The 65,928-nt window shown below is 38.0% G+C and overlaps 1 protein-coding gene and 1 pseudogene across 1 annotated transcript; one reads left to right on the top strand and one right to left on the bottom strand.

The window, feature by feature from the left end:
- Window positions 1-6,292: 6,292 nt before the first annotated feature.
- Window positions 6,293-35,945, top strand: DNAAF6 (dynein axonemal assembly factor 6). The gene is made up of 6 exons (XM_021678209.1): window positions 6,293-6,445; window positions 10,063-10,135; window positions 12,554-12,659; window positions 15,709-15,805; window positions 31,086-31,171; window positions 35,816-35,945. Exons 1-6 carry the CDS (start codon window positions 6,293-6,295, stop codon window positions 35,943-35,945), a joined length of 645 nt encoding a protein of 214 aa, XP_021533884.1.
- Window positions 11,894-12,017, bottom strand: LOC123323575 (annotated as a pseudogene).
- Window positions 35,946-65,928: the final 29,983 nt, after the last annotated feature.

Here is a 65,928-nt window from a genome sequence, read left to right as displayed (position 1 = left end):
AGCTGAGAAAAGCAGCACGATCCCAACACACACACACACACACACACGCTGAGCTAAGGAAAAGCGCGATCCTAACCTACCCTACACGCCCCCTCCCCCCACACACAAGCTGGGCTGAGGAAAAGAAGCGCGATACCGCCTTACCTGGGTGCGCGGGTATATACACATATACATACATACACACACACACACACACTCGCACACAGACGCCGAGCCGGGACGGAACCACAACACGTGTCGCTGTCGCGGGGCGGGGAGGGGAGGGGGCGTGGGGAGCGCGTGCAGAGCTGCAGCAAAACCTCATTCCCCGGGCCACCAAGCCTATCCTTCCACCCCGGCTGTCCCGGATCCACGGGAGCAGTTGTCCGGTTTGGAATTCACGTGCAGGAAAAGCGTAATGAGCAAGCCTGCAGAGGACTGGGACAAACGAAAACCCCGCAAACTTACCTTGGTGTCTGCCGCCGCCGCTCGCCGTCAGGGACCCAAAGTAAATGGATAGGACCTCCGAGACTGTCTTGCGGCCGGCGAGGCGGGCCTGGGCCTAATATGAGCAGAAAAAAAAAAAAAAAAAAAAAAAAAACGGCCTCTACCGCGGGGCAGGTTGCTGCTGGAGTGACGCTAACGGAGAGACGCTTAACTGGGGTCCACCTAGTTAACTCGAGAGGGCGGCCATTGACCCTGACTGGCACGCGCTCGGATTGGTTGATTCCGGTGCTGTTTCAAAGGAAACTCTTCTGTGATTGGCCAGGAAAGTCAAGCGGGAACCCGGAGGTGGTGGGTGGAGGGGGCAACAAAATTGTTACCTAGGCAACAGAGAGACGCAGAGCTCTCAGCTGTCTATTTTCGGAGCCCAGCCAGCGACCCGAAAACTGACCCAGGTGAGGAAACCTGAACCTTAGGAAGGGGAAAGAAAGGGTCCTCAAATGTCCTGGCTATCGGGAAAACTAGGGAAAACTCTAGAGTACTTACGACTCTGAAAGATACCCAAAAAAAGCCACAAGTCGCAAATAGTACAGACCTTGTCCCTCAGTTCCCCTGCCCTAGACACTAGAAGCAGGAGGCAGCTTTAACAAAACTCAGCCTATTCAGGATGTGAGTGAGAGATGGGACAGTTTTACCACACAGGGGAATAAATGCTGTTCGACCGTCTGAAGGCCAAAATGGACCCATGAAGGCTTCCCAATGCCTTTGTCAACTCACACACACTTATGGTTTTAACACTAATTTGAAAGTGAAAACTGTGTCCTTATAGGTAGATTTGGGTGCTCCAATTGGAACACCCACTGTTCCTTCTGTTTTACATGTACAGGCATGATTTATCCAGAGTGCCTTTGTTGGGATATAATTTTTTAAGGGGTATAACGCTGTTCAAACTGAAAAAGAAAATGGCGGGTGCCACTTTCTACGTGGACAATGTCCTGTGTGAGAGAATGTGAACTCTGTGACCTGAGGGTTCCAACGGACGTTGGTCAGATCCGTTGAGGACTGAGACGCAGTCGGACTGTACTTGAGTGGGCTAAAGCGTCGTGTGCAAAGACTACTTGTACTTACCTTACCGAGGCTGCTACTCACTGACAGTTGATCGGAGAGTAAGTATTATATGTCGTGAGACTATACCTGTCAAAAGGTAAGAAACGGGGTCAAAAAATAAAATCTGCGTATGGGGAGAGAACAGAATTTGACCAGAGAGTTAGGGGTCATTTCTTCTAAGAGCTTCCTGTTGTGACAAGGATTCAGAACAGAGACTGTTTCCCAAAGAAATTAAAACAGGCCTGTTGACTTAGGGAGAAAATTTCAAAGTACTGAAGGAAAATTTGCTGTCTCAGCTCCTTTTTAGATAGAGGTGGAGTATGAGAATGAGAGAGAGAAACAAAAATTACTGCCAAGTGTATTAAGTTTGTCTAAAATAAAGAATAATAGAGGAAGTATTAAATCAAAAGAAGGTCATTTATGAAATATTCCAGGTATTTCCAAAAATCACATTCTATTAAATATATTTTAAATGTGTAAGAAAAACCCTGTTAAGTCCTCATAGTTACTTATGATTTGGTACATTTTATGACATTCCTAAAAAAGGAAATCATTCTTGGTATTATAAAGACAAAGTCAAAAATGAATTGTTTTTAATAATCATTGATGTGTATAGCTGTCAAAAATGTAAAAAAATAAATTAGCCAGTATACTGCAATTTAATTCAGACATAGGCAGAGATGATGTTTACTTTTGTGTTTTCAGAAGAATTTTAATACAGGAATTGCTAAATAAGAATCATGTAAATAAAGTTGCAGAAGAAATGCCAACTTTATTTAAGAGAGTAAATGGATTTTGAATACTTTGAAATCATTCAGCTGTAAACAGTACTTTACATAAGGGTATGTGTTTACCTGTTAAACAAGTTCCCAAAGGATATATGTTGTGATTCTTTATTACCCTGGTTTTACTTACTACATATACTTGAATTAAGAAAATATTTCCTTTTGAATAGTCTGTAATTCAGGATTTTCACTAATTTCACCTAGATTTTTCTCCAATTAATTCAAGTCAAAGAGCTATCCCTACTGACACTGTGGATGGAGGCAAATGAAATAGAAGGCACGACCCCAGCCCTCACAACCAGAGTCTGACTTAATCTCTGGTTACTGATACTGCTTCAGTGCCTAGGTCTGGAGCCATCCTGGTTGAGCTTGCTTAGTCCCTAACTGGTTTCTGTGTTTCCGTAGTGAGCTGTTTCTGAAGTGTCTGTCTCTTTAGCTCTTTGTGACTAGTATCAAGAGAGATTCCCCCAATCACACCTTTATGTATGAAGGCCCTAAGGACTCAAGTTGATGTGGGCAAATCATAGGCTCTATCCGGAAAATGCTGCCTTTGGAATTCACCTAGCAAAGGACAATGAGAGAAATAAAAACAAAGGGCTTAGAAAATTTATTTTCTAAGAACCAAATCTCAAATCGATTTAATAATATATTTTGTTTTTAATGAAATTACTACTTAAATTTTCTTTAATTTCAATTTATTCTTGGCCTATTTAAGTGGTAATGCCAGATTCAGGCAGTGTCGCTCTAGAATCTTCTTTTTTTTTTTTAATCACTACACTACACTGAATAGGCAAAAAAAAAAAACATTCTAAGGTACAAAGGCAGGAGATTATAGGGTTGTTTTTTTTTTTTTAAGATTTTACTTATTTGGGGGGGGAGGGGCAGAGGAAGAGGGAGAAAGAATTCCAAAGCAGACTCCTCCCTGAGCTGGGAGCCCAGACAGAGGCTCAGTCCCACAACCCTGACTTCATGACCTGAGGCTAAATCAAGACCCTGGATGCTTAACCAACTGAGCCACCCAGGCACCCCATAGGGTATGTTTAATAAGCAATTCAGTTTTTAATAGAACACGAATTGCTTGTAGGAAAATAAATAGGAAGCTGCAGAAAATTAGGTTGGGGTGGTATCTTAAAGGACCTTGGTTCCCAGGCTTAAGACGAACCTAATGTATATCACATTTACAAGTGAAAGACAGCCCTACAAATAAATAACACTGCACAGTTTGTAAAAAGGCATCTTTCTTTAGTTTGTCCAATTGATCTGTTTCTGTCAAATAAATATTTTCAATAAAGCTTAATAAATTATTCTTAATTTGTTAGACTTCTAAAAAGGATGGTAGAATCTGCATTTCCATTAAATTTAGAATATTTTTTTCCAAAAATTCACATGACTGTTTTTCTCTTGATCCTTTGAACTATTTAATTAGTTATTCGCAAAGTACTGGTGATTCATTTATTTCTCAAAATATTATATCAACAAGCATTTCTTGATTTCTTATTTTGTGTTTGCAGGTTATTAATACAGTTGATATGGTAAAAACTATTTTTGCTCAAGTGCCAATTTCATTATGACATCTCTATGCCCATTTAGCTACATACGAATCTATGCCATTTTATGCCGGCCTAATTTGGAATTTAAGAAGTCTAATTCCTAATGTGCTTCAGATATATAAAGTGTTACTATAAATTATTGTGAATGCTTTGTTATATACTCAAACATACATCCCAAGAATGGGCATCCCCTTTAAAGCAGTCACTTTGGGAGTCTATCCACTTGCTGTTGCTATTGCTCAAATTACCTTTGAAAATACTCTTTTAGAATCGCCTTGAGGCCTGTAGCACATTCTTTTGAATCTCCTCAAAGTAGCAAATCTTCATTTTTTGAAAGTAGATGTGTTATCTAGATACATCTAGAAATCACTTGGAGACAAATCTGTTGTATAATCAAACTGAGTGATACCGTAATGATACCTGTTTTCTTGGTGATACATATGAAGGCAATTCCAAAATATTTTGAACACTGATAGCGTAATTTACATCAGCATATAACCTTCCAAGGTGACTACTTTGCAGTACAATATTCGTGTGAATTTAATCATGTTTCATTCAGTATTCATAAACTGCTGACTATGCCAGCTCTGGTTTTTGAGACTCTCAGCTTACAAGGATGGCTTCCCACTGCCCACACTGCCCTGCTTCTCACCAGATGAGAACCAGGCCAGAGCTACTTCCCAACTGGTAGGGATTTAGAATAAATCTGCTTTCCCTAAATCCAGTAGCCACTGTACCCACTGAACGACAGCCTCATTTCATAATGTAGCTGCCCAGAGTAACATGAGAAAGCCTTTGATTTGGCACCTAGTTTTCTTTTCCAGCTGTGATGTTGAGCCCTGCCCTATTCTGAACCTTCATCTAGTTGCCAACTCCCCAATAATCCTCAAGAGTCAGACCCTGCCTCCTCTACCCCCACCTTTGGACCAGGGTTCTGCTCCACCTAAACAGACCTCCCTGTAACCATGATTATTCAATCTTTCTGCCCTGAAACACTGCTCATATCCCCAAATTGCTGCCATGTCCCTGCCAAGCAGATGAAAATATATGAATAGCAGTTCTGGATCCATTTCCTCTTTTGTTGTCAAAGGTAGAAAACGTGTCAATAAACTTTTGCTTTTAATGTTCAGTAAATATTTAATGAACACATAATCAACTAGAACTTTCAAAATATAAACACGAGCCTCTTCGTTTAATTTAATACGTGTCAATTATTCATTTCCATAGCAGACTACCAGACCATACTGTGTGAGAAGATTGTTTTATCACCACTTATTTCACCTTTTCCATTTTAATGAGTTTCCAGGGTAATAAGTTTTATCATTAACTTATTTGACATCATTATTAGAAGTGATATTCATGCCCAGCAAAAATTAAATTTTTAAAGGACCAATAATAATAGCTAACATATGTTGAGTGCTTACTATGTGCAAGGCACAGTTCTAAGCTCTTTGACGTGTATGAAGCTACTTAATCCTTGTAACAAACCTATGAGGTAGCACTATTATTATTTCTATCTTACAGGTAAGGAAGATGGTGTGTATAGAGTTTAAATGATGTGCCTGACGTCACAGAGCTGGGAAGTAAATGATAGATACATATCTAGGCAGCATGACTCCAGAGACCTTACTCTAAACCACTATGATATACTGCCTCTACGCTAGACATACCAGGCAATTTCACATTTGTTTCATACCCTTGACATCTCCAATAGGCATTAAGATCAGTTTTCCATTTAAAAAAGAAAGTCAAAATAATAGTAAAACATAATAAAACAGAAGGTTTGTAAAACACCATCTGCATGCAGATTGACTTTGACAGGTGATTTTGTACCAGCACACATTTGAGGATCCCTTTGTATTACAGTTCTAGGCACATTGCAGAAATTGTAGTGGATCATTTAATAACAGCACTAAAGAAGTGTTTCCTGTGAGTTAATTTTATAAAATCATGTTTAAAAAATGTTAGCAGAGATGTAGAAAAGATTCCTTTTATATTTATGCTGAAATCATTAACAATAGGCTTTATGCAGGTTATTCATTAAAGTCTGTGACACTTCCAAGATTTTTAAAGACCCTGAATTCCTACCCTAAATGTGACTGTAAGGATTATTTTAAAGGCTGAAGGTTGGTAGGATTATAGGTTGTGGTGATCTTTTCTTATTTATGTTTTTAATGTGTTATTTCCTAAAATTTCCATTATAGACCTATATAGTATCACTATTATAACCATAAAAACAGTTCATTTATTTTGTGTGAACTTTTTGCTAAAGCCAATGAACCAACCCACTAGAATTCTCAGATGGCAGTATAATGCTAGGCATCATCAAGGGCTGATTAAAAATTTAATCTTTGGTCTTTGATGAAACAGAAAACCAAAATATCTCTTTCTGATTATCTTCTTCCTCAGAACATGGATTCTGAAAATATGGAATCTGAAAATGCAGAAACTGAAAATATGGAAACTGAAAATCTAGGATATGAAAATATGGAAATTGAAACCCTTTCTTCGGTTTCAGCTCTGCAAGCCCTCTCTAAGCTACTTTATCCTGAAGAAGAGGATGATTTTGAGCCTGGACAGGTGGTCGTATACTTAGAGATGAATTAGTTCTATTCACGCTAAGTTGTGAAACTCTATTTGAACAACTCGTTCCAACCTTGCTGTGGGAGCAGGGCTGTGTCATCCAACAGGAGGTTGGAGGACTCATTATGCATGAGAGTATAACCTCTAGTACATTTCAGGCAAACATAATTATATTTTTTCTAAACTACCTGAACACTGAATAGGAAAATAGTTCTGTAACTATGGTAGCAATAGCCACATTTCAAAATGTTTGTCATTTATATTTATGGCCAAAGAATGCTTGACAACCATTGCAGAGTGGTAGCTTGGATTTTTAAGCCTAGACAGTATTTCTATAAAACAAATAATTTCCACTAGACAGTGTTTATTAGGCCCCCACCAACCAGTTCCCTTAATTGTTTAAAATTTGTCTACACATGAAAACAGAACAGAGAATAATTTGAGCCAGATAATGGGACAAACTACCTTTAGCTTACTAAAATTGACTTCCGGGTACATGCTCACACAGAGCTGTGGAATCTAATTTGTCGGATAGCATTTGGGATCAGGGCAGGTAACCCCAGGGAGGCTTGCAGCAGCAAGATGGGCTTCATTTTGGGTAGGAAAGTTCCATGAACTGGCCTCAGTCACTGCCGATATTCCCAGAATAATCAAAATACTTCTACGTAACCCCCTGCTCTCCATTCTCCTGCTCCTTAGGTATCAGCAAACCTCGGCTGTCAGACTGCCTACATGAAGGCAAACAAAATTTGGGCCAGAAATCTCACACAGTAGCAGAATATGTCAATTTGCTTCACATTATCTTAGTGAAGTTGTTATTATGACGAATTTGCCATGAATAAACCATCTCCAGTGAGCATGCATATCAGTTTGCTCCTCCCCTAAAATTCTTTTCTGCCCTTGTGTGGAAAAACAAATGTAATCTGAATAGGCAGCAAAATTCAGTGGCTCAAATCAACACTGGATGGAACTTCCACCCTCCAGGAAGAGTTTAGGTAGAAGGCACTGCATCAAGGCAGACGTGCAATGGAAATAAAACTTTTAGATGGAAACTGAATCAGCTTGGAGCCAGGATCCAAGAAGTGTTAGTCAGGGAAAAGTTAGTAGAGGCCAAACAAAAATCAGGACATTAATAATAGCATTGAATATATACAACACACAGGACACTGGAGAAAAATTTAGGAGCAAGGTATCAATGAAGTTGGGAAGGCAAGTTCATTTTTGCTACATTAAGCTGAAATAGAAGGATACATCCTGGGAAGGGTAAGGTTATGTCGTATACAAAAAGCATATTACGTATTTGAGAAACAGCAATCTTGAAGAAAGGGAAGTGGACCTTGTAACTGGGACAGATTCAGAGATAAAAGATTTACCCTGGTTACAAAGCCTGTTCTCTTTGACGTTTACGTATGGAGATCTTTATTTGCATCTAGAGGTGATTCTAGGAGAAAGATAAGTGATTATGAGAATAGAGAGACAAGGATCATTTTACCAAATTGTACAATTCATAGAGGAAAATTACTGTAATAATGTATGATTCTGTATATCTGGGTTATAAGCAATTTTGAGGTAATTGGTCATTCAGACACTGCAGTACAGATATCATTAGAGGATATAGAATTGAGTATCAGAACAGTGGGAGAATAATTAATGTTTCTAATGAACTCTTAAATTTTCCAGGAGAGAAACAGCTTTTCATTTTTTAACATGTATTAATCTTGGGAACTGTGGAATGATTACAAGAGTGATGTGTTTTTGAAAATATTCTCTCTGAAAACAGCATTAGAACTGCTGCATACACGTTGGCTTATTTACACCATCCCCACCATGAATTGCTAAGACTCTGGGAGATTGGGAAGAGAGTGTTTTTTTAAACTCACAAGGGGATCTTAAGACCTGTGGGAAATAAGGTTCACCACTCCACAGACATTGTAACCAAGTTGTTCTAATTCTCTTACTATTGTAAGGTGGCATGAACTGCAACGATAAATTTCTCAGATAATGGGATTTTGATCCATGGTAAAGGCTGAAATGATATTCTCATGGAAAACATTTGCAAGATGGTTTTTAATATTTTTATTATCCTGGTTCATCATTCCACTTGAAATTTTTGTTTTTAATCATTTATTTTCATTAAGTTAATAAACTGAGACTCCCCTTCTGTTGTGATGTGCTGACCCAATCATCACTGTCCATAGAGAGCATACCAATTTTTGTCAGGAATGTTCAAGTTATGGATTTTAATTTTCCATGGAAGGAATCACTCAACAAAACAAGAGGCCCTCATGTTCCAAGAAATGCTTTGCCCTGATTAACTATTAGTATTCTGGTGATTAATAACTTAAGAGAAGCACTACAAGTTTATATGACTTTAGTGATTAAAACAAACAAACAAAAAACCCATACAGAATACCGTCTTGGGACTTTCACATAAAAATGTCTGTAACACCTTAACTGCAGACATAGCACTTTCGAAACACCTTTTGGAAAGGAATGGTTACTGTCTTAGAAACTGTTGAGATGTTACAGATTAATTTCTGATTTATAGCTGTTGGAATAGTTTAGCATAATAAAGACACAGGTGAGGTTTTCCACTGGCTTTCAAGGACAGACACTATTCCTTTTGCCCAAATAGGACATTGTAACTCTTGTACATGCCTGAAGTCTTGGGAGATCTGGGCAGGGGCCTGAGAAAAGAGAGCTAGATGTGCTAGTTTGCCAGGATCCAAGGAGAGAAGAATGTTTTGACTGCCAGCAATGGAGTAAGTTGGAGCTTCAGAGTCTGGCATCAGCAAGAACATTTAGGAAAATATTGGGATTTTCTTGAGATATCAAAAGACCCTGAGAGGGACCAATGAGGTGGTTGCCACTATTCTGATGGTGTAATATGATTATACTCGGTTGAAAAAAAGAAAATTGTTCTTGTACTGAATAGAAGGGCAGTCCTTTGGGGGTATGTTTGCTTGCACAGAGGATGGAAAAATGAACTTGCATGATGACTGAAGTGGTTCAGCATATATTTGACACTATTAATTTAGGGTTGCTGTTTAAATCCATTAAGTTCAGTGTCATGAGGTCGTGTGACAAGGAGGTGTTTTAGGCCCCCAGTGGAAAGAAGTAAAATCGGTTATCAGGAGTTTCGAATGAGTCCTTTGATATCTAAATACTTGAGACCCTATTTTGTGGTTTGTTTTTGTTTCTATAAAACTTTCCCATCCTTTTCCATCCCTCACCTAACTCTGACAAGACACTGCCAAAACCCAAAAGTGTTGATGCTCTTATACTAATACTTGGTTCTGACCTTCAAAGAGATGAATGCGGTTCATTCCCCTACCCGCAGGGATACACATTCACTGGGCTGGAACTGGGGATTTAGTCTGATCAAAGATCAGTTCTGCCTTCGGGTCTATTAAACTGAATACTTTTTGAAAGGAAAAGGAAAACACATTCTAAATAATACTTGGCATCTGTCTCTCTGTTGTATAACGACGATGATTAATTAAATGAGAAGCTCTATGAAATTTTAGATGGAAAGCTTATCAAATTTAAAGTATTACTGGTCATGTAAGTTACACAAGTAGTAATTACAGAATGTTGGACTTTTTCTCTCCCAGCCAAATTGTTCATCTGTTCTTGGAGCCATGGGTCCTGGGAATATTGGACCACCAACAACAGAAGAGTTCCAAGGTAGGTTATTTAACAAAGCATATAGATCAATATAATCAGTATAATCTTTCTTTGGAAACAAAATTATAAGGAGAGTAATACTAACACTAGGATTTGTTAAAGATGAACTCAAATAACTGTGGAAATGATGAAGAGCCACATACATATAAAGAGCTGTTTTTACTCTACTGTTATAGGTAAGTCATTTTTATATTAATGGAAATTAACTTGCCTTGAATTTTTCACATTCATTTTTTGGTATATTTCCTGAGATGTAAAACCAAGAAAGTCATGTGTGGTTAAATAACTTTTTTATTATTTAAGGTCTAGTTACCAAGATGCTTAGTTTCTTCACTTTCTACCCTGCTATATTCTGGCAATTTCACAGAATTCATTCAACAAATATTTATTGAGAGCCTGTTATGTACCAGGTAGTATGAGCATCTCTGGAGCTATGATGAAGATCAAAACAGAAAGGTCTCTGTCCCCATTGAGCTAATAGTCTTTTGGAGAACACAATAAAACAAATTACACAATTTTATCTTACATCAAAATGCTTATAAATTAAAGCCCGTGAGGCGATGTAAATAGTCACAGGTCCAATAAACTAGAATAAATATTTGGGGGGGGGGTGTTTTCCCAGCAATTTGGCCTATACATTTTCACAGAGTTGAACATTTTCCACGTCTTCAAAAATATAGAAGGCTCTAATTCTGTCGTGATGACAGTTACCAGAGGGTGGACAGGGAAAGGAAGTGAAGTTCTTTCATCAGTTTAGCTGATTGTAAAAGATTTTATCTGGAAAAATGTTTAAAATAATGGCTAAAATGAGGTCTGAGGGGATGATTTTAAAATTTCAGTTATTATACTCTACATACTCAAGAGTCTCTTTGCCTTATTCAAGAGATATTGGAAGGCTAGTTCAAATTTCGACGTGTTTCTATGCTGCCTGAATTTCTGATAGTGTATGGCTAATATCCTCTAAATTCTGAGAACAGTGAGTCATATGCAAACTATTTTATATAAATCTGTAATAGGCTTTACAAAGTCCATGCTAGACAGAAGCAGGTAATTACAAAAGAGTTGGCAGTATTTAAAACCTGGTAATCAGGTGCATTTCTGGGGATGCTTAAAAGGAGAACTCAAAATAATGTTCTGCACCTAATGTTGGAACAAATGTAAGCTGGGCTTTTGCATGCCTCATTTGCTTTTAAATATTTAAAGATGGCATATAGAAACCCAGGTACATGCTCAGTCCTACATAAAGGACAAGTGATAGAGATTTTCTTTGAGGCTCACTTCTACATGAGGAAAATACTGGATTAAAAAAATGATCAGGGAGTGCCTGGGTAGCTCAGTCGTTGAGCGTCTGCCTTCGGCTCAGGTCATGATCCCAGGGTCCTGGGATCGAGTCCCACATTGGGCTCCCTGCTCGGCGGGAAGCCTGCTTCTCCCTCTCCCACTACCCCCTGCTTGTGTTCCCGCTCTCTGTCTCTCTGTCAAAATAAATAAATAAAATCTTTTAAAAAATGATCATTGGGGCACCTGAGTGGATCAGTGGGTTAAGTGTCTGCCTTCGGCTCAGGTCATGATCTCGGGGTCCTGGGATCGAGTCCTGCATTGGGCTCCCTGCTCAGTGGGGAGTTTGCTTCTCCCTCGGCTTCTGCCTGCAGCTCCCCCCTTGTGCTCTCTCTCTCAATCTCTCTCTGTCAAATAAATAAATAAAATCTTTTTTAAAAATTTTAAAAATGATCATTGTATCCACTGTTTTCAGTTTCTTTAACTGATATTTTTTAAGAATTATGTCATGCTTTCATAGCAAAGTTATCAAAGAGTTTTTAATTAGCAATAATCACGCCTCGGATAAACCTCATCGGCTACGATACTGCCACTGCGCAAAGCTCAAAGAGCTTTTAGATAGTAATACACAAAGCAAGATAAGACACTGACTCCCCAAATCAGAGTGATTGTATGTTTGATTGCTTCTTTCACATAAATGTTTTACATATGATCCTGTTGATGTTTCTGAAAAAAATGTGTAATATTTCTTTGCATATATATATTATATAATGTTTCATATCAAATGCTCTTTCACATATGGAGTCTATATTATACGTTATATATGTACACACACACAGAAGCTGGAAAGATACAGACCAGAATGCTATCATTGATTATCTCTGAGTAGTTGGATTATAGATGATTTTGTTTTCTTCTTTTTGCTTATATGTTGTTTCCACATTTTCTACAACTGTCATTATAATTTTACAATGTATTGGTTGTGGATTGATTCAAGAATTCTATGTTTTTACTAATTTAGCTTGTTTGGACCAAAACACAAGCTAGTGATTACAAATAGAAAATGCTTTACTTCGATGATCCCAAACTGAGCATGAAGAACAGACAACAGCCTCAGCTTTATCTTCCCTTTCTCCACAGACATCCCTCAAAGCAGTGATGAAAACAGCAAGGATATCTGGAATCCAGAAGAGGTTCCAGAGGGAGGAGAGCATGAGGACATGTGGGATGTTAGAGAAATACCAGAGTAAGTCAGATGACGCCAGGAATGTGTTTGGGCTTAAGGTAGATGTGTCATCTGATACCGTTCTATTTTTGACAAGATTCATAAAGTAACTTCTACCACATAAAAGAGAAAACTACAGTGACACACAGAAGGCATGTGCAATTTATTATTATTTTTTCCTTCTGGAGCAGAAACAAATAATGAGACATAACACCTTACTTTCAGTTATTATCAAACAAAAACTGAAAAATACAGTCATTTCCAGTACAAATTTAAATTTAATGTTGGCTAGTTGTTTAATGTGGAACTAACACTGGGAAAGAAAACAAGCATTCATACAAGCTAAGTTATTATACCATATTTATGTGTCGAAGACCTGCTTTTAATTACTCAATGTCCCACAATTGTGGTAAAAGCCTGCATTCTCTCTCAAATTATCTATTATTACCTGGACCTATTTACTAGTTATTTTAGGATTATGTTTAATATATTTTGCAAGCAGGCTTGAAGTCTCACTTTGTAGCTTTTTCAATAGGAATTAGGAATATGAATTGTAAATATGAAATTTAGGATTATTATCATGAACAGCCCTTCACTCTGATGAAATAAATCGCCCACAGTTTCAAGGAACTGAAAGTGTGTTCACATTCATAATTGAAATTAATGGTTAAATACACTAAGCTTTAAATATATGTATTCTAAAATAAAATCTTGATTGAGTATTTAGAATAGCTTGAAAAACCAAGGCAGTACTTACTAAATTATAAGGTACTTTATAAATTCTTGAAGACTTCTATGGTAAGTGATCTAACAACTTATCTAATTCTGACTCTAAAATTGTGTCCAAAACAACCATATGTTTCTATCCCCTACATTGGTTCTGAAAACAGAAGTAGTGGGAGACTGCAGATAATTAATTGGAAAAATGTATCCAGCTTTCAAATAAACAATGTCAAAAAAAAAAAACAACCCCATAAACCTCATAAAAAAGATCAAAGGGGATTTTAAAACATTTCTGTGTGTACCTTAAAAATGAAGAGAGTAAATCTCAGGTTATGTTTAAACAGTGCCCACACATCCATATGAAAGGTAAGAAGTAAGCCACTCATTTGTCATATTGTCTAATGAATGTCAAACATCCAAAGTTCCAAATTTGAGTAAATGTTCACTTCTCATCCTGATGTTTGATGTTCTGTAGAAAGAACATCCATGAAAGTTTTAAATGAATAAGAACTCCAGTCAGGATATGAAGAAAATTACCCTATAAGATTTTTTTAATCTTTATTTTCTATCTTATGCAAGTACATTTCAAAATGTCCCAGTGGATAAAGAGGAAACTGGGAAAAAAAGAGGATAGGCAACTCACAAAAAAAGAATCACAAGTGGTCAAATAAAAAGTAATAAGGACCTGAGCTAAGTCACTGGCCTTGGGGAGAAGTATGAGGGCCTTTATTAGAGAGATTCTTAAAGGAATATATGTTATTAGATTAGATATAATGAATGAGAGAAAAGCCTCAAAAATGATGCTGAGGCTACCGACTTGGGTGAGCAGGTGAATGGTGAGGCCATTAACTATGATTGGGAATGAAGGTAGAGGGAAAGCAGTGAGTTCGGTTTTGGATGTGTGGACTCTGAGGTGCCTTTGGGACATCCAGGCAAATGTATATAGTAGGCAGTTGGAAAATTGCATCTGGAGATGGGGAGAAGAGCAGCAGTTAGAGCAAATCCATTTGGGAGTCATGGGCATATGGATCGATACATTTCTGTTTTGCTTTAACCTGGCTTCACCTTTGTAAATATCAGGTAAATGTTATAGTCCATTAAGAAAAAAGCGCCCCATATCAAATAGCTACTTATTGTTAGTCCTGTTCAAACTCAGAGAAATCCCTTTTTCATTCTTGGGCATTCCTATTTGCAAGCGGTCAGAAGTTCAAGGTAGTCCTTTAGTCTTCCTTTCCAGAGATTTACCATTTCTTCATTAGGGGAGAATTAAATGGGAAAGATCATTTGTAAATGTTTGCTCATTTCATTCCATCCAAAAAGATAGGGTACATTATGGCTGGGTGCTTCTTTCTATAAATGACTCTATCCCTAGGGACCCAAATTTGGGGGCAAAGAAAGATTTGTGAATTGTCGTGTATGAGGTGAAATACCAGTAAAATCTTTCATCGGAGTAAGAATTCTGTAGGCCTAGATTCTAAATACAACAATGTAGTTGTGCTGACCGCATTACCAGTGTTTCTATTATAGACTTTTAGACCTGGAAAAAATATTGTAGAGATCACTGAGTTCAAACCTACCCCTCTCCCATAAATTGTACAAATCTAGAAGCAGAGAACCCCACGAGTTTGTGATTTAACCAGGGGCACACAGTTAATGACAGAAACAGAACTACACCTGGATTTTCTAACTCTACTCTGTGGCTTAAATTTTAACAGATGAGGATTTCTATCTATCCACCAAACCCTGGGTTATGGGCCTACAATTTTTCTGAGCCATCGTTTTCCATGAAAAAAGACCTTTTTTTCTTCTACTTTTTTTTTTTTAAGATTTTATTTATTTATTCATGAGAGACAGAGAGAGAGAGGCAGAGGGAGAAGCAGGCTCCCAAGGAGCAGAGAGCCCGATGCGGGACTCGATCCCAGGACCCTGGGATCATGACCTGAGCTGAAGGCAGTCGCTTAACCAAATGAGCCACCCAGGCGCCCTTTTCTTCTACTTTTAATCTTACTAGAAGTTCCCTCAATCCATTTTATTTGTATACTAAAACAATTAAGCTTAGTTTTTCAAAAAGAAGTAGATACAATACAAATCCTGCTTTACGGTGTTAGGTATATATGTATTTTTTAGTGTTAGGTATTTTTGACTGAATTTTCTAGACTTCTATTCCTTTATGTTCTGCTAATTGCCTGAAGAAACTGTCAACACTTTAATCTTTTTATTTTTTGTAATAGCATGTCCTCATAAGTTTGTAGTTTTTTGTTTTGTTTTGTTTTGTTTTTTGTTTTTTTTACTCTAGGACAGAAAATTGCTTTCTTTTGAGTCTCTGTATCATTGACTTTTTTTTCAGGTATGAGATAATATTCAAACAGCAGGTGGGAACTGAGGATATATTCCTAGGATTTTCGAGAAAAGACTCTTCAACTGCATGTTGTGAAGATCTAGTGGTGAGCCTCTCCATCTTCCCTATGACCATTATGGCTACATTGACTGACTGTTGTATACATAATACCATAGGCAAAGCAGTAAACTCTTTAAAAATAGTGGTTGCTGTGTTTTAGGTACTAAGGAAATAATGGGATAGACAGTTTAAAATTGGTTAACACGTACAAAACAAACTAAATTTACACATGTGGATAAGATTTACAAATAAACGTAATAGAATCATAGGACATAATACACTATTGCTAGTCCTATGAAAACTGCCCTTCCCTGAATCTCTCTTATCTCTTATATCTGTATTTCTTCTAACGACTCAGCTTACATTGTGCAATTTTAAAAGGGATTTTTTCTTAATTTTTGGATCTGAACTTCTGATTTAAAACTCTAAAAGACATCTAAAATGTTATCTTGGCTCCCTATCAGAATGACACTATTTCTATGTAATACCAATGAGATCAATGAGATCCCCTTACCTCTGCTTATTTGAGCCTCAGAATGATCCTGTTGAAAAGTCTGGGCCTAACCAAGAAGGTAGGATATAACTTGTTTTGGCAACATACACTAGTAATTCTGGTGTGAATTCTTTTCCTGAGATCAGCGGCTATGCATCTGTCTTTTCCCCTCCTTCTTTCACAACACTCTACAGTATGGAGTACTGAGGTGCCCATTGGAGATGCTTAATCTTTTTTCCTTAAGCAAATGATAAATGGAATCTCTCTTTTGCATGAACTTCAGGTTTTCTTTTATTAGCAAAATCTAAGACATTCAATTGAATCAAGTAACATAATGGGAATAGTGAGCTTAAGTACCTCAGGAGATTTTTCAAACTCTAATGAGTTAAGGTTTCAAGTGATTTTGAAGTAATTAGCTTCCAGGGTTTTACCAGTAACATCCCAATTCTTCTTTTTTAAATAACTGTAAAATAACATTTTTGATGTCTAGTATTGAGGATTGCTGTAAACTCTGGAGAAATCTGGGTCCTAAGTAAATAACTGTTGTGAGCCTTTCCATCTCTCTCCTGTAAAGTGCTACTAGTATTAATAATAAAGGTGTCCTGAATGAAGACTTTTGGAAACCAAATTGTACCTCAGGGTAGGAGTATACAATTTATGTAAAACTCAACACGTATATGCTGAAGAAGACTTGATCCCTCCTTTTAATCAACTTCTAATTGATTGGGGAGACAGAACTCACATAAATGAAATCAGCTTCTTAATAACAGTTAAACTCAGTGTTGACAGTCTACCAGGAGTTTAGAGGGTTTGGATAAGGCATGGAATAGAAGCTGCGTGAAATATTTGTTGGTGCTATGGCACTTCACCTCATGTATACTGTTCTTTTTCTCTTGCTTTTTCTTCATATATTCAGTTTTCTTAATTCAATTAGCCAAGGTATAGTACATCATTAGTTTTTGATGTAGTGTTCAATGATTCATTAGTTGCGTATAACACCCAGTGCTCATCACATCACGTGCCCTCCTTATTGCCCATCATCGAGTTACCCCATCTCCCTACCCACCTCCCTTTCCACAACCCTCAGTTTATTTCCTGGAGTCAAGAGTCTCATATGGTTTGTCTCCCTCTCCGATTTCTTCCCCTTCAGTTTTCCCTCCCTTCCCCTGTTGTCTTCTGCACTATATCTACCATTTACATTGACATGGATGGAGCTGGAGGTTATTACGCTAAGTGAAATAAGTCAATCAGAGAAAGACAGTTATCATATGATTTCACTCATATGTGGAACATAAGGAATAGTGCATATATTCAATTTTTAAATACTCAGTGAGTACTATTACATACCAGACATGGTTCTAAGTACTAGGGATACAAAGATAAATAAGATACAGTCATCACCCTCAAGGAATTTACAGTAAAGGAGATGGACACGTAACAAATCATTGCAATTCAGTATGGTAAGTACATACTTAGAGGCATATATGTGTGACGTATATGGTGTCATAAAGCAGAAAGGGATCAACGCTGGGTAGACAGGATTTTTCCAGTAGACAACATTCCAAGAGCATTCCAAGCAGAGGTAAAGCACATGGGAAGGTATCCAGGCATGAAATAGCCTGGCCTATTTGAGTAAAGTGTGAGCATAAGAAGAAGAAAGAATAGTTGTGAATAGTGGTGTACTGGTAAGCCAACTCTCAAAAAAGAAAAACAATCCCTGATCTGTAGCTTGAATTTTATCTTGTAGGCATATTAATGATGATATCCACCATCATTGCTTAACCCCACTGGTAAGATTCAGACTAAAGAGGTTGTTGACCACATCTCAATTATTTCTTGCTCAAATTTATAAGCTTACTATTGCTGTTGATAATATGGCATTTTCTCAGATCTAAGACATCATCAAATTGCCATTTATTTAATAACAAAGGAAAAATAGGTGTGCTACCCCATTAAATGTTCACATTGATTGAATGATGCATCTCAGTATCAGAAACACTAAAATGTGGGGGGCATTACACCCCAGAACTGGCTAAATTTGTGATTTGGGGGCTGGACCTGGCCTATATGTAACAATCCAACACAGAGACTTTAAGAAAACCTCTGTTTAAGCTGAGGAAGATAGTAGCACGAACAATCTGTTTAAGTACAAGGAGTGATTTGGGGTTTAAAAATTCACCAGGACCACCCTTTCCTTTACCCTCCCCAGACTCCAAATAAGAAAGCAGGATTCATGAGTCTTAAATCAAAGCAATTGTCCTAAACAAAATTCTCAGTTGCGATTATGCATGTCTTCAGCAAACCTTCCATTCTTTCTTTCTAACGTCAAGCCAAAGAGCTTCATTATCTAAATTCTGCCTGCTGCACCCCTCTGAGTTTGTAGCTACCAAGCTTCCCTGGCCTTAATCTATAATTAGGCATTTTATGTTTTAAGTAAAAATTGTGTGTATTTAAAGTGTACAACATGATGGTTTGATACACATATACATAGTGAAATGATTACTGCAGTCAAGCTAATTAACATATCCTCTCCTCACATACTTACCATTGTGTGTGTGTGTGTGTGTGTGTGTGTGTGTTGAGAGCCCTTGAAATCTACTCTCTCAGCAGATTCTCAGTATTCAATATGGTATTAGTAACTATAATCATCATGATGTACATTTTAGAGCTACAGCTTGGTCAGTGGTTTGCTGGTTTGTTTTGTTTTGTCTTTAGCTGCCAACCATTTTCTTCAAACAAAATTCTATGAGAAAGCCCAACATATAGAACACATACAAGCACCAATGCCTTGGTTAAAAGGGTACGATCACCCATGAGGCAGCTCCTAGGAGAAAAACTGGGGCTCTTTGGAACACGGTTTAAAAGATGCTTATCTAGCCTTTTCTCCTTGTATTACGGTTGAGAAAACAAGGTCAAGCTTGTAAGGTATCAAATACTCATATAAATTAATGGGAGAATAACAAGACAGCTAGTGGGCTTTTTCCTCCTAGGTAACATGTATGTTTTTCTTTAAACTTCATGAGTTCAATGCCTCTGTCTTGTTCTATTTTACTTTATTTGATTTTACTATTTTTTATTTTCTCTTTTGTTCTCTGTACTTTCCATCCCTCCCCACAAGGATCCCACTATAAAGGGTTTGATATATATCCTTGACTATATATCCTTGAATACATATCTACCACTGTTTGCTATATATTTTTTAATTCAACAAATACTTATTGAGCACTTACTATAGGCCAGATACTTGGTATACAGTGTTGAACAAAATAGAGATGTTTCTCTTTCTCACAAGGAGCTTACTATCAAGAGATCAGTCTATAAGCAGCACAGACTTCCACAGATCCATCCAATAAGGAAACAGTGAACCCAAATGGATAAAAACTCTTACTTACACAGGCAGGATAAGCAAGATCAGCATGGTGTCAGCTCCGCATGTCCCTTTGCCCCACAGGACAACATCGAACTAAGGGGACCAGATGACAGGTGACATGAGCAATGGGGCACTCTGTTGCTGAAGAGCCAACTCTAGACTGTAGCTGGACTGTTTTATAGCCTGCATCTATACCCAAGAGGAGGGAGGTAGACAGCTCTTATGCCTTATTGGAACCAGGGAGGAGGGTGAGAAACTGCCTCATGGTAGCCTCCTGCAAGATAAGGAGCCTCCCACAAGGTAGAAAGACAGATAAGAAACAGCCTTGAGGCAACTCCTCACAAGACTGTATCTTCCCATATTCCAGGAGGATCACAGGATGTTCTGCCAAGACTTGGGGCAGGCTGCAGTTGGGCCTTGCCTATGTGGTCAGTGTAGATAGTGCAGGGTCACTAGAGTGCCATAGCGGAGCCATTTTCCTACATTTACAGTCTATGGATAAAGGTTTTTATCCTGCTCGTCTTCACTTAAAATGATATAATAATAATAATAGCAAATAATTTATAGAATGCTTACTATGTGCCAGGCATTTCTCTGAGAACTTTGCACAGGGTAAATCATTAATCCCCACATCAACCCTATGAAATAGGTGCTATTATTTTCACTTTACAGAGGAGGTTGCTGAAGCACAAAGAAGTTAAGTGACTTGCATTAAGTTCACACACTCAGAATCTGGTAGAACTATGATTTGAACCCAAACAATGTGAATTTGATAGAAGTGTGTATAAAGTGATATGGTGCAAAGAAGTAGTCCAAGCAGACTTCACAGTACGGGTGGCATCTGGCCTGGACATTTGAAGTACATGATAGTTTGTCAGGGTGGAAAATCTGTCTGAGCAGAATAAACAATGGCATCAGCAAAGGCCTAGTGCTATTAAAGTACATGATGTGTTTTGAAAACTATTTGTGATGTTCTTGGAGCCCCAGAATGCACATGGAGCAATAAAAGAAAACAAAATAAGGAGCTTAGAGCTAGTTGTAAAAGCCCTTGAATGTCACACCATGTGCTATGGATTGAATTGCGTCCCCCCCAAGGTTCATATGTTGAAGCTCTAACCTCCATTGTAATGGTATTTGGAGATGGAACCTTTGGGAGGTAATTAGCTTTAGATGAAGTCACAAGGGTAAGCGCTACATGATGATATTAGTGCCTTGATACAAAGATGCCAGAGAGCTTGCTCTGCTTGTTCTCTCTCTGGACCATGTGAGCACACAATAAGAAGACAGCTTTCTGCAAGCCAAGAAGAGAGCTTTCACCAGAAACCAACCATACTGGCATGTTTGGCATGCTCCGATTCCAGTCTGTAGTATTTTGTTATGGCAGCGCCAGCTGACTAAGACACCATGAGCTGTGGACTTTTGTGGGAATTAGAGTTACAAAATGGTAGGAGATGAGTGTGAGTTAGGGAGATGATGGTAGGAGATGAGTGTGAGTTAGGGAGATTGGTGGTAGGCAAAAACCAGTTAAGAGACAATTGCACTAATTCAGGTAAGAGAGGTAGGAACCTGGAGTGTGGCAGTGGGGATAGAGAACAAAGTAGACATTTCAGAGGTAATACTGATAGGATTTAGAAAGTTCTCAGATGGGATATGTAAGGAAGAAACAGGAGTCAAGAGTTCTAGCTTGGGTGACTGGGTAAATGGTGATGACATTAATCAAGATATGGGAATGTAAAGTGGTTTGTCTCTGGATGATAGTCTTAGAAATGGTTTCTATTTCTTTTTCCTCGTCTGAATTACCCCCCCCCCTTTTTTTTAACGATTACCATCTATTACTTCTGGAATAAGAGTAAACCAAGGGTGGTTTTGTTTGTGGTATGGGGATATCAGGTAAGAAATGCAAAAGAAGACAAAGTTCTAAGAGAAAAATATTAAGTTTTGGTTATATTGAGTTTGAACTGCCTGCAAGAAATCTTGTTGGAAGCATCCAGTAGGCTGTTAGAAATATAAATCCATGCAGAACTCAAAGACAGGGACTGGAGATGTTGATTTTCAGAATTGGTGTTTGCTCTCTGAGGGATTAGAATATACTACCACTGAGTGCTGGCTTTGCATCAGGCTTAGAATGATGTAGAACTGATTTTAGGTAGCACCTGTATGCTTGGGGGGGTTGTTGAGAGGGACACTAGGAAGCTTGCAGAAACGGGACTGAGGACAGAATACATAGCCCTTGGGACGGGATCAGTATTCAGAGGCAGCGTTCAAACAGAGGCATCAGAAATTCTCACTCCAGTTCCAAGCCAGGTATTGAAAACCAAGAGGAATTGGATCAATGAAGTGAGGTTGAGACTGTGTCATGGCTTTAGAGATAAAAACAATGACGATGGGGGAAGCCAAAAAGCTGTCATAGAAACAAGGTGGGAAAAAATAGGAACTTGCCTACTCCTGAGAAATAGGGCTGACCAAAGTACCTGACCTTTTGGGTGCCAGTTGGGGGGCATGGAAAAAGGAACTTCAGGTATCAAAGATATGTAGGAAGATAGCCTGTCTTCTTCATAGGACTATTTGTGGCGGGAAGGGGGATGGGTGCAGTGGGGAAGTAGGTCAGTGGATTCCCATTTTCTCCCATTCGTTTTGAACAGCAGATTATCTCTAAAATCTAAAAGTGAATGGGACTAGGGTTATTGATATTCTGCCAAGTGACCCATCGTTTGTTCTAGAGGAGGGGAAAAGCAGCCTGCACATAGCTTGATATTCTTTTTGAGCTGCAATGGCTTCTTGATATTTTGGTTCTTCTCCTTTAATGCATCTGTATTGATAAGGGGACATTCTGATGTGACCTATAAAGCAAGGCATTAAGCCTGTTTCTCTTTCATCATCATCTCTTCACTGGGATATGAGCCTCACTCCATCTCTAAATCTCACTGAGAATAGGGTGAGAGTCAGGGATGGGATAGGAGTCAGTCACTATCTGACAGACACAACCAGAAGTCACATGTTTATCATTCTCATCTCAGACAGGGCTATCCATCATTCTGAGCAAAGTGTCCCCCTATCTTCTGAGAATTCACTTGTTTCTTGAATGGTCTGCTTCTCAAGTCCTGTTTTCTCTCTTAAGGTTAAATCAGTCCTATTCATTGACCTTTAATGAACAAATGGGTTTGGCTGCTTGATAATGGAATAGATTCTCTTTTCCATATAAATTCTAGAGGATGGACACCTTTTTTGCAGGCTTTCTGATTATGCTAACCTTATTTGATTGGTTACCTATCAGACTGTGTGTCAGGGAGAAGGGTATTTGAGCTGTAATACAATTCCTTATTATCAGCTCCAGGCAGCACAGTAAACCTTCAAATTCAATTTCTAATAGTTCTCTCAGTAATATACATACATTTATAGTTAATATCATAACATTCTTTCATAATGATGGTGAGGGGAAGAATACCTCCTTCAAAGCTAATCTAATTGTATAGATTTAATACATTTGTGATTATGAAAGTTAGATGTATCTAAAATTTTAAATAGTACCAAAATTAGTAGAGTTGAAAATACAAGTCCCCCATAATGAGAGATAGATGCAGAATGCGTGTGGGCGGGGAGAGAGAGAGAGATGGGGGCAGAGTTTGAGATGGGCTTAGGGTCAGGTATGAAATAAGAGTGAAAAGTGTCTTATCCATATTACTTGGTAAAAAAAAAAATCAGCAACTTTAGATTTTGATGATACCATTTTGAGGAGGTTTCATTAAAATATCTGAATCACATGGTCCAGAATCCTTGAACGAGTACAGGCAGAAACTTCTGAATCCATGCGAGCAGGAACAGATTGACCCTAGGAAAATGCTAATATTTGAGGGGCAGATAAGGGAAGAGGAACTGAGAAAGATATTCAGAGATGGGAGAAAGCCATAACAGTATCTGCTGCTATAGAAGGGTAAACCAGGATTGGGGTGCAGAAGGAATTTTTAGATTCATCAGTTAAGAAGTCTTTGGTGACCTTTGGAAGACAGCAGCTTCAGTGGTGTGGTGGGTGCTAACACCAGATTGAAGAAAGCCAAGAAGTGAACAAGAAGTGAGGAAGAGAAGGCAGCAAATGTAGATCATTCTCTGAGGAAGTTTGACAATGAAAGGGAGGAGAGGAGGAGGAGGCAAGATTTAGGGGTGTTTTTTAGGATAAAAGAGAATTCAGAATGCTTTTCAGTTGATGACAAATATCCCTTCATTTGCTTAAGTAATATTTATTGAGTGCTTAATGTGTGTCACTAGAGTGAATGAACAAATAGTAAAAAAGTAGTCATGGTATGGGTCCCCAGAGGACTTTTAGAAATGGGTGGAGGCATTTTTGGTTATAGGGTGTTATTGGCTTTTAATACTTAGGGGCCAGAGATGCTCTAAATCCTGCCATAAGAGGGACAATCCTAAAAACAAACAGTTGTCCTGCACAAAATTAGAAAAAAGGGGGTTGGAGATATGAGGATGGACCACCCAGCAGTATTCTACCTTTTTGATTACTTCTTCCTTCTTAAAACATGTGTTTCTCTTTACTATAATGACTCCTCTCTTCTGGTTTTCCTCCAGAATCACTGGGCATCTCCTCCTCTCCTTTGACCCCAAATCACCGGTTTTTCCTCTCCTGCCTCGAGTTCTCTAGGTCTCTGAAAAAAACCTATGTCTCTTTTTTCTCTGTTCTCTTTCCATACATTCCAATGGCTTTAAATACTATTTCTCTAGTCTTGGCCTCTCCCAGAAGCTTCAGATTCATATAACCAACTGCTTACTTGACATCTCTCACTTTAATAGACAATCCAAGCCTAACATGCCCAAAACAGAACTCTTAATTGTCTTCCCCAAACCTCTTTTTCATTGACCTTCATCATCTCAGGAAATGGCAAGAACATTCACCCAGCTGCACAAACTAAACACCTAAATCATCTCTCATTCCTCTTTATAGCATCAGCAAGTCTTTTTGGCTCTACTTTCAAAATATATTCTAAATCCATCTAATTTTCATTACCACCACAACTACCATCATGTTCCAAACCACCATCATCTTTCACCTGGACCATTATGGGTCCCTCCTCTCTCTTCTCCCTCCTTCAACAATTACTTCCTTGCAGCCTTTCCACAGTGTCCAAAGAGATCCTTTTTTAAAGTAAATCAGATCACATCACTTCTTTGTTCAGAACCTTTAGTGGCTTCCTACAGCACTTAGAACAAAATCCAGACTCCTTATCTTGACCTATGAGGCCTTATATGATCTGATGCCTACGTACTTTTTCAGTTTCATTTGACACCACATTTTCTTCCTTGTTCATTATGTTCTAGCTACCCTGGCCCTAGTAGCTGCAATTTTTTAAAGTAGGCTCCATGCCTAATGTAAGGCTTGAACTCATGATCCCAAGATCAAGAGTCACATGCTCTACTGACTGAGCCAGCCAGGTGCCCCATAGCTGCAATTTTAAATAGTATAGTCAGGGAAGGCATCACTGAGAAGGAAATATTTGTGCAAAGACTTGAAGGACATGAGAAAGTGAGGCTAGGAGGTTGGAAAGGTTATCTAAGTGGATATATAAATCAAACACTGAAGACAGAAATTTAATATTAGAAATATCAATAGAGAACAAAGAATTATTATTATTATTAAAGATAGGGGGATGACCACCCAGCGGTATTTTACCCTTTTGATTACTTCCTCCTTAAAACGTTTTAAGGAATTGGTAGATGATTCCAACAAGGAGGGTATTTGATGGTATAGTGTGAAGACCTGAGATTCATTTTTAAAAGCTAGAGGAAAGGGGCAGGCCCAGGGATATAAATGCAATGGGAGAAAAAACAAAAAACAAAAAACAGGCACCCACTGAGAAGACTAGGGAAGCAGTGTGATCAGGGGAGATCCAGATTTCAAGAAATTGAAAGGAATATTCAGAGGCTGAAGAGATAAAGGGTGATGGACTCTGTGTTCCAGAGGAACTATGGAAGGATTTCATGAGTTGGTGAGGGGTAGGAAATGGAAACAAAATAGAGGATATGGAGATCTCGATGGTAATTGTTAGGTGATAAGCAAGGACTTGGGAGTCTGAGGCTCCTTGTGTTCTTGACAAATAGCGATAAAAGTATAATGGATTTTGTTCTGGTAGTCTCCAGACAGCTAGTGGTAGTGAGGCTATGAGTGTTTGGGGGTGATTGTGGGGGCCAATAGAGACATGGAGGTCCTATAGATGAGTCTTCTTATTCCAAAATGAGCTGCGCTTACCCTTGATTCCTGTGAGAGAAGAGGTACTATGCTTCCATGATCTCATAAGACAGGCATGACAGTGTAGTACTGGGATGTTTCAAAGTGGTAACATCAGGGGTTCCTGGATGGCTCAGTCAGTTGAGAGTCTGCCTTCAGCTCAGGTCATGATCCCAGGGTCTTGGGATTGAGCCTCATGTCCAGCTCCCTGCTCAGTGGGGAGTCTGCTTCTTCCTCTGCCCCTCCCCCTGCTTGTGCTCTCTCTCAAATAAATAAATAAAATTTAAAAACCCCAAAGTGGTAACATCATAGGAAATTTATCCATTAATTTAAAAATGTATCTATTGGGTTTTTGTCCTGGTTTTGGAGAACACATACCTCTATATTTTTATTCCTCAGAGGTAAATATATTATTTCAAAGTAGGGAAACATCACCTTTAATTTTTTTCATTTTCCTATAGATCATTATTACTCATGAGAATTTTTATAAAATACTTAGATGGCTGCAATGCGAAAAATATCTCCAGAGTTAAATGTGGGTTTCCATAGTTAAACAATGGGAAGTTAAGCTACCGAAGCAATTCGGAATGAGACCTACCCAAACTTTTTCTGTTAATCAAAATTTCCTAACATTAAGTTTCAAATAGAAACTCAAATAGTCTTAACTTCTTTGCTAAGAATCAAATATATTGGAGATGGTTCCTGTGTTTCTGTCAAATAAAAAATATTTTTATAATATCCTGAATCCATAAATAAGAATATCTTTTAAATTTTCAGCCCAAACCCTTCTGTATATCTTGAGCATCAATAGAATTTCAGTAAATAGCATACATAAACTGGCCAAGTTACATATAAGGTATATTTCATTTATTCTTCCGTTCTGGTTGTCAGGAAGTGACAGCTCAAGAGGAAACACAGAATGGATGACCTCTGTGGAACATTCGCCATTTGGCCTTTTCTTTCAATTTTCCAGCATCTTATAATATGATCACGGACACTTGTCTGAGGAACAGGGGAGCCTGTATATCATTTACAGATTATAGGAATATTATCTCTTCAGGAACCATCTTGTCATATAAATCTCTTGTAAGAACAAAACAATAAAGAGGAAATTTAAAACTCAAAATGATAATCCTACATTAATGACCTCCCCTCCCAAACACTTTGGCATATTAAGCCAGCTCTGTTACAACACATAGAGGAAAATAAATAGAGGACCATGAAAGCAATTTGATCTACCTTTACTTATCTCCAGGAAAGCCCCAAAGTGAATTCCCAGAGACAGACTAAGCAAGTAGTTTTGACTACTTGTCAGAAGACAAGCTGAAAGTGGAAAGAAAGGCTCACACAAACCTTAAAGTAGTGGACCTTTTCCTGCTCTTTTTATTCACAAGGCCAGAAGACAGAGGTTTAAACTGAAGTTAGTGATGGATACTGCGGTAGCCAGCCTACAAGATGGCCCCTAATGATTTTCACTTCCTGATATTCTTCCCTTTGTGTAGTTCCCTCTCACACTGAATAGGGCTGCCCCATGTAACCAATAGGATATCATAGAAATGAAAAAGTACACTTTCTGAGACCATGTTAGGGATGGAAAAAGGACATTGCTTTTGCCTTGCTCTTTTGGATCATTCACTCTTGGGAGAAGACAGCTATTGTGTCATAAGGACAATCAAGCAGCCCTAAGCCCTATGGAGAAATCCACGTGGTGAAGAACTGAGGCCTCCTGGCAATAGCCATGTGAGTGGGCCATCTTGGATGCAGATCCTCTAGCCCCAGTAAAGCCTTCAGATGTATGCAGCCTCAGTCAGTATCCTGATTACAACTTCATTTTAGACCCTAAGCCAGAACTGCCTAGTTAAGCCACTCCCAAATTCCTAAGCCAAAGAAAATGTGTGAGATAATAAATGTGTATTGTTTTGAGCCATAAATTAGGGGGGAGGTGTAATTGGTTTTGGTTATAAAACAATAGATAACTATAAGCAATAAATAACTAAGAAGTGACAGAAACAGAATTCAAACTCAAGTTTGACTCCAAAGGTTGAGCTCCCAAAAAGTTGAGAGTTTCCCAATGAAATTTTTAGTTTTCCCTAGTTTACCTATTAAAATAAGTAATTATTTGAAATAAATCAATTTGCATCCTATGTAAAGGGAGGAACATCAGTTCATTTAATTGCTTGGTCAGTAACGTACTGTACTTACTAATGTTGGACTAGTTAGATCTTGGGTACAATCAGTTAGAAGTCAGTAAAAAACCATGTCTATTTTCCGGGAATTCATTAGAAGTATTTCTAAAGCAGTCTGATTCATGTTTCAGGAGTTTTTCTGTTAAGATTCCTATTGAACCTTCTAGCTTATGAGATATTAATGTGTATGATTCCACTTAATTTGTTCCTTCCTGTCCCTCCTCTGAAAACATTTTAGTACACAATTTTAATTTTCTCAAGAGGAAAAATTAGTGAGTTGTTTCTAAATTACCCTTCACTAGAGTTGCAAGTGATTTTAAGAACCACTTTGACGTTCTACCCAGAAGTTGTATCTACATTTCACATAAGTTATCATTTTTTTCCTTCCTCAAATGTCATTTCAACCTTGAGGAAATAATCTTTTACCTTGAAAGATCTGAACATTTCAGACTAAAGAAATAAATATTTATATCCCTTGGTCCAGGTGGTATGAGTCATCCTGCAACTAAAGAACATCCGACTATCAGATCTGCAAGTTATAATAAAAATGGGTCTTTCTTTGTCCAATAGAATGCTCATTTACTTTGAGGTGGAGCACCTATAACTACCTCTAAGAAATGCTCTATTTCTCTCACTTAAAACATCTATTAATTATGAAGATCTGAGTTTTCAAAATATAAATAGGAGGTAATTCTTTGTTTAATTAAAATATTAGCCATAGGATATATTTAGATAGTAGGACCTCTAGAGCTCTATTTACAAATATTTTTATATACAGATTTAATAAAGTAAAATATAACTCACAGACATGTATTGGTCCACAAATTTTATATTGCAAAAACACTATTGCCTACTTTAAGCTTCTTACAAGGAATTCCATTTTCCCCATTACTTATTTGATATGTATTTCCCTCATAACCTGCTGTTTTTATCCTTACCATTCCAGTTCTTTTTTTTTAATATTTTATTTATGTATTTGATAGAGACACAGCAAGAGAGGGAACACAAGCAGGGGGAGTGGGAGAGGGAGAAGCAGACCTCCTGCTGAGCAGGGAGCCAGATGCAGGGCTCAATTCCAGGACCCTGAGATCATGATCCGAGCCAAAGGCAGATGCTTAACGACTGAGCCACCCTGGTGCCCCTACCATTCCAGTTCTTAAATCACCCGATGTCTGATATTTCAAGTCTTCTAGCTCATTTTAGAGAAGGCTTCATAATTTACCTTAACCTTAAGTTGTTTTGTTTGTTTATAGAAACCATATGCCATGGCATCTCAGATAGATGGATGGATGGATAGATAGATGATAGATAGATAGATAGATAGATAGATAGATCAACTTCCATCAAAAAGGGAATTAATTAAATTAGAGTGAGGGATGAGACTTTGTACTGTGGTAAAATACACAATACAGAATTCACTGAGAGTGACATGTAATACATTGACAATGTTGTGCAACCATCACCAATATCTAATTCCAGAACATTTTCATCAACCCAGGAGGAAATCTGTACTTGTTAAACAGTCACTCCTCTTTTCTTCCTCTCCAACCTCTGGCATCCACCAATCTGTTTTCAGTCTCTATGGGTTACCTACTCTGGATATTTCATATGAATAGAGTCCTACAGTATGTGCCTGGCTTCTTTCACTCAGCTTAATGTTTCAAGGTTCATCCATGTAATAGTACTTCATTGCTTTTTATGGCTGAATAATATTCTATTGCATGGCTATACCACAATTTGATTATCCATTTATCAGTTGATGCAAATTTGGGTTGTTTGTGCCTTTGATTCAAGTTATTGTGAATAATGCTGCTGTGAACAAAAACATATAATGTTTTTGTTTGAACACCTGTTTTAAATGCTCTGGGGTATGTATCCAAGAGTGGAACTGAGATGAGACATTTTTAAGTAAAATCTTACCAAACCAATCAACAGTCCCATTTTTTTGTGTGTGTAAGGATCATGTTTTTATTTATCTTCTGTTATGTTAACGATTTTTATGGACTCCTACACTTCTCTAGGAATTGTGAACTAATTAATTAATTAAGATGTCCATCGACAGATGAATGGATAAAGAAGATGTGGTATATATATACAATGGAATATTATGCAGCCATCAAAAAATGAAATCTTGCCATTTGCAACGACGTGGATGGAACTAGAGGGTATTATGCTAAGCAAAATAAGTCAATCAGAGAAAGACAAGTATCATATGATCTCACTCATATGAGGAATTCTTAATCTCAGGAAACAAACTGAGGGTTGCTGGAGTGGTGGGGGGTGGGAGGGATGGGGTGGCTGGGTGATGGACACTGGGGAAGATATGTGCTATGGTGAGCGCTGTGAATTGTGTAAGACTGACGAATCATAGACCTGTACCTTTGAAACAAATAATACATTATATGTTAAAAAAAAAAAAAAGATAGTAGGAAGGGAAAAATGAAGGGGGGGAAATTGGAAGGAGAGACGAACTATGAGAGACTATGGACTCTGAGAAACAAACTGAGGGTTTTAGGGGGGGCTGGGGGATGGGTTAGCCCGGTGATGGGTATTAAAGAGGGCATGTATTGCATGGAGCACTGGGTGTTGTACTGAAACAATGAATCCTGGAACACTACATCAAAAACTAATGATGTGATGTATGGTGACTAACATAATAAAATTAATAAAAATAAATAAATAAATAAATAAGAATAAAGTCAATAGAAAGCCCCCAACCTTAGCAGGTGCACTAGTATGCACCTTCAGACAATGAAAGTTACAAGCGAGTAACCAATGTGTTTCTATATAGCTTTGGAGTCAGACAGACCTTAGTTCAATTACACACAGTTGCCCTCGGGCCCTTACTAAATTGCTCTGTATCTCAGTTTCATCATCTGTAAAATGGGGGTAATCCTGCCTCTCAAGATTGTTATGAGGAAAGGGCCTAGGCTTGCACATAGCTGGAACTTAATAAATATTAGTTCTCATGTCCCCAAACTTCCTTACACTCTTCACATTAACTGTTCTTCAAGACAGCAGTATTTTTCTTCTCGTTTTCTCTTTCAGGTGAAAATTAAACTGCCAAATACGAACCCTTCTGAAATTAAAATTGACATCCAAGAAATGATTCTCGACCTTCGTACTCCTAATAAGTGAGTAAAACTTAGAACTAGAATAATATATTATAATATTAATAAAACTTTAGTCAATATTCTTAAGTGTACATAGTTATTTTGCATCACCCCTAAAGTCTGAAGAAAGGTGAAAATGTTATTCAGATGTTTGATCTGCATAATATAAATATAAATATATTTGGAAACACCTGATTTTTTTCTGCTTTGCCCCCATGCATTTGGAGTAGGTTGATACTGCCAAAACACAGTCCTTGACATTCAGATACAGTTTGCTTATCTGTGAGGAAAAACAACTAGAGGTGAAAATCTCCTAAGTTTTAAGTCTTTCACGTGGTTTTTTGTACAGTGATGGCATAAAAGAAGCAATATCTTTAAACTTTTTGGTTATTGTGGGACTCTAAGGTTCAATTTGATTATATTTCCCTGAAAATTAACAGAAAACTCTTGTCATCAATTACTTAAAACAAAAATTCTAACAATTTATCACTAGTTCCTCAAGTAGTGTGACTACATTGAAAAAGAATACAGGTAATAGTGAAATAATTCAATTAAACATTTAATATTTTCAAAATAGTCTTCTTATTACACAGGTTCGAATTATCTTCCCCAAACACCACACATACAGTAAGATTCTGAGGTAAATGTTTATCCTGAAACCTGGACAAATCAGTCCTCTCTCTCAAAACCAACTCCTTAAAGAGGGAATCCAGGGGACCCAGTGTGTACTTGATAAAATATCTAAATATCTCACTGCTTTGTTCACTTTTCATCTGAATGTATAGCAGTGAGCACACTTGGGCTGATTGCAGTGGTTCTTTCTCTGTAACTCATGAACATTTCAAACTGGGCATGGAGAGTAGTCAACCGCTGACACCTTTTCTTTCTTCCATTATCAGAATCAATACTTCTCCCCTGTTGATCTTAGGACTTCAAAAAAATAAAAAAATAAAAAGTAGATCCTTCATACAAAAGACTTCTATGTGTAAACAACTCAGTGTACCTACGTGGCTTAACCTTGATTTCCACAGTAGAGGCATTTAACCCAAAATGATCTACAGATGAATATATATCAAATATTTTCTCATCACTTATATCATTTCAAAACTACATTCTCACAAGGCATTGTCTCATGTTATAAAAATCCCATCCACTATTCCTACAATTCACTTCAAGGAGTATTGTACTTTTAAAATTCTTATTATATATGCTTTTACTCTTCCACACAACCTCTGCGAGGAAAGTTGCTTACATGAACAGTTAATCTTCCATGATATTGGTGTGCTTGTTAAAAGCACATACGTATCTACACACCATGGAGTTAATTTCCGCTTCCCTCGCAGTTCTCCATCAATCTTCAGGCAGATGCTCTGGCTATGCTATCGTTCCAGATATCTATCAGAGCCCACTAAGTGAAAGACTCACATACCTGTCCACATAGAATGTGGGCTACACTAGAATTTTTGGATCATACTGTTCTTATATATTAAATGCTCTGTGCACAGAGGTGCTGTCTCTTAAGAAAAAAAAATCATGAATTATGGTAGAAGACTGAGGAAAGGCTTATATCATTTTTATCATCTTTCCCAAACACTTGAGCATTCTTTGGAGCCATGCTATTATCTGAAATTGTGTTATTGGAAGTGTGTCTTGTTTTTGAGTTTATTGATATTCATGTTAACTTTGTTTAGTTTCAATTTTGACACCCTCTAACACTGTTTACTTATCCCAAGAAAAGTAAGAGAAAATATCCCATTCGTGTATGTATAAGGCAGAACAAGTGACTCTATTTTAACTGGATGGACTAGTAGTATCAGTCAAATGATAGTCAATTGCATTAGAATTATCAATAAAACCCAGATTTTTGGAATTATACAACCTAAAGAAATAAAGCAATTTCTTAAATTCTTCATTTTTTAAAAACTTGTTTTGGCATGTCAATTCCCAACATGGAGTAGATAGAAAGGAGGAAAGATAGGGGAAATTGGTTAATTTCCCAAGGACTTTTGTCTTCATATGAGATTTCATTATTTTTTGAAGTGAATCCTAAGAATGTCATAAATGAATTCCTTGAATGGGATAATAAGAACATATTGTAAATACAAGTATGAGTTAATTTTTGGTTGAATGCTATTTATTCTCACCTTTGCTGTGCTCCTTTAATTCAGATTGATTGAGAATTGACTGATGTTCAAACCAAAAAAATGTTTTCAAAATGAAATTGTGAAGTTTAGCTCAGTAGCTATTTCTGCACTTTCTTTGAAAATAGTTATGGCTCCACTAGAAAACCTTTAAAAAGTCCTGTTTATTTTTAACCCAGATATTTAGATAAAATAATTCATTAACTATGTAAAATAAAAACTGCATTGTGTGAATATGCACAGAACAAGGTTGTCCTGTATTTAAATCTCTTGCAAGGAATATCACCTTGACTTTGCTAATATAAATGTAAGTATGTAAGTCTCTAAGTTATAGTTCACTTTATAGATAGTTTTTTTGCCTTTACTTTCATATAGTTCACTTTTAAATAATTGCTAATGAAAATTAACACTGGATAAGCATTTGGTCAGTTCCTAAACTGTACCTTCTTAAAAGCAAGTATACTATCAATGTAAAAGCTGAGGGATTGGGTTTAAATGTTTATTCATTTATGATAGTACTAATCTATAGTAGGTATTCAAATATTTTGTGGCAACCTATTTGCTTTTCATTCGTTTATTTATTCATTCAACAAACATTTATAAAGTCTTCTGCTAGACACTGGGGGGACACGAAGATAAGATATAGTCCTGTCCTTCAATGAATTGTACATGGATAAGTATTTGTAGAATTTTATTTTGTTTAAATATAAATCTCAATTCAGATATCAGACAGTAAAATAGACTGGACAAAAATACTTCCCTTCTCCTAAGAGCCTAAGTAAGTTGCACCATTTCTGTTGTTCAAAATTTTAGTATGTGAAGCCATACTACTAAGAACTAGACAGAAATGCAGGGATAGATGGATCATTCCAGTGGTCACTAACTGTCTCTTCTGAATTTATATCTCTCTGGACAGAGAGGGGCACATTATCATTGGAGCTCCTTCTTCAGTTGATTTATAGTTGTCTTTTAGTGCAATGAAGCTACCACCACTGAGCTTCGCTTTATTTTTAAAGTGAATATATTAACATTTGTAGAATAAGAGATAAAGCAAATCTAATTCCAGCTCAACCTATATTATAAACAATTTTAAAAAGATGGACTCTAAACATTTTTTGCACCCGCTTTCTTGAGATGCCAAATATTACAGGCTATATTAAAATACATCGCGATATTACTTCTGGTGGAGAGAGCTGTTTTTCTTACCCCAGATATCTGGAATGGAACAAGAGTCACAGAAAATTTCTCCTTTTGGTTCCAGAGATTTGTGATAAATACTTTTAATGAGTCCAGTTTCCTGAACTTAGGTCTTTGCAAATGAGTAAAGAGGCCATTGGTTTTCAAAAGTTTGTTTCAAACACTATTTTTACAAGTATTCTATAAGTAGCCCTAAAAAATACCAGATCCCTTTACTGATTTGGATCTTATACCTTCTAAAAGAGCTTCTCTGTCCACTTTTTATAGAGATACTCAAGCCTTCTCTATGGAGAATGTGAGGTAACAAGAGTTGCATGCATTTAATTTTCTTCAGATACCAGCATGTGCCGACCCCAGGCATAATTCACATTCATACCACTATGACAGAATTATGGATGTCTCATCCCAGCAATGCATCTAAAGCATACAGCTATCCAGTAACTGAGCCACAACTGCAAAATAAACCCAGCAATCTCTCACAGGGCTTTTTGTCAATGTATAGGAGAAAGAAGCAGAAGCAAGCACAGAGAAGCACTTTCATTGATCTGGTATTAAAATCATTCCAGGCCTGAATTTCAACAACTATACCTGTAGTAGAGATTCAGCCTGAGGTTCCGCTAGCAGAATTATTATAGAACCATTCCAATTTTCAGATTTGTATCAGTCAGTCACATTCCATCTACACGTAAGCATGGCTGGCAACAGATCTATCCAACCAACTTAAAGTTGCAATGGCTCTATTCCTCTGCCTATAAACCAAGCCTGAGACTATGTGTCTATAATGCAAAATGGGGTCAATTTTGAAAAAAAGAGTGGGGGAACAAAACCCCTGCTTGGATTTTTAAAGCAAAAAAAAAACCTGGTATGTTATTTGTGTTACTTAGGCATATTTTTGATCCAGTATTTATACTGTCTAAATATTTTTTGGTTCCTAATCTTCTGATGGTATGTATTGCTTTCCATTACCTTATTAAATGTGATATCTTCTTGGGACGCCTGGGTGGCTCAGCCGGTTAAGCGGCTGCCTTCCGCATGGGTCATGATCCCAGGGTCCTGGGATCGAGTCCCACATTGGGCTCCTTGCTCAGCAGGGAGCCTGCTTCTCCCTCCCTCTCCCTCTACTTGTGCTCTCTCTTTCAAATAAATAAAATCTAAAAAAAAAAAAGTGATATCTTCTTTTTTTATTTAAAGTCAATTAGCCAACATATAGTACATCATTAATTTTGATATAATGTTCAATGATTCATTAGTTGTGATAGTTTCTTGATATCACTTTAGGATGCTGATTCTAGGTTTTTATCTTATCTTGTTTTGTTTTGATTTTTAGGAAGCTGTTGATAACCCTTCCCCAGCCTGTGGAATGCAGTAGTGCCAAAGCTTTCTATATCCTGGAGACCGAGACTCTTGAAGTCACCGTAGCTTTGAAAAGGGAGTTGGATTTCATTAATTTCTTCTAAAACTTCATGAATAAGGAGGAAAGGGGATACATTGGACTGATAAAAAATAAAAGGAAACTTCGAAAAATTGTTAATGTTTTCTATCTTCTTTATTACTCTGACATATTTCAGAAAGGGTCTAAATTCAATTCTAGTAAGATCCTGATCATTGACAGTCATTTCTATTACTCTGTTCGGAAATATTGTTTTCTCATATTCACTAGGTATTCCATTTTTATAGCAATAGCTGGATAGAACTGACAGGTTATCCAGTTAGATTACTGCATGGTCAATTAAAACTGAAATATGACTATGAAATTGTTGGTCCACTTATTTCAGGAGTCTGAAGAACTTAAGCCAATTAAGTATACTATGATACAATCAGTTGCATTGCAGGTGGTCATTTTTATCACCAGAAAAGTTTATTTGGTTGCCTTTTCATTGATTTGATCAAATGATTTACAGTGTTCTCTGGTTGGGCTCTCACAATTCTGGAAGATACAAATAACAAAGAATTATAAATAGTTTGGTACACCATACTAACAACATGTTTTACTTGAATAAGAAATACTCCAGAGCACACAGCATTATTTAGCTTCCCCAGTCCTGCTCTCGATGTTTGGATCTAGTTAGGTTAAAAATAGTCTTCCTTTTGTGCACAAATAATTACTAACAATGCCTTTCGGGGTACTGTGTGTATATTTAGTATCAAAATCCTTGACATTTAAAAGGAATATAAAGAAAAGCATAGTGCATTTACAAAACCTGTTCTTTCTCATTTCCTATCTTTATTCGTAACTGGCCATACCTATTTTTATGAATTATGTCACTGTCCCCTGCCTCTTCTGGACTGTATTGCCTGTTTATTTCAGAATTATTTATGAATAAATCACATTTTAAAGCTCATGTAACTAGGCCTCACACCCCACTGTAGATAGAACTGTGAAGGTAACTGGGAGTGAAGTTTTGAGAAGAGATGAAAAATTGAAAGATGTTTATCACTTCAAAAAAAAAAAGATGTTTATCACTTCAATAGGAACTATTAGGGGACTAAATACTCAAGCAGATGTTTTCTAGACTTACTTTCATAGATAACTACCAAGCATCTAGTTTGTGACTAGATCTAATAGAAGGAAAAGACTGAGATTTGGACCAAACCAGTTGTGTTAAAACCTTGAACTCTTGTAGAGAATTTGTCATTGCAATTAGCACCATGACTTTCCTCTGTGGGGGCAAAAGTTGAGAGTGGGATTAACTAAAAGGGACGAGTGTCTGTGTATTTAAGTCCACGATGTTGCAGGAACAAAAGAGTGTCCTACTTTGTTTCCTCAGCATCTGTTTGAAAGGCTGTATTTTAAGAATTTAAGATTATACCCTAAAGTGTAAACTCGGGAGCAAGCCTAAGCAGTAACCAAATTTTTTCTTCTTGAGAACAACAGTGAGTCAGTGGAAAATGTATCTCTTTTTCCTATGTACTGGCCCTAATTACAAAGACCATTATTATTCAAGCTGACTGAATGTGTACAAGTTGTCCCTGGAAGAGAAGATAGAGCATATCCAGGCCAACTTGAATCGGGCTTTGGTTATGTGGTACTGTATCAATTATATAATGAAACAGAGCTTCAAGACAATGAAATATGATTCAGTAATTTATACCCATCTGCACATGACCCTACTTCACTGTCCTTGGCCTCAGAAGTAACAACTTTTTTGTCGTTGTTGTTTTGTTTTTAATCTAATTCATAGGACTTCCTTCCTTTAAAGGGGAATACGCCAGTAAAGCAGATGGAGAAAAGAGAATACAAAAGGAAATTTACCTCGTCAGCATTTTTCAACAAATCTTAGCCATAACCAGGAGAACTGGAAGTTAAAACCGCCATGGTGGCATATCATTTAGCCTTCTCATTTATGAACTTCTTGACTTCATTTTCTGTGGCTTACAGAGCAAACGGTTTATCAAGGGAGACACACAATAACCAAGTAAACACATAAACATGTATTTTCAAGTTTCTTTTTACTGCCGTGAAGGAAAAGAATAGATGCTTTGAAAATATCGATCAGAGAAACCGAACTTAGTATGGGGAGTGAGAGAAGAAAAGGCTTCCCTAAGGATTTAATACTTCAGCTGAAACACGAAGGATACTTAGGACTTGGACAGGTGAAGAGAGTGTTGGGGGAAGGCGAACAGCAGGGCTTCCAGGTTCAAGGCGTAGCAGATGGGAAGACCAGATGGAAAGACCCTGGAGAGTGCAAGGAAATGAAAGCCCGTGCTGTTGGATTAGAGTGAATCTGGGGAGTGTGCCCACAAGTAAGGTCGGAAATGTAGGCTGGAGCAATATCATGCGAAACCTTGCAGGCCGAGCTTAGGAAATTGGATTTTATTCTCAATGCTTTGGGAAAGAGACTCTATTAGGCCAGCATGGAGATGGGGAGACCAGTTATGAGGCTATGGCCAAAAGCAGGCAAGTTATTATTCTACATGTTACCTTAAGTACAATTCATTGTTGATTAGAAAAAGAAAAAAAATATATATATATATATGCTTACATGCTCCAAGCAGGAAAATTTAACAACACAGAAAAGCTCTTTAAAAATAAAGTGAAGCTAAAAAAATAAATAAATAAAGCAAAGCTAAAAATCACCTGTAAGCCAACAAACCATAAGTAACCACTGTTACCATTTTTAGTGCCTCTTTTTGACCTTTTCTTTCAATGCATAACATAGATATTCTTTTTCCCCAAATGGGATAATATTGCACAAACTAGTTTTATAACCTACTTTCTTTTAATTTCAAAGTAAATTCTTTTTTCATTTTTCTTACTTGGAATTCTAATTTTATTGCAATATGATAAAAGATCTATGTGTATTTTTTTTAAAGATTTTATTTATTTATTTGACAGAGAGAGACACAGCAAGAGAGGGAACACAAGCAGGGGGAGCGGGAGAGGGAGAAGCAGGCTCCCGCTGAGGGGGCAGCCCGATACAGGGCTCGATCCCAGGACCCTGGGATCATGACCTGAGCCGAAGGCAGACGCTTAACGACTGAGCCAACCCAGGCGCCCCTCTACGTGTATTTTTAAAGAATGAGTATTTTGTAATTATTTGGTATAGAATTCCATATACATTTATTGAAGTGTTGTTAGTTTTTTTTTTTAATTGGGCTGTTCAAATCTTCTATATTCTTGTTAATTTTTGGTCTGCTTTCTCAATCATCATGGAGAGGTGTATTAAAATTTACCTCCAACGAGGAGTGTGTTGGTGGCTCAGTTGGTTAAGCGTCTGCCTTCAGCTCAGGTCATGATCCCAGGGTCCTGGGATCGAGCCCCACATTGGGCTCTCCACTCAGCGGGGGGTCTGCTTCTCCCTCTGTGCTCTCCCCCCACCTCTCTCAAATTAATAAATAAAATATTTAAAAAAATTTACCTCCAATGATAGATTTGTTGGTATCTCCTTGTAATTCTGTCAGGTTTTCTTTTACGTATTTTGAGGCAATGTATTTAGGTGCAGACAGATTTAGAACTGTTATATCTTCCTGGTGAATTCTTTCTTTTATAAATATACTATGACACTCTTTATCCTTAATAATGTTTGTCACTTTGTATGTTTTCTATGCTTTCTATATTTTGTATGTTTAACTTTAACATAGCTACATCAATTTTGGTTATTATTTGGCCTTTTTCCATCATTTCTTATGCCCTTATGTTTTAGGTAACTTTTATGAAAAGAATTTAGCTAAATTTTGAATTTTTAAAAAAAAATTTAAAGATTTTATTTATTTATTTGACAGAGAGAGACACAGCGAGAGAGGGAACACAAGCAGGGGGAGTGGGAGAGGGAGAAGCAGGCTTCCCGCAGAGCAGGAAGCCCGATGCGGGGCTCGATCCCAGGACCCCGGGATCATGACCTGAGCCGAAGGCAGACGCTTATCAACTGAGCCACCCAGGCACACCTAAATTTTGGATTTTTAAATGCAAGCAAGATTCTGTCTTGAAGCTCAGAAGTTTTAGTCCAGCCACATTTAGTTGTGATTAATGATACATTTGGGTTTATTTATATCACCTTATGGGATTTCTCTCTTCTGCTTTTTTCTACACTTCTTTTTTCCCTTTCATGCCTTTTTTTCCATTAGTCAATTTTTTAAATTATTTTTTTCTCCTAGTGGTTTGGAAGTTATACCCTGGTTCTTTCTTATCCTTTTACTTAAAATGTCTGAAGTTTCTCAATAGTTCTGCCCTCCCTTAAAACAATTCAAGGACTTAGACAATTTTAACCAAACCATGCCTCTCCAACTTTGTTTTTATGGCCCCAAATTATTCATCATCAGCATTATTGTTTGTTACAACCAATGCTTATTTAGATCTACCCACATATTTACCAATATTTTTGCTCACAATTCCCTTTCCCACTCAGTGCTTCCTTTCAGAAGTAAATACTTCAGTATTACTTTCAGCAAGGATTTATGAATTCTTGATCCTCTCAGTTCATTTCTGGAAATGTTTTTACTGCCCTCACTCTTGAATAGTAATTTAGCTGGGGGGATTGCCTGGCTAGCTCAGTTGGTAGAGCATGGGACTCTTGATCTTGGGATTGTGAGTTCAAGCCCCACACTGGGTGTGGAGATTTCTTAAAAATAAATTCTTTAAAAAAATAATTTAGCTGGGTTTAGAAAACTAAGTTGACAGATATTCTCCCTCAGAACTTTGAAGATATTATTTAGCTGTGTTCTGGCCTACATTTTATAATTTCGAAGTCTGCTGTCTCTCATAGTTTTCAAAAATTTTCTCTTTGTTTTTGGTGTTCTGCAGTTTGACTCTAACATGTCTGGATATAGATTTAATTTTATTTATTTTATTTGGCACTTGTACTTCCTAAGTCTTTTATCAATCCTGGAAAATCCTCAGCCATTATCCCCTTGAATTTTGCCTTTCTCTGATTCCTTCTGGAATGCATCTTAGATTAATGTTTCACCCTTCATTCTATCCTCCTTGTCATTTTGCCTCTCTGTCATACTTTTTATCTCTATTTGTTCTTCATGCTGGGTAATTTCCTCAAATCTAACCCCCCCCCCCCCAACACAGCCCAGTGGTTCTCAGGATTCTAAGCTTGCTGGTGTTTGCGTCCACTGGTTCTCACTCATGTTAGATAATTTATTCTTGTAGTTTTTTTTTATTGCGATGTCTTCTTTAATGAGGTTTGTAAAAAAAATTCTGTGAAAATTTTTGTGGTCCATGTGTGGGAACATCCATTCAAAGCAGTTCTACTTTTGCTTCTGCCAAAAGCATCAGGGTAAAGGTTCCTGGTAATGCAGATTGTATAAATTAAAATCTAAAACCCACATGAGTTTCGGGCCTGTGCTTTAATTCACAGATATTTTTTCTTCCATCTAGGACTTAGACACAGACAGATAAACTTCCTTGTAGTTTCCCTCTGTTAAAGATGTAGATTTTTTTCTAGTCCAACCTTTTATGGAGAGTACAGCCCTTCCAGGGGAACTTGATGATGGTAACATTGGGCTCAAGATCTCATCTCCTGTCCCTGTGGTTCTTTTTGGTTAACTTTTTATTTTAATTCCAGTTAGTTAACATACAGTGTAATATTAGCTTCAGGTGTACAATAGGGTGATTCAACACTTCCATACGACACTTGGTGCTCATCACGACAAGTGCACTCCTTAATACCCATCACCTGTTTAACCCAACCCCCTCACCCACCTCCCCTCTGGTGACCATCAGTCTGTTCTCTATAATTAAGAGTCTGTTTCTTGGTTCGTCTCTCTCTCTCTCTCTCTCTCTCTCTCTCTCTTTCTCTTTTTTCCATTGCTCATTTGTTTTGTTTCTGAAATTCCACATATGAGTGAAATCATATGGTATTTGTCTTTCTCTCACTCACTTATTTTGCTTAGCATAATACTCTCTAGCTCCATCCACATTGTTGCAAATGGCAAGATTTCATTCTTTTTGATGGCTGGAGAATATTCCATTGTATATATATACCACATCTTTATCCATTCATCAGTCGATGGACATTTGGGCTCTTTCCATAGTTTGGCTATTGTTGATAATGCTGCTATAAACATCAGGGTGCATATATCCCTTGGAATTATTATTTTTGTATTCTTTGGGTAAATACCTAGTAGTGCAATTGCTGGGTCATAGAGTAGTTCTATTCTTTTTAAATTTGTTCTGTGACCTAATATGTGATCTATTCTGGAGAATGTTCCATATGCACTTGAAAAGAATGTGTATTCTGCTGCTTTAGCATGGAATGTTCTGTATATATATCTGTTAAATCCATCTGTTCCAGTGTGTCATTCAAAGCCATTGTTTCCTTGTTGAATTTCTGTTTACATGATCTGTCCTTTGATGTAGTTGGGTGTTAAAGTCCCCTACTATTATTGTGTTATTATCAATTAGTTCCTTTATATTTGTTATTAACTGTTTTATGTATTTGGGTGCTCCCATGTTGGGTGCATAAATATTAATAGTTGTTATATCTTCTTGTTGGATTGTCCCCTTTATTATGATATAGTGTCCTTCTTTGTCTCTTGTTACAGTCTTTGTTTTAGAGTCTATTTTGTCCAATATAAATATTGCTACTTCAGCTTTCTTTTGACATCCATTTGTATGATAGATGTTTCTCCATCCCCTCACTTTTAATCTGCAGGTGTCTCCAGGTCTAAAATGAGTCTCTTGTAGGCAGCATTTAGATAGGTCTTGTTTTTTGTTTTTTGTTTTTTTTAAAGATTTTATTTATTTATTTGACAGAGAGAGACACAGCGAGAGAGGGAACACAAGCAGGGGGAATGGGAGAGGGAGAAGCAGGCTCCTCGCTGAGGAGGGAGCCCAATGCGGGGCTCGATCCCAGGACCCTGGGATCATGACCTGAGCCGAAGGCAGACACTTAACGACTGAGCCACCCAGGCGCCCCCAGATAGGTCTTGTTTTTTATTCATTCTGTCACCCTATCTTTTGGTTAGAGCATTTAGTCCATTTGCGTTCAGTTATTGATAGATATGTATTTATTGCCATTTTATTACTTGTTTCATGGTTGTTTCTGAAGGTTTTCTTTGATCCTTTCTTTTCTTTCATGATTTGCTGGTTTTCTTTAGTGATATATTTGGATTTCTTTCTCTTTATTCTTTGCATATTTATTAGTTTTTGGTTACCATTAGGTTTGTATATAACATCTTCTGCATATAAAAGGCTATCTTAAGTTAATGATCATTTAAGTTTGAACCCACTGTTTCTCCTCTCCTCCCTGTGTTTTAGGTATATGTTGTCATGTTTTATATCCTTTTATTTTATGAGTTCCTTGACTGGTTTTTTTACAAAAATATTCATTTTTACTGCTTTTGTGTTTCCTACCTTCATACTGTCACTTTGGGTCTTTCCACTCAAAGGGTACCCTTTAATATTTCTTACTGGGCTGGTTTTGTGGTTATGAACTTCTTTAGTTTTTGTTTGTCTGTGAAGCTCTTTATCTCTCCTTCTATTCTGAGTGATAGCCTTGCTGGATGGAGTATTCTTTGCTGTAGATTTTTCCCATTCAGCACTTTGAATATATCATGCTCCTCCCTCAAGGATTGGAAAATTTCTGCTAAAAAAAAAAAAAAAAATCCCCTGATAGCCTTATGGGGTTTCCTTTGTATCTACTGTCTTCTTTTGTCTTGCTGCTTTTACAATTTTTTCTTCATCACTATATTTTGCCAATTTAATTACAGTATGCCTTGGTGTGGATCTGCTTTTGATGGTTTTGTTGGGGGTACTCTGTGTCTCCTGAATTTGGATATCTGTTTTTTTCCCCAGATTAAGGAAGTATTGAGGTATTATTTCTTCAAATAATTTTTCTGCCCTTTTTCTCTCTTCTTCTTCTGGTACTCTTATAATACAAATGTTATTATGTTTGATGGAGCCACTAAGTTCCCTTAGTCTGTTCTAGTTTTGCATAATTCTTTTTTCTCTCCTTTGTTCAGCTTGATTACTTTCCATTTCTCTGTCTTCTAGGTCATTCATTCGTTCCTCTACTACTTTTAGCCTGCTATTTATTGCATCAAGGGTGATTCTAATCTCATCTATTCCACTCTTCATCTCTGATTGGTTCTTTTTTTATCTCTACATTAAGGATCTCACTGATGTCCTCCACCCTTTTCTGAAGTTCAGAGAGTATCTTTATGATATTACTTTAAACTCTCTATAAGGCATGCTACTTATATTTATTTCACTTAGATCTCTGGCCGTGATCTTGTCCTGTTCTTTCATTTGGGGCATATTCCTCTGTCTCCTCATTTTGTCTAAGTCTCTGTCCTGTTTCTGTGTATTAGGAAAATCAGCTATGTCTCCTATTCTTTTTTTTTTTTTTTAAGATTTATTTCTTTGAGAGAGAGAAAGTACACCAGTGGGGAGGGGTAGAGGAAGAGGGAGAGAATCCTCAAGCTGACTCCCACTAAGCACAGAGCCCGATGCAGGGCTCGATCCCACGACCCTGAGATCATGACCTGAGCTGAAATCAAGAGTTGGCTGCTTAACTGATTGATCCACCCAGGCACCCCACGTTTCCTGTTATTGAAGGTAATGGCCTTATGGAGAAGAGGTTCTAGAGTTCCCTGCCATGTAGTGTGCCCTCTTCCCAAGGGCCTGGCACTTCTGGGAGTGTCTCCAATGTGTGCTGCATGTGCTGTGCTGTTTTGTCTTGGCTGCTTTATTCTTCAGACCAGTCATCTGCAGAGGCTCTCTTTGCCTGTTGTGGGCAGTGTTTGGCCCCTGGTCTGAATGTGACTCATAGGTGTGCTTTGGTCTGTTTGTGAAATGAGACCTATTGCCACCTCCACCAGAACTAAGGCTCTGCAAAACTCCTGGGTCAGGACATGTGGTATTGGCAGAGGTTTAGGCCAGTCTTCTGGAGAAGGGGGCCCGCTGTGCTGGGAATGAGGCAAACCTGACTGGGAAGGGTGGTTCCACTGGAGTGCAGGGGGGTAGGGCTTGCTGTAAGCAAGTTAGGTAACAAGTGTCAGCACTGGGCTGGTTCCTGCAGGTGGCCCTAAGCTTATGCTGAGAGGCAAGGGAAGGAAATGGTGCCTGCCAGTTCCTTTGCTCCCAGAGGGGTCTCTCTGTGAATGCGGCCTCTCTGGGACATACTATGAGAAGAGCAACTAACTTCTTCACTGTGTGCCCCAGGCACTCTTCAGATCACTGTTTCCACACTGTGTGTTCCACAGGCTATTTGCCCTGTCTTCTTTCCAAGAGTAGCCCCATGCCCTCTGTGTTCTTTTTTTTTTTTTTTTAAGAGTGGGAGTGGGCATTTTGATGTTTGTCATTATTTCTTCTTTTTTGTTTTGTTTTGGGTTTTTTTTGTAGTTTTTAATTTTATTATGTTATGTTAGTCACCATACAATACATCATTAGTTTTTGATGTGGTGATCCACGATCCATTGTTTTCATACAACACCCAGTGCTCCATGCAGTACGTGCCCTCCTTAATACCCATCACCGGGCTAACCCCTCCCCTCTAAAACCCTGTTTGTTTCTCAGGTCCATGGTCTCTCATGGTTCATCTCTCCCTCCAATTCCCCCCCCCCATTTTTCCCTTCCTTCTCCTAATGTCCTCCATGTTATTCCTTATGTTCCACAAATAAGTGAAACCATATGATAATTGACTTTCTCTGCTTGGTTTATTTCACTTTGCATAATCTCCTCCAGTCCCATCCATGTTGATGTAAAAGTTGGGTATTCATCCTTTCTGATGGCTGAATAATATTCCATTGTATATATGGACCACATCTTCTTTATCCATTCGTCTATTGAAGGGCATCTCGGCTCTTTCCACAGTTTGGCTATTGCGGGCATTGCTGCTATGAACATTGGGGTGCATATGGCCCTTCTTTTCACTACATTTGTGTCTTTGGGGTAAATACCCAGTAGTGCAATTGCTGGGTCTTAGGGTAGCTCTATTTTTAAAATTTTGAGGAACCTCCACACTGTTTTCCAAAGTGGCTGTACCAACTTGCATTCCCACCAACAGTGTAAGAGGGTTCCCCTTTCACCACAACCTGTCCAACATTTGTTGTTTCTTGCCCTGTCCATTTTTGCCATTCTAACTGGTGTAAGGTGTTATCTCAGTGTGGTTTTGATTTGGATTTCCCTGATGGCTAATGATGATGAACATTTTTTCATGTGTCTGTTAGCCATTTGTATGTCTTCTTCAGAGAAGCGTCTATTCATCTCTTCTGCCCACTTTTTGACTTGATTATTTGTTTTTTGGGTGTTGAGTTTGAGAAGTTCTTTATAGATTTTGGATACCAACCCTTTATCTGTAGTGTCATTTGCAAATATCTTCTCCCATTCTGTGGGTTGCCTCTTTGTTTTGTTGACTATTCCTTTGCTGTGCAGAAGCTTTTTATCTTGATGAAGTCCCAAAAGTTCATTTTTGCTTTTGTTTCACTAGCTTTTGGAGGTGTATCTTGAAAGAAGTTGCTGTGGCCGATGTCAAAGAGGTTACTGCCTATGTTCTCCTCTAGGATTTTGATGGATTCCTGTCTCACACTGAGGTCTTTCATCCACTTTGAGTTTATCTTTGTGAATGGTGTTAGAGAATGGTCGAGTTTCATTCTTCTGCATGTGGCTGTCCAATGTTCCCAGCACCATTTATTGAAGAGACTGTCTTTTTTCCATTGCGTGTTTTTTCCTGCTTTGTCAAAGATTATTTGGCCATAGAGTTGAGGGTCCATATCTGGGTTCTCTTCTGTTCCATTGGTCTATATGTCTGTTTTTGTGCCAGTACCATGCTGTCTTGGTGATCACTGCTTTGTAATATACCTTGAAATCGGGCAACATGATGCCCCCAGCTTTGTTTTTCTTTTTCAACATCTCCTTGGAGATTCGGGGTCTTTTCTGATTCCATACAAATTTTAGGATTGTTTGTTCCAGCACTTGGAAAAATGTCATTGGAATTTTGATCGGGATGGCATTGAAGGTATAGATTGCTCTGGGTAGCATAGACATTTTAACAATGTTTATTTTTCCGATCCATGAGCATGGAATAGTTTTCCATCTTTTTGTGTCTTCTTCAATTTCTTTCATGAGTGTTTTGTAGTTCCTAGAGTATAGATCCTTTACCTCTTTGGTTAGGTTTATTCTGAGGTATCTTATGGTTTTTGGTGCTATTGTAAATGGAATCGTTTCTTTAATTTCTCTTTCTACAGTTGCGTTGTTAGTGTATAAGAAAGCAACTGATTTCTGTGCATTGATTTTGTATCCTGCCACATTACTGAATTGCTGGATGAGTTCTAGTAATTTGGGGGTGGAGTCTTTTGGGTTTTCCACATAAAGTATCATGTCGTCTGCGAAAAGAGAGAGTTTGACTTCTTCTTTGCCAATTTGAATACCTTTTATTTCTTTTTGTTGTCTGATTGCTGTTGCTAGGACTTCTAGTACTATGTTGAACAACAGTGGTGAGAGTGGGCACCCTTGACGTGTTCCTGATCTTAAGGGAAAGGCTCTCAGCTTTTCCCCATTGAGGATGATATTCGCTGTGGGTTTTTCATAGATGGATTTTATGAGCTTGAGGAATGTTCCCTCTATCCCTATACTCTGGAGAGTTTTAATCAGGAAAGGATGTTGTATTTTGTCAAATGCCTTTTCTGCATCAATTGAGAGGACCATATGGTTCTTCTCCCTCCTCTTATTAATGTGTTCTATCACACTGATTGATTTGCGAATGTTGAACCACCCTTGCATCCCGGGGATAAATCCCACTTGGTCATGGTGGATGATGCTTTTAATGTATTGTTGGATCCTATTAGCTAGGATTTTGTTGAGGATTTTGGAATCCATATTCATCAGGGATATCGGTCTGAAATTCTTTTTGATGGGGTCTTTGCCTGGTTTGGGGATTAAGGTAATGCTGGCCTCATAGAATGAGTTTGGAAGTTTTCCTTCTGTTTCTATTTTTTGAAACAGCTTCAGTAAAATAGGTATTATTTCTTCTTTGAATGTTTGGTGGAATTCCCCAGGGAATCCATCAGGCCCTGGACTCTTGTTTTTGGGGAGGTTTTTGATCACTGCTTCAATCTCGTTACTGGTTATTGGCCTATTCAGGTTGTCCATTTCTTCCTGTTTCAGTCTTGGCAGCTTATAGGTTTCCAGGAAGGCCTCCATTTCATCCAGATTGCTCAGTTTATTGGCATATAGTTGTTGAAAATAATTTCTAATAATTGTTTCTATTTCCTTGGTGTTAGTCGTGATCTCTCCCCTTTCGTTCATAATTTTATTAATTTGGGTCCTTTCTCTCTTCTTTTGGATAAGTCTGGCCAGTGGTTTATTGATCTTATTAATTCTTTCAAAGAACCAACTTCTAATTTCATTGATCTGATCTACTATGTTTCTGGTTTCTAATTCATTGATTTCTGCTCTAATTTTAATTATTTCTCTTCTAATGCGTGGCTTAGGCATCGTTTGTTGCTTTTTCTCTAGTTCTTTAAGGTGTAGAGTTAGTTGGTGAATTCGGGATTTTTCTATTTTTTTGAGTGAGGCTTGGATGGCTATGTATTTCCCCCTTAGGACCGCCTTTGCAGCATCCCACAGGTTTTGGACCGATGTGTTTTCATTCTCATTGATTTCCATGAATTGTTTAAGTTCTTCTTTGATTTCTTGGTTGACCCAAACATTCTTGAGCAGAGCGGTCTTTAGCTTCCAAGTGTTTGAATTTCTGCCAAATTTTTTCTTGTGATTGAGTTCCAGTTTTAGAGCATTGTGGTCTGAGAATATGCAGGGAATAATCTCAATCTTTTGGTATCGGTTGAGACCTGATTTGTGACCCAGTATGTGGTCTATTCTGGAGAAAGTTCCATGTGCGCTCGAGAAGAATGAGTATTCTGTTGTTTTAGGGTGGAATGTTCTGTAAATATCTATGAGGTCCATCTGGTCCAATGTATCATTCAAAGCTCTTGTTTCCTTGTTGATTTTCTGCTTAGAGGATCTGTCCATTGCTGAGAGTGGAGTATTGAGGTCTCCTACAATTAAGGTATTGTTATCAATATGACTGTTTATTTTGGTTAACAGTTGGCTTATGTAGATGGCTGCTCCCATGTTGGGGGCATAGATATTTACAATTGTTAGATCTTCTTGTTGGATAGACCCTTTAAGAATGATATAGTGTCCTTCTGTGTCTCTTATTACAGACTTTAGTTTAAGATCTAATTTGTCTGATATAAGAATTGCTACCCCAGCTTTCTTTTGAGGTCCACTGGCATGGAAGATGGATCTCCATCCCTTCACTTTCAGTCTGGATGTATCTTTAGGTTCCAAATGAGTCTCTTGTAGACAGCATATGGATGGGTCCTGTCTTTTTATCCAATCTGCAACCCTGTGCCGTTTTATGGGAGCATTTAGGCCATTCACGTTGAGAGTGATTATTGAAAGATATGAATTAATTGTCATCATGTTGCCTGTGAAGACGTTGTTTTTATAGATTGTCCCTGTAAATTTCTGTTGTAGATCACTCTTGGGGTCTTTCTCCTTTTATAGAACCCCCCTTATTATTTCTTGCAGGGCCGGCTTAGTGGTCACATATTCTTTCAACTTCTGCCGGTCATGGAAGCTCTGCATCTCTCCATCCATTCTAAATGACAGCCTTGCCGGATAAAGTATTCTTGGCTGCATGTTCTTCTCATTTAGTACCCTGAATATGTCTTGCCAGGCCTTTCTGGCTTGCCAGGTCTCTGTGGATAGGTCTGACGTTATTCTGATGTTCCTCCCTCTGTACGTAAGGAATCTCTTCCCCCTAACTGCCCTTAAGATAGTTTCCTTGGTTCTAAGATTTTCAAGTTTTACTCTTACATGCCGGGGTGTTGGCCTGTTTTCCTTGATCTTAGGAGGGGTCCTCTCTGCCTCTAGGACGCGAATGTTTGTTTCATTCCCCAGATTAGGGAAGTTCTCAGCTCCGATTTGCTCTAATACATCTTCTAGCCCTCTCTCTCTCTCTCCACTCCCTCCGGGATTCCAATTATTCTGACATTGGAACGCCTCATGGTGTCACTTATTTCTCTGATTCTATTTTCATGGATCCTGAGTTGTTTTTCCCTGGCCTCCTCTTTTCCCTTTTTATCTATTATACTGTCTTCCAGATCGCTTATTCTCTCTTCTGTCTCAGTTACCCTAGCTGTTAGATTATCTAGATTAGATTGGATCTCACTGATAGCATTTTTAAGTTCTGCCAATTCCCCTTTTATTTCTGCCCTTAGAGACTCTATGTTGCCATTAATTGATTTCTCCATTCTAGCCATTGTCTTCACAATTGCTAGCCTGAATTCCATCTCCGAGATCTTGGTTATATCTGCATCCATTTGTCAATCTGCAGCGTAAGTCATAATCTCTGAGTCTTTTCTGTTTTGGGGGCTCCTCCTCCTAGTCATTCTGTTGATGGGTGTTTGAGGGAATGTATAGAGTCCAAATTATTGACCAGAACCCAAGCAAGATGCACCTGTTTTCTTGGGACCTTAGGGTTGCTGGCCTCTTGTTTTCCCAGCCTGTCTTCTGCGGGAGGGGCCTGCCACGCTGTTACTCAGGCAACCCTGTTTGGGCGGAGTTGCCCTGCGCCCCTGTGGCGGGGGATGGGCTCAGTGGGAATCAGTCTTTGGGGCTTTTGTTCTCTGGCAGCTTTCCCTGGTGGCTTTCCGCGTCTCTTCCGGGAGTCAGAGCAGAAGAGACCGTTTCCAACCCTCTGCCTGAGAGCAGAGAGACCTCAGTCTGTTCTTCAGTGAGCTCTCCAGGCCACACCGTCTCCGTTTCTGTCCGTGCTGCTATAAACTGCAGCGTCCTGGGTTGTGCGCCCCTCCGCAGTGCTCCCCGTCCTGCCTCCAGGTCGGGGCACGTCTCTGCCCTTTGTGCTTCTGAAATCGCCAGCCGCTCCCAATTCACGCATGTGCGACTCCACCGCTCGGGGTTCCCACCCCGGGGGTTGCAGTTCACCAGCACGACCCCGGCGCACCGGGGTTCCGTCTTGGAGGCTGCAGTTCACGTGCATGTGACCAACGCTCCGGGTTTCTGTCCGGGCGGCTGCCGTTCATGTGCGCGCGACCCCGCCGGTCTGGTCCTCCACCTCGGGGCTGCCCTAAAGTCCTTTCCCGACACTACTGGTCTGCGAGTCTGTGCCCCGTATGCAGCGTGCGAGGCTGTCACTCACTGGCGGTGTAGGGTCCCCAAGGCCAGGCACCGTCCCGCCGCCGTTTATCCTCCAGTATCTGCCCGCAGGATCACGGCTCTCCGCTTCCTACCTCACAACCAACTGCCTGCGATATTCTGTTTGTAGAGATCCAGATCTTCTTACATCTCAGGCTGGTTTTGTGGGTGCTCAGAGTGGTCTGGTAGATATCCAGCTCAATTCCGGGGACCATTTGAAATAGGGTCCCCTACGGGGCACCTGGGTGGCTCAGTCATTATGCGTCTGCCTTCGGCTCAGGTCATGATCCCAGGGTCTTGGGATCGAGCCCCGCATCGGGCTCCTTGCTCCGCGGGAGGCCTGCTTCTCCCTCTCCCTCTCCCCCTGCTTGTGTTCCCTCTCTCACTGTGTCTCTCTCTCTGTCAAAAAATGAATAAAATCTTAAAAAAAAAAAAGAAAGAAATAGGGTCCCCTACTCCTCTGCCATCTTTCCCCCCTCCCTTTGCCCTCTGTGTTCTTATATGAGCCAAGCCCACTGGTCTTTAAAGCTCCAGCTTTTAGCCCCACTGGTTGCAAGAACTCGCAAAATTCAGACCCTCTTGCTTTCCAAGGCAATTGCTATGGAGATTTGTTTTCCCCATGCACTCCCCTGTGTGCTAGTCCGTTTCTCACCCTTCTCTGCAACTGTCGCTCCCTCGCCACCACAGTGGCCACAATCCACTTCTCTCCCAAACCATGTCTCTGTACTTCCTACCTTCTTCAATGTGACCTGTCCTCTACTTTTAGTTGTGGAGTATTCTGCCAGTCTTCAGGTCAATTTCTGGGGTATTAGGATGATTTGATAGTTATCTAGTTGTATTCTTTGGATGAAGCTAACCTAGGGTCCTCTTACTCCACCACCATCTTCCCCTACTCCCCCTGTGATTCTTAAAAGCTGAAACTCCCTTCTCAGGGCAACCATAACTTCCATTCACAAGATTACAACTTTGATTTTCAGCTTCCTCTTCATTTCTGGAACCCAGGGGTTTTCCTTTATTTCTTGTGAGCTCAGTTATGCAATTTATCTCATTTGTGCAATTAAAAAAATGTTTGTATATTTTATCTTGCACTTATAGAAGTTTGTATGAAAAGGTTTTTCAGTTAATTTAGTTGGCCATATTTTTGGAAATGGTCAGTCTGCTTTCTTAACTGAGCAAAATATTTTGAATATTTCCCCATGTTAATAAATATTCTTTAACATAATTATAGATTTAATTTCCCAGAAATCAGTCTCCAAGTAACACAAGAGTGTATGAGAGAGTGCTCTTGCTAGATGTGAAATCGCTAGATAAATGCATTTTTAAATATTTTGATAGACTTACCCAATTTGCCTATCAAAAACCTTATACTTGTGTATACTTGTGTATACTTCTCCCAAAAATATATGAGTACTTATTTCTCTGCACTCTAAGAAATTCCAAATGTCATCATCCTTTTTCATTTCCAATTTCATAAGGAAAAAATAGCATCATATCATTTTTACAAACTACCTTCTTTGACATTGTTTTGTGTTGGTCTCAGCCTATCTATACTGATACTAACAACTAGGAATGCCTGGAGCCACACACACATTTTCCCAACCAATGAGTGGCTGGACTGGCCCTCGTGGTTCTTATTGTGATTGCAAGACATTCCTCCATAACAAGCAGCGGGGAACTTTGGGAAAACAAAGATTATTACTTACATATTCAGGAAGGTACACAGCATGCCAGGGCCACAGAGAGGTCACAGGTAAAGAGTTTGTGTTCTGCTTTTATTGGATCGAGGGTGAGGTGCCTAGTTTCCTGGGTTCACTCTTCATTGGTGAATTTAAAACTTAAAAGTGAGGATTAAAGTGCAGGAAGGGAAAAGCAGTCAGTTACCTAGGTCACCCAGGGCTTTCTAAAAGGGGAACTTCAGGGCGCCTGGGTGGCTCAGTTGGTTAAGCGACTGCCTTCGGCTCAGGTCATGATCCTGGAGTCCCTGGATCAAGTCCCGCATCGGGCTCCCTGCTCAGCAGGGAGTCTGCTTCTCCCTCTGACCCTCCCCCCTCTCATGTGCTCTCTCTCATTCTCTCTCTCTCAAATAAATAAATAAAATCTTTAAAAATAAATAAATAAATAAATAAAAGGGGAACTTCATTGGGGCACCTGGGTGGCTCCAGTTGGTTAAGCATCTGACTCTTGATTTCAGCTCAGGTCATGATCTCCGGGTTGTGAGATGGAGCCCCTGTTGGACTCCATGCTGAGTGTGGAGCCTGCTTGGGGTTCTCTCTTTCCCTCTTCCCCTCCCTGTTCCCTCTGTAAAAAAATAATAAAATAAAAGGGGAACTTTGTAGGTGGGGGTGGCCTGTCTCTTTATCTACTTGTGTAGCTAGTAATGTGTTTATTTGAGGTGGGTATCTTTGAAATGGATGCCTCAGCAATCAAAAGTTTAATGTTAGGCACTTACAATCAAAAAAGCTAATTGTCACGTACTTACACTACAGACATACTAGTGAGGTTGAACAATTTCTTATATATTAATTTGTCATTTATGTTCTTGTTTTGAGGACAGTTTTTTTCTTTTGATCGTTTTTGTATCAGAATATTTAACTTTTTCTTATTGATTTGTAAAAGCTACTTATATATTAAGAATATCAAATTTGGTTTTCTGTAATATATTTTACAAATATTTTCCCCAGGATGATCTTTAGCTTTTAATTTTGTTTATAGTATTTTTAAGAGGAAGTTTTATTTTTATGTAGTAGATAATCTGTAGACAGATTATCCACTTATTTTTATTTTTGGTAGTTTTAAGGCTTCATCTTCTACTTTTTTTTTTTTAAAGATTTTATTTATTTATTTGAGAGAGAGAATGAGAGACAGAGAGCACGAGAGGGAAGAGGGTCAGAGGGAGAAGCAGACCCCCCGCTGAGCAGGGAGCCTGATGTGGGACTCGATCCCAGGACTCCAGGATCATGACCTGAGCCGAAGGCAGTCGCTTAACCAACTGAGCCACCCAGGCGCCCCCATCTTCTACTTTTAACTGTATCCATCTGGAGCTTATTTTAGAACAATTATTTTTTAGCCTCCTAATACTAGACTTGAGCATTACAAAATACATTTAAAACATTCACTGTCACATTCTGACTTCTTCCATTTAATTTTAACGATGAAAACATCCATAAATTATACTGTTAGAAGAGCAGTTGATGATTTGTAATATATTATAAAGTAACAGAATTTGAGTGCCATGCACTTTTAGTCAACTCTTCTGACAAGATAATTTTTAAATGTTTCTATTTGACTTTAAAATATGTTTCATATATATGAATAGGTCTTACACTGAATTTATTCCAGTGCAGATTTAAGAACTCTCTTATGAACATCCAACTAGAGATGAGCTAGAAAGCAACCTGTTTTCCTCATCCTGCCGATCTGTTTTATTTTTGCTTGTTTGTTTCTTACTCCATGCAGAAAAAGACAGTATCATCTTTCAACTTAAACAGTGTTTTTATCTAAATATCTTGTCTGAATATTCCCACATTCAGGAGGGGAGTATTAAACAGATGGGTAGTAAGGGCAAAGGTAATTTTTTTGTTTCCAAACTTTACCTTGTGGATAACTAAGAGTACAGGGAAAGGCAAGCCCAAGGTTAACATGGAATCTTTCTGCAAGTAAAAAAATGATTTCCTCCACCACAGATTGACCAACACAAAAAAGCATACCCCTCAGAGGCCAACTAGGAAGAGGCACTAAACAGTGCCTATGCTGAATTTTGGCTTCAACTTGCTCCCTCTTGCTCAGATACCTTTGGCCCTACACAACTTCAGGCAGTCTTTCTCTGCACCCTCTATTTTTTTCCCCTCTACAATCTTTGCTGCACTACAGACTTGAAAAGTCAGTTGAGGAATCCAAATAAAGTCTCTAGTTTGGTTAGTAGAGTAACATACAATACAAAAGCAAACAAATAAGATAGTATATAAGTGCTAAATTGTGTACCACAGGACATTAACAAAAATGATGGAGTAAGAACCACCAGAAATCCTCTTCCCCATAAAAGCAATGTGAAAACTAGCAAAAACTCTTAAGAATTAACTTTCCAAGACCTCTGAAAATTAACCAAAAGCTTGCAAGAATTCAGGGAGTGTTTATTCAAGTAAAAGGGCTGAATCTGAGTAAAAACAGCAAGATTTGTGGCATTTTAACTTACCTTATCCACCTCCAGTCTCTCCCCAGCTCCACAGTAACTTTGAAAACTAGTGGGCCACGATCATGATGAAATCAAGCAGCCTGGAAATCACTGGAGGGAGCAAAATGAGATTGGAGCTTGTGATGGTTAATTTTATGTGTCAATTTGACTCAGTCACAAAGTGTCCAGATAGATATTTGGCTAAACATGATTTCTTGGTGTGTCTTGTGAAAGTGTTTCTGGATGAAATTAGCATCTGAGGGGTGCCTGGGTGGCTCAGTCAGTTAAGTGTCTGCCTTCAGCTCAGGTCATGATCCTGGAGTTCCAGGATCGAGCCCTGCATTCGGCTCCCTAATTAGCGGGGAGTCTACTTCTCCCTCTGTCCCTCACCCCACTCTCTCTGTCTCTCTCTCAAATAAATAAATAAATAAATAAGCATTTGACTCTGTGAACTCAGTCAAGCAGTTTGCCCTCCGCATTGTGGGTGGGCACCATCCAATCTCTTGAGAGCATAAATAGAACAAGAAGATGAAAGAAGAATTTGGTCCTTCCTGCCTGATTGCTTGAGCTAGAACATTGATCTCCTCTTGCCCCTGATGCTCTTGGCCTTCAGACCCAGACTGGAACCTACATCTTGGCTCTTTTGGTTTTCAAGCATTCAGACTCATACTAAATTATACCACTGGCTTTCCTGGTCTCTAGCTTGCAGATGGCAGATCACGGGACTTCTCAGCTCCATAATTGTGTGAGCCAATTCCTTATAATATATAATTTTTTGTTATATATCTATATATAAGAGATATATCTATTGGGTCTGTTTCACCAGAGAACTCTAACTAATACAGAGTTCCTTCAAACTTCCATACCCAGCATTACTCTAATACCTAAATAAGACAAAAACATCACAAGAAAACACAACTAAGGCCAATATTCTTTATGAATATAGAAGCAAAAATCCTCAACAAAATAGTAGCAAACTAAATCCAGCAGTATATAGAAAGAATTATACACCATGATTAAGTAGTATTTATTCCAGGAATGGAAAATAGTTTAACATATGAAAAACAATCAATGTAACACTGCATGTTAATAGAATAAAAGACAAAAACCACATGATCATCTCAATAGATACAGAAAAAAGCATTTAACAAAATTAAATACGCTTCATGACAAAAGCACTTAACAAATTAAGAATAGAAGGAAATTTCTTCACTCTAATAAAGGCATCTATGAAAAATCTAAAACTAACATACTTAATGGTGAAAGGCAGAAAGCTTTCCCCCTAAGATCAGGAACAAGACAAGGAGGTCCACTCTTACCACTTCTATTCAACATTTTACTGGAGGTTCCAGCCAGGGCAATTAGGTAAGAAAAAAGAAATAAAAATCGTCTAGACTAGAAAGAAGTAAGACTAACTCTATTCTCAGATAACAAGATTTTGTATATTTAAAAAAATCTACAGAGTTCTGCATATAGAAAAGCCCAAAGAACCCTAAAAAAAAACTTCTGAGAGCTAATAATTGAGTTTATCAAAGATGTAGGAAACAAAATCAACGTAAAAAATCAGTTGTATTTCTATACAAAAATCAGTTGTATTTCTGAAAATGAATTAAGAAAACAATTACATTAGCATCAAAAATAATAAAATGCAAAGCAATAATAAAAGGAATTGTAAGACTTGTACAAGGAAAACTACAAAATATTATTGAAAGGAATTAAAGAAGACCTAAATAAGTAGAAAGACATTCCATGCTTGTGGATTGGAAGACTTAATATTATTAAGATGGTAATATTCCCCCACATTAATCTATTAGATTCAACACAAACCTTATTAAAATCCCAGGTGGCTTATTTGTAGAAATTGGCAAACTTATTCTAAAATTTATGTAGAAATGCAAGGGACCAAGAATAGCCCAAAGAATCTTAAAGAAGAACAGTTGGAGAACTCACAATTCCCAATTTTAAAACTTACTATAAAGGTATCATAATCAAGAATGTTTTACAATAGGCAAATACACAGAGATAGAAAGTAGATTTGTAGTTGCCTACATCTAGGGAAAAGCAGAATATGGAGGAATGGGCTAGTGGGCATGTCCCCCTTTTTGGAGGTGACAAAACTCTTTTAGAAATAGAAAGTAGTGATGGTTTGTGGTTCAATATTATGTACTGCTTTGACATCTGAAATAAGGGGGAGGGTGTGGCTTTAGTGGCCTAACTGTAAGCCATCCTCCCAAATCTACTCCTGTGGATAAGGTTTCCTAGCCAAACGACTCTCTTTATCATGGGGACCAGGCAAAATTCCTGCTTATCCTTAAGTAAAAGATTTCAGTTCCCTGCCAGTTTGTGAAATTACTCAAACAAATTAATCACATCCTCTTGTGGGAACCAATGATTACTCCACCCTCCTGATACTATAAAGCCTGCCTCCTAAAGCTCCTGTTTATTCACTCTGCTCCCAAGTATAATTCCTATGTGACCCTGTGTGGCATACTGTGTACTCCCCCCGGGATTTGAGTATATGTGATTAACAAATTGCTGTCAATCTCATCTGTTCAGAGTTAGGTGTCATGTGCTTGGCCATCCCTATAACCTTAAAGTGGGACTGACTCCATCTCTCACCAATGGGATGAAGAGCAGGCAATCAAAATATGACTGCACATCTTTGTGAATACACTAAAAATCACTGAATTGTACACTTTAAAAGGGTGAATTTTATGGTTTGTAAATTATAAGTCAATTTTAAAAATCATGAAAAAATTATTTGCTACAGATGATAAATTCTGTAGATTTTTAGAGGAATAGGAGACTGGGGAAAGCTTCATACAAGAAATGGGTCTTGATCTGGCTTTTGTAGGATGGCTGAGATTTGGGCACTCCAGGTAAGTGAAGGCCCAGAATAAGAAATGAATATGACAGATTTGAAGTTCAGTATGGAAACTAATCTGACTAAATTGGATGATTGCTTTAGGGATTATCAGAGAATAAATCTGGCTAGGTAGGTGGAGTAAAAATTAGAGAGGACCTTGAAAGTCATCAGAGGAATTTAGTCTTGATCCAGTAAATCCAAATTTTTATCAGATAATTGACATGATACAGAGAGTAAAGGCAATGTATAACCTAGTAATTAAAGAGCATAGGATCTATAGTCAGACTGACCTAGAACTGAGTTGTGACTCTGACTATTCCATCATGACCACCGTAGCTTTACTATTTCACAGCTTTAGAATTAGTACCTCTGAATCTTGTTATGGCGAGGCATCATTGTCACTTTCTCTCATTAACTGTGCTAGCATTCTCCCACTTACCGCTTATTCTAAATATTCTTACTTTTCTTAAGCCTAGAATATTGAGCAATAAGACTCTGGAAAGGGTTGCTAACCTGATTCTCTGTTACATTTGAAGTGCATAGAAAATTGTATTGTTTTGAAATAGCTTGACTAGAACTGAGCAAAGATTTATCTCTCATTGATTTTATAGGAAATAATGTAAACAAAATGGTTTGTTGCTTCAAAGTATTGAGAAATTAATTTTGTGAAGACTTCAGCTTGTGTTTTAATGGCACAGATGCCTGATGTAATGGATAACAATTGGGGGAAACAAAAGATTACCTTAAAAGCTTAAAAGGAATACACTGAAAATGAGTTGTCCGTAGGGACTTTGAAAAGCTACTATATATTCCTTGTAATCTAGAAGACCAGGCACATTTGTTGGGCTGTGCACACACTCAGAAAAGATCTAAGCTTTCATCTCTGGCTGACTTTGAGGTTCTGTGCAAGCAGGGAGTGCAGGCTAATGCGGAGTTGTAAACTGGCTGGGAGTTGAAGGTATGCCCAACATGCTTACAGAGCCCCTTGGCAAAGACTGGGAGATAATTAGTTCTAGGCATTTAAGGAAATTGCTAATAATTAGCTTCCCTCTAAACTAACTGAGCAGAGACTTTACTGGCCACATATGACAAAGAAGGCAGAATTTACTGAATTAGTTCAGAAAATTTACTAAATATCGGGGCTCCTGGGTGGCTCAGTCATTAAGCATCTGCCTTCGGTGCAGGTCATGATCCCAGGGTCCTGGGATCAGGCCCCGCATCGGGCTCCCTGCTCGGCGGGGGGCCTGCTTCTCCCTCTCCCTCTGTCCCTGCTTGTGTTCCCTCTCTCACTGTGTCTTTGTCAAATAAATAAATAAAATCTTTAAAAAAAATTAAAAAAATAAAAATTAAAAAAAAAAAGAAAATTTACTAAATAAGCAAACAACAAAAACCAGCAACAACAACAAACCCTGGGGAGAAGGAATGACATAATTTCCAGGATTGTCAAATTGTATCTTTTAAAATATCTTCTATTTGATGAAAAAATATAAGAAGTGAAAAAAAAAAGGAAAAAAAAAAAAAAACCAATGGCCATAACACTAGAAAGACACCAAGCAATAGAACCTATCCTTAAGGAAGCTCAGACATCAAAATTATTAGACATAGTTTTAATCATCTATTGTAAATATGCTCAAAGACATAAAGGAAACTATGTCTAAAAAACTAAAGGAGGGGATCCTGTGTCAATTAAGCCTCTGACTCCTGATTTCAGCTCAGGGCATGATTTCAGGGTTGTGAGATCAAGCCCTGCATTGGGCTCCATGCTCAGTGGGGAGTCTGCTTGAGATTCTCTCTCTCTCTCTCCCTTCGCCCCTCACCCCCCCACCTCATGCTCTCTCTCTGTGTGTCTCTAAAAGAAATGAACCAGATGGAAATACTGAAGTTGAAGAGTACAATAAATGAAATGAAAATTTCACTAGAGGGGCTCAACAGCATACTTGTTTGTTGTTTTTCTATTATTATTATTATGTTATGTTAGTCACCATACAGTACATCATTAGTTTTTGATGTAGTGATCCATGATTCATTGTTTGCGTATAAGACCCAGTGCTCCATGCAGAACGTGCCCTCTTTAATACCCATCACCAGGCCAACCCATCCCCCCACCCCCCTCCCCTCTAAAACCCTCAGTTTGTTTCTCAGAGTCCATAGTCTCTCATGGTTCATCTCCCCCTCCGACCTACCCCCCTTCATTTTTCCCTTCCTTCTCTTAATGTCCTCTGTGTTATTCCTTATATTTCACAAATAAGTGAAACCATATGATAATTGACTTTCTCTGCTTGGCTTATTTCACTTTGCATAATCTCCTCCAGTCCCATCCATGTTGATGCAAAAGTAGGGTATTCATCCTTTCTGATGGCTGAGTAATATTCCATTGTATATATGGACCACATCTTCTTTATCCATTCGTCTATTGAAGGGCACCTCGGCTCTTTCCACAGTTTGGCTATTGTGGACATTGCTGCTATGAACGTTGGGTGCATATGGCCCTTCTTTTCACTAAATCTGTATCTTTGGGGTAAATACCCAGTAGTGCAATTGCTGGGTCATAGGGTAGCTCTATTTTTAACTTTTTGAGGCACCTCCACACTGTCTTCCCAAGTGGCTGTACCAACTTGCATTCCCACCAACAGTGTAAGAGGGTTCCCCTTTCTCCACAACCTCTCCCAACATTGTTGTTCCTTGCTTTGTCAATTTTTGCCATTCTAACTGGTGTGAGGTGGTATCTCAATGTGGTTTTGATTTGAATTTCCCTAATGGCTAATGATGATGAACATTTTTTCATGTGTCTGTTAGCCATTTGTATGTCTTCTTTGGAGAAGTGTGTGTTCATGTCTCCTGCCCATTTTTTGACTTGATTATTTGTTTTTTGGGTTTTGAGTTTGAAAAGTTCTTTATAAAAAAAAAAGAAAAGAAAAGAAAAGTTCTTTATAGATCTTGGATATCAGCCCTTTATCTGTAGTTTCATTTGCAAATATCTTCTCCCATTCCATGGGTTCAACAGCATATTTGAACAGAAGAGTTGTGAACATAATGATAGATCTGTTGAAATTATCAAGTCTGAGAAATAGCAAGAAAAAAGAATAAGGAAAAATGAACAGAACCTCAGAAACCTGTGGGGTATCATGAATTATACCAACACATATATACTGTCAATCCCAGAAGGAAAGGAGAAATAAAAAGAAGCAGAAAGAATATTTGAAGAACTATGACTGGAAAACGTCCCGAACTTGATGAAAAACATACATAAAAGGCTCAATGAAGTCAAAGGAGGACAAACTGAGAGATCCACACTGGGACACATCATAATCAAAGAGTCAAAAGACAAAAAATTTTGAAGGCAGTGAGAAGTGGCTAAGTATACAGAAGTCATCCTCAATAAGATTAGCAGCTGATTTCCCCTCAGAAACCATGGGAGCCAGGAAGCAGAGGAGCAACATACTTCAAGTGCTAAAAGAAAAAAACTTTTAAAGGTCAACCAAGTATTCTATATCTGGCAAAACTGCCTTCAAGATGAGGGAGAAACTAAGACACTCACTGATAAACAAGAACTAATGGAGTTATCTCTAGCAGAAGTATACTCCAAGAACACTAAAGGGAGTTTTTCAGGCTGAAATAAAAGGACATAAGATGTTAACTTGAATCAACATTAAGAAATAAAGAGCACTAGCAAAAGTAACTACATAGGAAAATATAATAGACAGTACAAATGTATTTTTGTATGTAGCTCCATTTTCTAATATCTGACTTAAAAGACAACTTCATAAACAATAATTATAACTCTATGTTGATGAATACAATATATAAAGATGTAATTTGTGAAAATTATATGGATATAGGAGGGGTAGATAAAGCAATATAGGAGCAATGATTTTTATACTATTGAAATTCCATTGGTTTTAATCTAAACTAGATTGTTCTAAATTAAGAGGTTAATTATACTCCCTAGAATGATCACAAAGAAAAAATATTCAAAAATATATAGTAAAAACAAAAGATAAGGAATTAAAATGGTACACTTGACAATATCTATTTAATATGAAACAATGCAGTAATTGAGGATTAGTAAAACAAAAAGGCATATGGCACATGAAAAAAATAGCTAAACGGAAGGCATAAATCCTATCTTATCAGTTATTAAATTAAATGTAAATGGATTGGGGCACCTGGGTGGCTCAGTCAGTTAAGCATCTGCCTTCGGCTCAGGTCATGATCCCAGGGTCCTGGGATAGAACCCCAGGTCAGACTCCTTGCTCAACAGGGAACCTACTTCTCCCTCTCCCTCTGTCTGCAGCTCCCCCTGCTTGTGCTCTCTCTTTCTGTGTCAAGTAAATAAATAAAATATTAAAAAGATATATAAATGGATTAAACTCACCAATCAAAATGTAGAGATTGACAGAATGGATAAAAATCAAAATCCAACTATATGGTGTCTTTAAAAGACTCATTTTAGAATTCGAAGATATAAATCTGTTAAAAGTATGGGAAAAGATATGATGCAAACAGTAACCAAAAGATTGGTAGAGTTTCTAGACTAATGATATACAAAGAGACATGAAGACAAAAATTGTTTAGAGAGACAAAGTAGAACATTTTATAAGACTAAAATGATCATCAGGGATGGGGAAGTGGGGAATAGGGATCAAAAAGTGCACCCCGATGTTTATAGCAGCAATGTCCACAATAGCCAAACTATGGAAAGAGCCAAGATGTCCATCGACAGATGAATGGATAAAGAAGATGTGGTATGTATATATACAATGGAATATTATGCAGCCATCAAAAGGAATGAAATCTTGCCACTTGCAATGACATGGATGGAACTGGAGGGTATTATGCTGAGCGAAATAAGTCAATCAGAGAAAGACATGTATCACATGATCTCACTGATATGAGGAATTCTTAATCTCAGGAACAAATTGAGGGTTGCTGGAGTGGTGGGGGGTGGGAGGGATGGGGTGGCTGGGTGATGGACATTGGGGAGTGTATGTGCTATGGTGAACGATGTGAATTGTGCAAGACTGTTGAATCACAGACCTGTACCTCTGAAACAAATAATACATTATATGTTAAAAAAAAAAAAGAAGAAGAAGAAGAAGATAGCAGGAGGGGAAGAATGAAGGGGGGGAAATAGGAGGGGGAGACGAACATGAGAGGCTATGGACCCTGAGAAACAAACTGAGGGCTCTAGAGGGGAGGGGTGGGGGGATGTGTTAGCCTGATGATGGGTATTAAAGAGGGCACGTACTGAATGGAGTGCTGGGTGTTATACACAAACAATGAATCATGGAACACTACATCAAAAACTAATGATGTAATGTATGGTGATTAACATAACATAATAAAATTAAATTAAAAAAAAGAAGATCTCAAGTAAAAAAATCTTACCTTTTACCGTAAGAAACAACAACAAAAAAGCAAACTAAAGCCAAGGCAAATAGAAGGAAGGCAAGATTAAAGGGGAAATAAATAACATAGAAAATAGAAAATAATGGGAAAAATCAAGCTGAAATTCGTCTTTGAATAGATAAAGTGGACAAACTTTTAGCTAGACTGACCAATTAAAAAAAGAAAGGGCTGAAATTACTGAAATTGGAATGAAAGAAGGGCCATTGCTAGCAACCCATATAGAGATAAGAAGTATTACAAAGGAATACTATGAACAATGTATGCTGGCAAATTAGATAACCCAGGTGAAATGGACAAATTCCTAGAAACACACAAACTACTGAAACTGATTTAAGAAAAGATAGAAAATCTATATTGTCCCATAACAAGTAAAAAGATTGAACATTTCCTACAAGGGATTGAACATAAAACATTTCCCACAAAGGAAAACTCCAGACCAGATGGCTTCAATGGTGAATTCTACCAAATGTTTAAAGAAAAATGAACACCTATCATTCCCTAAAAAAAAAAAAAAAATAGAAAGAAAGGAAAACTTCCTAACACATGTTATGAGGTATAACCCTGATACTAAACCCAAAAACATAACAACAAAAACAGCAATAAAACAAAACTAAAGACCAATATCCCTTATGAATATAAAAGCAAAACACTCAGCAAAATACAAACAAGACGAATCCATCAACATATAAAAAGAATTATATACTATGACCAAATGGGATTTATCCCATGAATGTAAGGTTGTTTTAAACACTCAACAAACTAGAAATAGAAGGGAAATTCCTCAACCTGATAAAGATCATGTATGAAAGACAACTTACATCATACTCAATGGTGAAAGATTGGCAGGTTTTCCCTGGGAATCAGGAACAACACAAGTATGTTCACTCTCACTACTTCTATTGAACACTGTGCTAAAAGTTCTTACCAGAGCAATTAGTCAAGAAAAAGAAATAAAAGGCATCCAAATTAAAAAGGAAAAAATAAAACTGTCTCTATTCACAGATGGCATGATCTTATACATAGAAAATGCTAAATAACAAAAAAAACCTTCTAGAGCTAATAAATGAATTCAGCAATGTTGCAAAATACAAGATCAATGTACAAAAACCATTTGTATTTCTATACACTAGAAATGAACAATCTGATAAGGAAATGAAGAAAATAATTATATAGGATCAAGAAGAATAAAACACTTAGGAATAAATCTAACCAAGTAGGTACAAGACTTGTACACTGAAAACTACAAACCATTGTTGGAAGAAACTAAAAAGATCTAAATAAATGAGAAAACATCATGTGTCCATGGATTGGAATACAAAATATTGTTAAGATGACAATACCACCTAAAGCTATCTACAGATACAATGCAATCCCTATCAAAATAAAACTGCCTTTTTTTTCCCCAAAATGAACAATTTTATTTTAAAATTTGTATGAAATTGCAAGGGACCCTGAATAAGCAAAATAATCTTGAAAAAGAACAAAATTGGAAGACTTACACTTCTCAATTTCAAAACTTACTACAAATTATAATAATCAAAATAGTATGGTATTGGCATAAGGATAGACCTATAATCAATAAAATAAATTGAGAGTCAGATAGAAACCCATATACTCTAAATTCAATTGATTTTCGAAGAGGTGCCAAGATCATGCAATGTGGAAAGAACAGTCTCTTCAACAAATGGTCCTGGGACAATTGGATATCTGCATGCAAAAGAAAGAATGTGGACACTTACCTAATACCATATGCAAAAATTAACTCGAAATGGATCAAGGACCTAAATGCAAGAGCTAAAATTATTAGCCTTGGGGCACCTGGGTGGCTGTCATTAAGCATCTGCCTTCGGCTCAGGTCATGATCCCAGGGTCCTGGGATAGGCCCCGCATAGGGCTCCCTGCTCAGCAGGAGAGTCTGCTTCTCCCTCTCCCACTCCCCCTGCTTGTGTTCTTTCTCTCGCTGTGTCTTTCTCTGTCAAAATAAATAAATAAAATCTTTAAAAGAATAATAAAATAAAATAAAATTATTAGCCTTTTAGAAGAAAACATAGGGGTAACCTCTGCATGACTTTGAGTTGGGCAACAAATTCTTATTAGATATGAAAAAAGCACAAAAGAAAAGGAAAAAGTACATAAATTCAACTTCAACAAAATCAAAACTTCTGGGCATCAAGGAAGTGAAAAGGCAACCCACAGAATGAGAGAAAATATTTGCAAATTATATATCTGATAAGATTTTATTATAAATATTATATAAAGAACCCATACAACTTAACAAAAAAAAAGACAATTCAATTTTAGAATGGGCAAAGGAGTTGAATAGATATTTATCCAAACAAGATATACAAGTGGCCTAAAAGCACATGAGAAGATGCTCAACATCAT

Source organism: Neomonachus schauinslandi, chromosome X (genome assembly GCF_002201575.2).
Source record: "Neomonachus schauinslandi chromosome X, ASM220157v2, whole genome shotgun sequence".
Taxonomy (NCBI): Eukaryota; Metazoa; Chordata; class Mammalia; order Carnivora; family Phocidae; genus Neomonachus; species Neomonachus schauinslandi.
Note: the sequence above shows the minus strand (reverse complement) of the source record. Positions and strands in the feature narration are given on the sequence as shown.

Coding starts and splice junctions, on each gene's coding strand:
- DNAAF6 (XM_021678209.1), top strand. CDS start 6,293: ATGGAATCTGAAAATGCAGAAACTGAAAATATGGAAACTGAAAATCTA. Junction 10,136..12,553: donor AACAACAGAAGAGTTCCAAG/GTAGGTTATTTA, acceptor CTTTCTCCACAG/ACATCCCTCAAAGCAGTGAT. Junction 12,660..15,708: donor GATGTTAGAGAAATACCAGA/GTAAGTCAGATG, acceptor CTTTTTTTTCAG/GTATGAGATAATATTCAAAC.